Below are 68,047 nucleotides of genomic sequence, written 5' to 3' on the forward strand. Positions count from 1 at the left end.
TCCTGCGTGCCTTCAACATATAAGTTCTACTGGACACATCCTAGCTAGAGAAGTTTGGTCATGCATCTACACAAAACCATGAGCGTGTATGCCATACTATGCAGTACTTGCAATTGTAAGCTGGCTTAAATCAAGCGTCAATCAAAACATCGGAAACTTGTCAAACACATCTTCGAACTCATTCATCCCTGAATTCTGACCTCAGTGGGTCTCCATATTTCGATACAAAGGTGGTACGGCGTGGTGTCTGAACGAACTAATAATACCTTGTCGCGTGTCCCAAACTTTGGGATCACCAATTGTAGCGTGGCGTCGAGTTGAGATTAACTGTGAACACCGCTACCCAGAAACACGTGCCAGACAAATCAGAAGGCGTAAGAAGCTCGTTCCAAATGACTCCATAAAATCCCCGAGAAGCCAAATACCAGAAGGCAATTAATGGACCAAGTCGAGATATTTATTTGCTGGCGATCTCGTGGCATCGAAAGGATACCGAGATCGTGCCAGTATACAACCTTGGTTACAGAAGGTAACCGAATTCGCGCGAAGTTACAATTAAAGTGTAAGTATAAGAATGGAAGCACAAAATAGCTGTCATTAGCACAGTCAAACAAAAGCACGTTAAAACAAACACTGGTACAGTTGGTTATAATAATAATTGTTTTTATTAAACCAGTCGTGTTCTCGTGATAAATGTGAGTCACTACAGGAGCCCCCCGCTAGAAAGGGCTTACACTTTCGATAAATAGCGGTTTAAATCGTGGGACTGATCGGCTGACGAGCGATTGTAGGACGGAAGAATTGGCGAACAGGAAAGCGATCGTTGATCGTCGAGTTGCCAACGAAGGTCGTTTTCGGAGAACGGTACCAGGAGCGATGTGCTGTATTTGTTGCTTGAGTTGGCATGCTACACGAGAGTGGTTTGTATCCAGAATCTGAAGAGGGCGTTCGTAGGGAATGCGGACCAGAAACGCTGCAGACGAAGGACGAAACCACGTTGAGCCAAAAGACCAGAAGCGACCATAACGACCAAGTTCGAGACCAAGCGTATGCCAAGCATTCGAAACCAATATATCGACTGGGTGCGTTGACAAGAGCATGGGTGGCCAATCCAGCTTTCGCCAAAGTTGACTGAAGTCGACGGAACCAAACGGAGATGGTCGAGGGCGTGGGCTCAGGAAACAAAAAGAAAATCAAAAAAAGAGAAGAGTGTAGCATGCAAGTAGCATAGGAATATTCCTACACCGTATCGGTTGTCGACTGTGCGACTAGTCGAGGAAGCGTACGGGTAAACGTACTCGGCGACCGGAACGTGAGACGGCAGTCTCGTTCGCGTCGCGTGAGCCTGCAATCTCATCCGAAGTCAAGGGCGGCGTGGTCTGCTGATCTGGACGTGAGACTATCGTCTCGTCCGTAGACGGTGCAGATGACGCGTGCTGTTGACTGGGACGTGAGAGTGAGGTCTCAGGTGTATCTAGCGTGGGACCTGAAGAAGATTTAAGGATCCCGCTAGGTTTAATAGGTCTAGCATTGAACTCAGCTTACCAGATAGGGCACTGTCATCGACGTGTGCTGGTTTGAGACGATCAACGCTGACGATCTCGACGCGTCCATATCGATCAACCTTGAAGGTCTTTTCGTGACGAGCGATCACGTGAAAAGGGCCTTCGTAAGGTTGTTGCCAAGGTTTGCGTACCGAATCTACTCGTACAAAAACATGTGAACAGGTAGATAACTCTCGAGGGAGAGCGACCTGTCGATGTTGTATTCGAGTTGACACCGGAGACAGCGTTCGCATAAATGCAGACAGTCGATGGACGTAGTCTGATTTACCGAAATTAGGTCTGCTCCGTGGTGTGAAGAATTCTCCGGACAGACGCAATGTCGTGCCGTATACAAGTTCAGCGGCGGAACATTGGATATCTGCCTTCAAGCTCGTTCTGATCCCTAAAAGAACGAGCGGTAAGGTTTCGTACCAGTTGCCGTTTTCGTGTGCTCGTAGAGCACTTTTAAGTTGGCAGTGAAACCGTTTACTTAACCATTTGGTGCTGGGTGGTAGACAGATATGCTTATGCGAATGCATTCCGTACCAAGCAGCCGGGTCAGCGAGGAGAATAGTTAATAGGGGAAAATTTCTCGAATAAAGCGTGGAATTCATCGTCACGCGAATAAAAATTGCCAGGGATTCGGTACACATAAATGGGAGTCTATTATATTAGTACTATTTTTACCGTTATCCGTCATGTCGCGTATATTATATATTAAAAAATATGAAAATATACGACAGACGTGGATAGATAAATCATAGACTCACCGAATCGGCTTCTTTGGAAGATTTGACCAGAAGCAGAGGCGTGTTCCAAAATACGGGTCACCAATTGTAGTCGGATTGGGATTACCTGTGAACACCGCTACCCAGAAACACGTGCCAGACAAATCAGAAGGCGTAAGAAGCTCGTTCCAAATGACTCCATAAAATCCCCGAGAAGCCAAATACCAGAAGGCAATTAATGGACCAAGTCGAGATATTTATTTGCTGGCGATCTCGTGGCATCGAAAGGATACCGAGATCGTGCCACGATACAACCTTGGTTACAGAAGGTAACCGAATTCGCGCGAAGTTACAATTAAAGTGTAAGTATAAGAATGGAAGCACAAAATAGCTGTCATTAGCACAGTCAAACAAAAGCACGTTAAAACAAACACTGGTACAGTTGGTTATAATAATAATTGTTTTTATTAAACCAGTCGTGTTCTCGTGATAAATGTGAGTCACTACAACCTTTGTACTTGTTGAATGCTCGATTTCGAATTCCAAATACAATACATCCGTTTGTGCTTGTGTCTCATTTCTTAATTCAATTGCGTTATTTCTGGGACTCTTAGTTCATACTACAATTCAAATAATTCAAAACATTATATTGGCGTCGCGATGGAGCCTGTAATGGAAAAGTTAGATATTCATTCAGCTTCGGAAGCTTTTGAAGATTACTTTGAAAGGTTCGAAATCTGGGCTATGACCAAGGAAGATGATGAGGATGTTAATATTGTGGCACACTTCCTCACATTCATTGTAAAAGAAGCATACAGCTTATTAAGAATTCTGACTATGCCGGAAAAGCCTATCTCGCTTCCTTATACAACTCTCAAGGAACTGCTGCTAGACTATGTTAATTATAAAAATTTCGAATGCGGTAAAGGAGGAAGATCTCGTAAAATGATTCATGAGGATATAAAAAATTCCACTACATTACTACGTCATCCTGACCCAGTGCATACTCAAGGTTATGCAGATAATTCATTGAGATGCGATGCAGTTCACGAGGATGGGGACAAGTTTGGCCAGTGTTTGTCCTGTTGCAAGTTCCACTCTTCTAATTCATGTAAATTTCGTAATTCTAAGTGCTTTAAATGCCGTGATACTGGACATATTCAGTCAGTCTGTAATACTACTGTTCATCTGATTGCAACTAATATTAAGACTTGTAATTCTGATTCTACTGAGTCGAGTATTCATGATGATCATTTATCTTTATCAACGATTTCAAAAGACAGTGTAGAGTCATATGGCAGTTCAGAGTTAAATGAAATCCAGAATTCTTGTGAGACAACAGTCCCTAATCAACCGATTTATCAGAATTCTCATGCTATTGTACCAGATATGACTTTTCCTAATGATTCACATATATCTAATGAAATTACTTGCAATTCTGAGGAAAATATGTTAAATGAACCTAATCATGATCGAAAACCTGATGTGGTTTGGTTAGATGCTGATTTTTCTAACGATCCTACGCGCCGCAATGACAGTCCTAATGAATTTCATAAGAATATTTCAGAAGAATCAAATCCTGATGTCATATCATATATTACCTATCCTCATAATGCATTTGATCCTTGTGGAAAACCTGCTCAATGCGAAGCACGAGTACTAAGTGACCTCGAGTTTGATTACATTTTGGATGATTTCATATCAACTGCTGTTTACCCTTATCACAAAAACAGTTCTAATGTTTACTCTAAACAATGTGAGAAATATGTTTTAAATGAAGCCACATTATTCATAACTTGGGGATATAAAGATCCAACATTATTTCGTGGGAGAGGATAGTGTTGAAAAATCTATGGTTTGAATTCGAGATATTAATGATTTCAGTACAAAACCGACATGCTGGTTGTATACAATTCCAGGTGAGTCTGTTCCGATTTCGTTTGTTAATTCCAATACTAATGAGCACATTCTAGATACTACAAAGTTTTTATCTTATGCAATGTCGGACAGACTCAGGATGAACCTAACAAGAAGATGTACAACCGATTACAAACACTTATACTTCTATTTAAGCTGTGGTGGATGTGGTGTTTGAACGAACTAATAATACCTTTGTACCTGTTGAATGCTCGATTTCGAATTCCAAATCCAATACATTCGTTTGTGCTTGTGTCTTACTTCTTAATTCAATTGCGTTAATTCTGGGATTCCTAGTTCATACTACAATTCAAATAATTCAAAACATTATATACGGAGAGGAGCGTCGTCAGAACCTGTGAAGATGACACAGGTATTCGGAGTTTGACAACGCTTCCACCAGTAACACCTTCGAATATGATGTGTATCCACCAAGTGAAATCAAAAGACAGAAGCGAGGAGTTTCGAAGATATATTTGATAGGCTAAAAATATATTAAAGCATATGGTCAGCATCCAGTGTCGAAAACTTACAGGGCTATTAATTTTGGGGATTTATTTACCGCAACAGATCATTCCCCCCTAGTTAGGTAGTGATGACCCAAAGACGTGGCCAGCCAGAAGTTCAAACCCAACAAGTTTTGTCGTTGGTAAACACTCTTCTGATGGCTTGCTAGGTTTAGCAGCGTCTGGTCGTCTTTCCTTACCATAAGGGACCATGAAATACAATATATTATGAAAATAATGTACAATGAAAATTTTGGTCCCTCGTAAACCTCATCGTTCTTTTTATCGTCTTTTCCAGCCGTCCTGGAAAAGAAAAAAAGAATATGTAAGTGCATGTCGAAATAAACTCGTACGCGCTTCAAGACGCAAAATAGGCGAAAAAAGGTTGATAACGTGATAGCCATTTTTACAAAATGTTTTTTTGTTTTGTTTTTGAAAATTTTTTTAATACACATATTAGCCAAATAATAAATATATATAAATATAAGCAAACAAAATTGATTTTTTAAAATATATTACACCATGGAAAATCGAGATAAAACAAAATGTTAACTAGTGTCTTATTTGCGATAGTCACTTAAATGTTCTGGAAATCTTACTCTTCTTCCAGAACGCGTTGTTTTAAGTATATTTTCAGATACCGTCGAAGTATCATCGTGCGTGTTGGTTGTCGGATGAGGTATTACAAGTGTCGGAGTCGTGTTGTTCGATTGTACCGAAGGAAAATCGACGTAGATAGGATTTCCTTCTAAATACGCTGCTTTGAGGCGATCGATGCTTATGCTATCGTTGGTTCCGTTCTTATCGATTATATAGTACTTAGGTTCGCGTTCAACAACTTTGAAAGGTCCTTCGTCTGCTGATTCGAATGGTCGTCGATGCGAGTCTTGACGTACGTAGACGTGTGTATTATATCGTAAGTCAGGTTTAACAAAAGCATCAGTTGATCGAGGTCGAGTGGAAACAGGTAAGTGGTTTATGGTCAGTGAAAAGGGTGAATTCACGGCCTTCGATGTAGTGTCGAAAATACTGTACAGCACAATACATGGCTAGGAGTTCCCTACCGAATGTGCTGTACCTCGATTCGGTGTCTAGCAACCGTCTAGAGAAAAATGCTAAGGGTTGCCAGGAGTTGTTAACCCATTATTGTAAGACTCCTCCGATTGCTGAGTCGGATGCATCTTCTGCGATGCTAATGGGTGTTTCAGTGTCCTGATGAGCAAGCATTGTTGCTTTAGCGATAAGTTCCTTAATTGTGGAGAATGCTTTTCGTGCGGCGTCGTCCAGATTGACGGATTTCGCATTTCCACGAAGTTGGTTGATAAGAGGTTTCATAAGTAAAGCGCATTTAGGTATGAAACGTCTATAGAAACTTACAAGGCCGTTAAACGTTCGTAGTTGCTTGATCGTGGTCGGTTCTGAGTAATCTAGAATAGCCGCCACTTTGGTTCTAGGGGGTTGAATGTCTTGAGCATCGATAATGTGTCCTAGGAAGTCTAATGAGTCGGTTCCGATTTGACATTTCTGAATGTTTACAGTAATGCCATGTTTTTGTAGTCGGTCGAAAACAAGATCCGGATGCTGCAGATGCGATCCTCTGTCCGGACTTGCGATTAGGCAGTCGTCAACATACGCATGTACGAAGTTGAGACCTTGAAAAACGTCGTCTATGAATCTTTGGAATGTTTGAGCAGCGTTTCTTAGACCGAAAGGCATTCGCAAAAATTCATAGAGTCCGAAGGGAGTAATGGTGGCGGTTTTCAGTATGTCGTCGTTTAAAACAGATTCGTGAAGCCGGTCGTTAGAAGTTGCTGGAAGAACTCCAACTTCTGCGCCAGTATCGACGAAGTAACGAACTCTCGTTATCACATCTGTAACGTATAACAGACGGCTATATTCGCCGGCCATGGTTGCCGTTAATGCGTGCCGGCTTGGAAGTTTCCCGAGTTGTTTTTCGTGTTGGTGGGTTTTGAGTGTGGAAAATTGCAGGGTTTTCTGCAATTTCTGGAAAACTTTCCATACTGGTTATGATACCAGCACCAGTCGGGGTTATCTGTCTCTCGTGGTCTAGAGACAGATCGCTTACGAGAAATGCTTCTACGTGGGGTGTGTGATCGCTGACGGTCGTTACGAAAATTAAGATAACGCGTAAGTGTATGGCATAACTCTGTTATGTCATTCTGGGCCGTTCGAGGCTTTTCTTTGACTGAAAATCCTCGGTATAAGAATATTTTGTGATTTCTAAAATGCGGTCGGCAGATCCAGCTAGCTCGTCTAAGGCGTTGTTGTGAAACGAGACCAGAACCGTTTGCACCTGTTGAGGAAGTCTGGACAAGAAAAGTTGTTTGAATAGGCCATCATCGAAGGTTCCTTGGCCGATAACCGCTGCCATTCGTTGCAACATGTCTGTCACAGAACCGTGTTTCAGATAGATGTTGTTAAGGAGTTTATCTAATCATGGTCGATCGGTTAGGTCTCTGCGTTTAAGAATAAATCGTTTAAGTGTTTCGTACGGTTCCGAAACATCAACATTAAACATACTAATTGCGACGAACCTGTTAAATTTGAGCGGTAGTGCCCTTACACATATGTCGTTCACGCCGTGCTCGTAGAAGTTGGAGTTTTACAACGCTCTAACTATTAACACCTTCGAATATGAATCGTACCCACCAAGTGAAATCAAAAGTCAGAAGCGAGGAGGTTCGAAGAAATATTTGATATACTATCAATATTTCGAGAATCGACTGATCCAGACTGGCTAGTGATTGCAGGGGATGCTGAGCACAGCGTTCCCACTCGTGATCTGATGCGAATGCGTGACCGAGTGCCGTCAGCTTGGTGATTCCATTAAAACTAATGAGGTCAGGATCCAATGTCGTAAACTTACAGAGCTATTAATTTTGGGGATTTATTTACCGCTGCACTATTCAGCCTGTGATTTTAACTTTTTTTGTCATTCTAAGGGCCATCTTTAGTAGAAGTAGAATGATATACCTTTCGTAGTTAACTACAATATGACGTCCTAATGAACTGAATTTGAAGACTGAATGGATTCATTTCTCTCGTTCTGGTTGGTCCGTCTTCTGATGTATGATGGTTATCAGAGTTCAATCAATAGGTTTACGTATGAATAATAGATAATCTTATGGCCGATTGATATCATACTATTGACTTTATTTATAATTACTGTTGTCATACAAGGCAACAAGTGTGGTATTACAAGAACCAAAATGTTAAAGAAAATCGTGGTCTTTGGTAGAAAAATACTAAAAAGATTGATTTTTATTGTTGATGTACACAAAAGATTGATCACCCGACATAACACTTGAAATTACAATACAACTAACATTATATTATGTTTACACAAAGATGAGTGAAAGTGAATACAAACATGATTTGTGATAGGATCAGAAACAGCTCCCTCGGATTTTTTAAATACATGCTTCATCAACTAGATGATGAAATGTCAGCTAAATATATTTTGCTTAGATTTCCATGAATTTCTCATGCTTAGTTAAGGTACATTTCGGTAATGCACCACGTTAGCAGTTTATAACATAAATAAATGTGACAATTCATGTCACTAGGTCGATTTGCATTGATTCAATGTTTATATGATGTATTCCTACCGTTTTACACTTCAAGCCAAATTCATTTAAACACTTTAAAATAGTTTTTTTCACACTGAATGATCAGTGATTAGTAATCAATCTCTTGTTTATGTTGTCCTTAGTAATGATTGAATTTGTTCGATTAAGTTAAAATGTGATCATCATTAGTTTGAAAGTCTCGACATTGTGAAACTATGTCTTTATCTCCAATCGTTGAGTTGAATCTGATACATGAATTAATTCAGTAGTAATGAATCTTACTGTTAGAATAAGTAACAATGGTTCAAATCATATCGAGAAGCATCAGTTGCCTCAAGATGACGGATATAGTTTACTGATGAGTGTCGACTAGCACGAAACCTAGATGTAAGACTCATGATTCCCTCAAATAACCATGCCTCAGTTCAATTCCAAATTTTGCATAATGAAATTTGAGTTCTTTCGGTATATCCTTAAGCACACCATTGCTACTGAATTTATGATTACTTTCATTCATGTATTTACTTTGCTGTAAGCAAATAAACTTCACCGTAATATTGATCCTTTTAAAATAGTTACGAATGACAGGAAAACACTAAGAATTGATTTATGAGACTTCCATTTATTTAATAGATTTCACTGTACACCTGAAGTACTTTTTTATAGTTGGTACTCGAAGTGATTTCTTAACTAGGAAAACACCAGTCAAGGTCATAATTCTTGTCATGTAAATAAATCCAATGCCCTAGTGACGGAACAATAATCAATGAAAAGGTGTTAATAGTTGTAAATATCTACTCAGTTGAATCTCATCGGTTTAAATTTATCCCAGCCATTAATTTTTATTTTGTTCGTTCTATCTTCATCTAGACTAAATGATAATTGGACTAGAGAATATGAGTGATTCCAGGTCATTAATGAGTAAGATTCCCAAGGAAATATTTATTTTGGTTGTGATAATACTCTACACATTCAATACTATATATCTAAATACGGTAGAGTTCTTAATAGAGAATATCACGACAAGATTCTCTAACACTATAACAGTGAAGAAAATTTTAAAAATAAACATATTTTCCAAAATGTGTTGCTATTCAAATGCGAAACCATACAAAGGGATAAAACAACACTTGACAACACAGTAAAAATTTTGATCTTGTCAAATTACTGAGAATGGAGAACATTAAACAATCACACGTTAAGACAAGGATAATATACTGAAAGAGAACTTTACTAAATTTCCTTACAGAATCAAGTTTATTAGATCTGAATTTCATTATGTGAAATCCAGTAACTCGAACGTCCAATAATCTTTAAACAAACATCATAACTACTTTCAGTTTAATTTTATTCAAGTCAATATACCAAAAGCACAGCGAGCACAAGAATAAATGTATTTACTTTAATTCATTTATCCCCTTGATAAATTGTGTTTTTTTAATTTATTTATGACTCGTAAATACAAGGTCTTGACGCAAAATCATTCAGTTTTGAAAATAAATTCTTGTTACACTTATTAAAACTATCATACATATTAACTACTGAGTATTCAGTAACTTTAGGTTTAATTCTGATCAAAAACCTAGGTACTTTAATTATAATGTTTTGTTGTTTAAAATTAACAGAGAAATTTCTTGTGATGTTCATTACCTTACATTACTTAATGGGAAAAGATTAGAATATATGGATCTCAATGATCGTCGCTCTTTCATTTATTATAAGAATATTCCCATACTTGAATAACTTCCTAGAATATGGTACTTTGATAAAAACTTGAACATTGACCATAAATTGATTGCAATCTACTTAACTACACATTCAACGTTTGTTACCTATATGGTGTGTGCTACTGATGTCGACAGATATAATTAGTATGTTTCGTCAATCGAAAATGAAATGTCTGGATGCAGAAGGTTAAGAAGATTGAAGGAAAGAGAACGAGAACAGACAATGATTGGTGTGGAAACGAAGGAACAATGAAGTTTGAGACGATTGATTCACATTTTGCGGAAGGAACAGTCAAGTTTGAGACAACTGATTGACATTTTGTAAATGAAGTATTTACTAAATAGTTCTCAGATTTTACTAAAATATATTCAAATACATTCGATTGCCCTCATTTGTGTTCTCGTTCACTACACTTATGTCTCGAATGGAAGTATTTATTAGTCATTTTTTCAAAAAAACAAAAAGACGATTCATCATTTCTAATACCGAAACACCTAGTTGCTCAATGAAAATTTCAATTACTTTTCTAGTTAAAGTATTTATAATGTTTTGAATTATTTGAATTGTAGTATGAACTAGGAATCCCAGAATTAACGCAATTGAATTAAGAAGTAAGACACAAGCACAAACGAATGTATTGTATTTGGAATTCGAAATCGAGCATTCAACAGGTACAAAGGTATTATTAGTTCGTTCAAACACCACATCCACCACAGCTTAAATAGAAGTATAAGTGTTTGTAATCGGTTGTACATCTTCTTGTTAGGTTCATCCTGAGTCTGTCCGACATTGCATAAGATAAAAACTTTGTAGTATCTAGAATGTGCTCATTAGTATTGGAATTAACAAACGAAATCGGAACAGACTCACCTGGAATTGTATACAACCAGCATGTCGGTTTTGTACTGAAATCATTAATATCTCGAATTCAAACCATAGATTTTTCAACACTATCCTCTCCCACGAAATAATGTTGGATCTTTATATCCCCAAGTTATGAATAATGTGGCTTCATTTAAAACATATTTCTCACATTGTTTAGAGTAAACATTAGAACTGTTTTTGTGATAAGGGTAAACAGCAGTTGATATGAAATCATCCAAAATGTAATCAAACTCGAGGTCACTTAGTACTCGTGCTTCGCATTGAGCAGGTTTTCCACAAGGATCAAATGCATTATGAGGATAGGTAATATATGATATGACATCAGGATTTGATTCTTCTGAAATATTCTTATGAAATTCATTAGGACTGTCATTGCGGCGCGTAGGATCGTTAGAAAAATCAGCATCTAACCAAACCACATCAGGTTTTCGATCATGATTAGGTTCATTTAACATATTTTCCTCAGAATTGCAAGTAATTTCATTAGATATATGTGAATCATTAGGAAAAGTCATATCTGGTACAATAGCATGAGAATTCTGATAAATCGGTTGATTAGGGACTGTTGTCTCACAAGAATTCTGGATTTCATTTAACTCTGAACTGCCATATGACTCTACACTGTCTTTTGAAATCGTTGATAAAGATAAATGATCATCATGAATACTCGACTCAGTAGAATCAGAATTACAAGTCTTAATATTAGTTGCAATCAGATGAACAGTAGTATTACAGACTGACTGAATATGTCCAGTATCACGGCATTTAAAGCACTTAGAATTACGAAATTTACATGAATTAGAAGAGTGGAACTTGCAACAGGACAAACACTGGCCAAACTTGTCCCCATCCTCGTGAACTGCATCGCATCTCAATGAATTATCTGCATAACCTTGAGTATGCACTGGGTCAGGATGACGTAGTAATGTAGTGGAATTTTTTATATCCTCATGAATCATTTTACGAGATCTTCCTCCTTTACCGCATTCGAAATTTTTATAATTAACATAGTCTAGCAGCAGTTCCTTGAGAGTTGTATAAGGAAGCGAGATAGGCTTTTCCGGCATAGTCAGAATTCTTAATAAGCTGTATGCTTCTTTTACAATGAATGTGAGGAAGTGTGCCACAATATTAACATCCTCATCATCTTCCTTGGTCATAGCCCAGATTTCGAACCTTTCAAAGTAATCTTCAAAAGCTTCCGAAGCTGAATGAATATCTAACTTTTCCATTACAGGCTCCATCGCGACGCCAATATAATGTTTTGAATTATTTGAATTGTAGTATGAACTAAGAGTCCCAGAAATAACGCAATTGAATTAAGAAATGAGACACAAGCACAAACGGATGTATTGTATTTGGAATTCGAAATCGAGCATTCAACAAGTACAAAGGTATTATTAGTTCATTCAAACACCACAGTATTATCAGTCGTTTGAATGTTTTTGTAATTGTAATAATAGACATGCACATACATATATGTATAAAGACATAAATTGCGTTGTATATCGATTTCTTTATTATTCTTTATTCATTTTGACGAGACAAAAAATAACTAGTACTTAATATCGTGATTCTTGTCAAACAACACTCCATCATATGATACGAATAGGTTTGAGTGAATATTTTGTCAAATATTGGAATTCATTCTGTTCGTTAGAATTCTTTCAGAAATTCACTTAACTACTAGTATTTGGTGTAATAGAAGTGAAATTGTAGGATAATCATGATAGTTGTTGAACTAAGCAAACGATTCCATATAAATTAAACCACAAACCTATAGATTAGTAAACAGACTTTGCACCAATTGACAGTCTTACGCAAGTTTTAATAAAGTTTTAACAGTCGACAAAGTGTTTATTATCAGCAGTAAACAGTATGTTCTATCCATATTAGATGTACTGAATGTAAAAGTCCTACTCATCTCAATAGGTAATACAGTAGAAAACCAGTTATCACTTATTACTTTATCACAATTACTCGTTCTTATGCTCTATAGTTTTGTTATATTACCTTTCTTTCACCAGGTACTATCTACGGACGATGAACAAAGTTACGTACTGACAGTAAGCCGAGTTCCTTTTATTTGCTATATAATACTCAAACAACATTCGGAAATGTTTAAGTATACTGTACTCTTCAAGTTTATTGATCCTCTGATACAAATCTATTGTACGGTAATTTATATGAAAAAGCAAAACACCATATAGAAATATAGTATTTCATATCATGTTAACCTGAGTAGCTCAGGTGGGTGGGATAGTAAATCTCAATCTGTATTTGATATAATGTTGTTTTGGATTAAGATATATTAGCTTTACTTACATCAAACGAACTATTAGGTTATGAGATAGCTTTAATAATAATAATAATAATAATGATAATAATAATAATAATAACATAAACGGTTGGATTAATGAGTCGATGTAAGCTAGACCACCATTGGAAACCTGGAAGCACTGGACAGCCGTTTCGTCGTAGTATGGGACTCCTAGGCAGTGTGCATCCACGACCTTATATACTTTCTATATATATATATATAGGATGGCCCTGGAAAACAGACTGTTTATCCTACTATGGGACCACTTAATAGTGCATGCCCGTAGCCCCACCATGAATCAACCCCAGAATATTCCGGTCTGACAGCAAAAGCTAACCAGCAGACTACCGAATTAATATCCAATATTACGCATCTCTAACCTAAGTTCATTTATCATAGAATGACGAACATACAATACCACTAAGGACAACTGTTTGAGCTTTGGCATGGTTGAACCCCACCATCCACAACATTCAAACGGAACTTCAGGAACTCATTTAGAAGTATGTCTTTAGTAAGCATACTATTGAAGTTATGATTTAAAGGTCTTGTTGTAATTTGTTTAATATGTAGGAAGTATGCGTAAGTGATTCACCTCAGTTAAATGTGAACTGATGGGAATCCTATACTCAGAAAAAAATATCTTATTCTCTAGAATTTTGTGAACAATGACGTAACGTCATTGTCCAGAAAGATATCTAATTCTTTCTAGTTCTCAGTAATACTCAAATAGTGATCACTTCGTGACAACTGATGACCAAAAATTGAACTACTCTCAACAAAACTCTTACATCAAAACTAAATCCATGGTAGTCAAAGCAGACAGTATGTCTAAGTCAATTAATCCATTTTGCATTATTTATTCGAATCTTCCCATTAATGTTTAGGATTGCAATTGATCAGTTTTTTATTGGCATATGTGGACCCTATGCGGATTACATCGATATTGTCATAAGTATTGAGGTTGTGTCCCGGAGTAAACATCAACTCTGGGATGCAGGTACATCCAGCCAACGAGTCCCAAATAGGATGGAACGCGCATTCTGAATTCCACCGCTAGCCACTATCCATCTTTTATTTGTCGATAACTGCATTACGTTTTACCAATTTTTCTTTCAGTTGATGAAATGACAGTTATGTGCTGTGAAATATCTTTAGCGGTAATATGTGAATCTGATTTGTTGTCATATTTGGTAAAATAGATTAGTCTAAACTATCTTTACCTTATTTATTTGTATTTTTTCGTAAGCTGGATAAACATGGAATATTAAGATTCTAACTTCGATCAAATATACTGTGATGGACGTGGACCTCTGAGAATCGCTAAACTAGGACAAAACAACTGTTCTGTAGCTCTTAGGTTGTAAGAGATATACAGCTGAACTTGGTCAATGAAATAAACCTTCTATAAATAGCCAGTTGTTTGTTTTCGCCACATTTGATTTCGTTTTATACATAACCACTTTTCAACTTGAAAATTCAAAGGTTACCAATTTGACTAATGAAAACTACTCTTAGAATTAAACATATTTATATATATTATTTAAAAACTTGATAAAATGAAAATGGCATGCATTGCAGACCATAAAGTTTTCAATGGGAGATACCAAAACCTGAAGCACATAACGATATTATTAAAACATTCTTGGATTTATTTCCTGAATACTCTGATTTGGTATCATAAATTTATCCTAATTAATTAGTCAGACTCGACAAATATCCTGTACCAGGACATCCGTGAAATCTGTGAGTGCAGTAGTTATATGCACACTCAAAATATCTGACTAGTTTGCAACCAGCTAAACGCCAGATAGACAGTTAACCAATACTTCTAGTCCTAATTCATATTTAATATTATGATCCAAGTGAAATACAGTCTGAATAACAAGTTACAAAAGTCTGTTATTCTTAGAATTTGAAATACCTTTAGCTAAATTTAATTTACACATGTAATATTGCTTGTTTAACCGTGATATTGTAAACTCATATTCAATTTAGAATATAACTTCCTATCACTTTATAAATCAATCCGCCTCTATCACATCCCACAGTACCGAGTGGTGAAATCCAGGATATGAATTCCATCCTATTTAGCACACTTTAGCTGAATATTAATACAGCCCAACCTTGGAGTTTCTATTGGTTCTGTAACACATTATCCACTGATTTAAAAGTGAAAGTGGGTATATAAGCTTTAATTCTAAAACTACTTACATCTATTCAACACTCTTATGGGCACACTCTCTTATGAGCAGATGATTATTATCTGATAATTCTTTTTTGTCAAACTTATACTGAATAGAAAATTTGACAAAAAATACAACAACAAAACAATTTATATACTTATCTCCAAAACAGATTTTTTGAAAAAAACAAACAAACAAACATCAATGTATCCCTTGACCTAATCAATTTTACAATCCTGTAAATAATAAATTGAAACTATTTACTGACTAAACTTTTTTTTAAAAACTACGCATATCATATTAGAGAAACAAGCACATGAAAAATAGCAACTATTGAATAAACTAACAAACTTCATTGAATTAGCCAAAATCATTAACGTTTTGTTTTTCTCTCTCTTTCAGGTCAGTTCTTTTTTTATGACGGTATATTCTAAACATAAAAATTTAGAAAAAAAATTTTTTTTTGGAAAATGTTTAACAAAAGATGATCAGAAATACTTTTACATTCTGTAACATAATTATGACATATTTTAAAGTAACCAGTAACTTATTAAATACTATGCAAATATTTTGATTGAAACTATATAAGAAACAACAACAACAAAACAAAAAGGAACTAATGAGAAGTGAAAGTTAATATTTGAAAATAATGATTACAAAAATCAATCATACCATATAAAACTTATACAATTCGATAATGTTGATTATGTAACTGTGATCGACTATTATTTATTTTTTTAATAACAGAAGGGGGGGGTTTGTGGATATTATAGTAATTTTAATAGTTGAGATTATGAGTTAATTGAAGCTAAACCAGTATAGAAAACCTGGAAGCATTGGACGGCTGTTTCATTCTATTATGGGACTTCTCAACAGTGCATATACACGACCTCACCTCGAGAGATTCATATCCAGGACCTATCGGTCTCGCGCGCCAACACTTAACCTCTAGACCACGGAGCTGGCATCTAACCAATGCTTCCGGGTTTTTCATGGTGGCCTAGCTTCAAGTGACTTATGATCTCAACTATGAAAATTATTTTTTTCTTTAAAATTTCTCTGAATAATATTAATAAATCAACCACTAAATTATTCGAAATGTTAATAAACAATATTTTCAACTTACTATATAAGAACTTTTTTCTAAAGTAAACCAACAATTGATTGTATGAATAAATTGTTTGACAAAAATCGTTGTATGAACTATCTATCTATTTTCACAACGAGAAACTCAGAAGACAGTTTTTTTAATCAACAAACTAACTGAAGTCTAAGTAGAAATGATTTTTTCAAATATATTCTGAACTGAATATCAACTGTTCAGTGAATTCCTAATCAGTATGATTATCACCTTCAATGTCGTTTCCTATTGCTAGTGCTAAGTTATTTAGCTTTTAGCTATAGATGGTATTAAGGGTGAAAACTTTCCTTAGGATCTACGATACACCAGTAAGGTTCAATCCTGTGTTCAGAAACTGATTAGTAAGAATTACAGTAACATTATTCATAACTCTTGTTTAGATACACTGTGTATCAGTTAAGCATAACAATAGACTAGTAATGACTTGCAAAATTCTATAAAATTCTCTTTTCTCAGGTCCAATAAATTGAGTTCATTTTGATGTCACTAGTTTTTAAATATAATAAAGTACTTTAAATCTAAATACATAGACAAAAGTGTGTTTTGTAAGCACTTTAATACGACATAGCAGGTGACAATTATCAACTGTAGTGAAACCATCATGAGCTTATAAGAAACGGAAAGTAATTTCAATTCATTATTCAATTTATTATCCAAAATAAAGATAAAGAACAATTTCGTTCATTTTCTTCAAAGTAAGTGAAAAAACTCACCTTAAGGAAGTTCGGCCATTTCAAATGACCTTCATTATACGGAGTCCCATACTAGGACGAAACGGCCGTCCAGTGCTTCCAGGTTTTGCAGAGTTGTCTAGCATAAATCGAATTATGAATTCAACCATTAAATTGTTTCCACTTCTTGATTATACAGTACATATTCAATAAAAATAATTTCAGTTCAGTGATTTTCTGTGTATCATCTACTTTCTGTCTACCGAAAAAAAGAAGCCTCCAGAATTCATTGCAACCTGTATAAAATTTAGTTAGGAATTCCTTACTGATATTGTCAAACTACTCATAGATAGTTTTTATCAATTTCGGAAAAAAGCAAATTGAATCTTTTGTCTATCAGACAGAAATTGTTGTTCAAAATTTGGGAAACTAAAAAATTCATAGTCATTTTTAATCCAACCACTAACTTATTGAATATATTCTCTAGTACATAGATCCATATTAATCGTAATAAATTTTCTAGGCTTATTAAGTTTTTTTACTCCCTCATTACCCATTATGACACTTGTTCTTGTCATTCAACGGACAAATGACTATTAATTGCCAGAAATGATAGAGGTGTTGTGGTGTTTGAATGAACTGATGATTTCTTTGTACTTGTTGAATGTTTGATTTCGAACTCTAAAAACAATACATTCGTTCGTGCTTGTCTAGTACTTCTTGATTCAGTTGCGTTATTTCTGGGACTCTTAGTTCGTACTATAATTCAAATAATTCGAAACATTATAGGTGTTCAGTTACTTTAGATGTAATGAAATCTGACCCTATGTTGATTTATAAAGGGAACAAGGAAGAATAATCAGGTATTTTAACTACTGTTGTGTATATAAATTAAATAAATTGGGTAATATCAATAGTTATTACTGGTATAATCTTACTTTAAAGTCATATTCATTTACGCTAAAAAGAACTAATTTTACGTTAAATGAATTGATGCAGAGATATTTTGGTGTCTGTATGAAGTTACGATTCCTTTGTACTTGTCGAATGCTTGATTTCGAATTCCAAATACAGTAGATTCGTTCGTGCTTATCTAGTACTTCTTGATCCCACTGCGTTATTTCTGGGATTCCTAGTTTGTACTATAATTCAACTACTTATAAATTATCATGGATATATAACGAAAACAATACGAACTAACCTACAGTTTTATTACCTTAATTGGAAAAACTGATGTGTTATTCTCAAATTGGTTTATGCTTGAGATATATCATGATTACGTTCTTAAAAAGTTGGGACCGTTTTAATATATATATATATATATATATATATATATATATATATTCTTAGTAATTTTCATTAATGTAATGCCTGTATCTTGTAATATTTGCCTCATACATTATAACCGTACTACCGCGATTTCAATGAAGTACATTCGTGTGGGCTAGATGTTTTCGCTGTCTTTAGATCTGATCCATTCGTGACTATCAGAGTAAGTACTAGTTATCCCTGGGATCCACCAATTCTCATATAACATTATATTCTATTAATACTTTGGGAGCATTTCAATCAACTGTTGATGACTACATTAACTCATTATGTCGCAAAATGTACTCTTAATATAAAAACATGACGAAATGAGAAATTTAACATAAATTGGGAATAAAACATGTGACATAGAATCTTTTATTTCGTTAAGAATCGTTAGAAAATATTCCGATGAAATCTGTATTGGAAAATCGACCAGTTTTTTCTCAAATAGAAGTGGCATCAATCATAGTCATACATCTCTTTGTTAATATACAACGTTAATTATCAACCGACTTACTGATAACTTGCAATATATATTTTGTTTACCAGTTACATTAAAACTTTCAGCTAAACAGATAAGTGCCAAATGTTTTGTTTTCATCTCATTTCATTATTCTGGTAGTGGCTACTTTATGTCAAGCCCATACAGGTTATTCTAGCTTCTGGACAGACCAATTCGTTCTTCCTTCTCAAGTCACGTTTTGACCTTGTCAATTATTTGCTCATTTACCCTGTTTTCATATGATCGTATGTGCTAATTGCGTATCCTATCTATCACGTGTCTGTAACTTATTTTTGTTTGACTATCAATATTGAGTCACGCTTGATTAAATCGAGTTGGCTCACTCGCCTTCTCCTCTGTTCGTCAATTCATCTCACTTCGTTCCGCTCTCTCCTCTTCAATTCCTTCGCTTCATTTCACTGACTGTCCGTCTGGATTAACGAAAGTACGAAATATAAGTATCCAAAACTTAATTCTCGTATTTGGCTTATTTCATTCCTTTGTTCTATAACGCGAATTAAGTCGATGAAAACATACAAGGTTGGCGACATGTGCATTTCGCTAAGATCGTCGTCTGATTTAATTGTAATCAGATAAAGCGTCACTAATATCTATTCTGGTAAAAACAAAGCGAGGCTAATAGTTTATAAACGAAACTAACATTTACAACAAGTCAATTCGTAACGTTCGCTTATATTGCATAAAACACTGTTAACATTTGACCGAAGTATTTACAAAACAGATAAAATGGGGGAATCAATACGTTATATTGATTCTTTATCATGGAATTGATCAATATGTAGAGGTTCACTATTCATAATTCACCGTATAATGCAATAAGGTCTGTTTATCTCCATATGATAAAATGATTTGAATTTATCCGATGATTTGATGTTTACATTATTATTAATATCGACCTTAACTCCTTCACGCTTTTATTTTTTAACGATAGCTTCTCTCTTTTCCTTTATCTATGTTCCTCTATGGATTGACAAAATTTATAGAAACTTGATTCAGTACGCTTGTGTATCAAGTTGCCTTTCGCACATCACTATTTATTGGCATTTATTCATCTGAAATCCACCTAAATGCACTCTGGGGTTAACGCCGGTACCAAACTCAAATAAAGGAGTGTTGGGTATGGGGTCGGCAACACCATCTCGTAAAAAAAACACTAACCAGAATAAACAATTTATGCCATTCAAACTCTGTCCTCTAAGTTGAGGGGTCTTTATTCAGGATTATGATGCCTCATAATGAAACCCAAGATTCTCCGGAAGTACCGAGGCTGATGCCTTTCATAACAACCAGAGCAACAATTAATGTAGGCACATGGAGAGTCCAGAAAATGTGGGAGACCGAAAAGACCAGTCGAATAGCTACGGAAATGATGAGATAGAACTCGACGATGCTCGGAATCATGAAACCCATTGGGCACAAGCTGGACAGAAAAGATTAGATTCAGAAGAGGTGATGTTGTGCTCTGGTCATGGAGAAGGAAATGCTCCACATACTCAGGGAGTTGAACTGATGCTGTTCAAAGAAGCACATAATGCACTTATAGGATGGGAATTTCATGGATCCAGAATCATAAGAGCATCCTTCAAATCAAACAAGCAGGGAGTTAAAATAACTGCTGTTCAGTGCTATTCACCCATCAAAGATAGCGATGAGGACGACAAAGATCAGTTCTATGACATGCTTCAGTTGATCGTAGTGAAGTATCCAGCAAGGGACCTGACCTGTCAACAACTATATGACACAATGATGGAACTGGCAGGGAAATTTAGTAAACCAGAGAGACCGGTCAAGGACAAATAAGGCAGGACAATCACCGACATTCAGGGACAGAGGAACAAGTGGGTACTTTGAACATTTTGAGCGAATCATGAATAGATCAGCTCCACTCAAACCACCATACATCGAGGCAGTAAACACAGATCTTCCTTATTAAGCCATCAAGTGAATGGAACTGGTCACTATACACCAACTCCCTTGACTATGATAGGGCGTTTGACTGTGTGGATAGGAGAACATTATGTACATGTAGTAAGCCCATTCCATTACTGTATTATTTATACGCTCACTGTAATTTAGACACTTAATCCACCATGTAAATTTCTGTGTGAGTATGATTGAGCACATGTCTGCACATCAATTTTCATTTCTATTCTCCCATTGGTTGTAATACACAGATAATCAATAATTTATCCATACTTGATTAATACTCATAAATATATATATGGATTTCTAACACTCACACACACATACACTTTTTTTCACTGTGTGCTTGCTTCGTGTACGCTTGCGGATTTTACCAATCTTTAACAGTAAACTATCTCTATAACTGGTGTTCAGACTTTTGAATAATCTCGAGTAAATCGATAATTCTACTAGGAGATTCAGCCTGCATTAAATACTCAGTTAACGGGATACTATTTATTGGAGTCAGATATAGAGGACACTAGCCTCTACAAAGTTGATGAGCTACATTTAGAACACGCACTATTTCTCTACAGTAGTCGACTGGATTATGAAGACCTCCACATCTGACGGGAAGCACGGAATACAATAGACAGCTTCCATGCAACTAGACAATTCGAACTTCGTAGATGGCCTAGCAATCCTATCCCACCTAGTCAGCAGCATCATCATCGATGTACAAGGAGGATCTGATGCACAAGTAGAGACAAGGATTCGAAAAGTAAGCGCAGCATCCCTACAGTTGAACAACATACGCAACTCCAAACAACCATCTCTCAACCAACATCAGTCACAATCTTCAATGCGAACGTCAAGACAGATAGTCAGTCAGTCCTACTGTACGGAGCTGAAACTTTGACAACTAGCACAACCATAATCAAAAAGGTACAAGTATTTATAAACAAATGTCTACTCAAGATACTCAATACATGTTGGTCGGATGCCATCGACAATAAACTACTGTGGGAGAGAACAAACCAGTTTCCAGTTGAAGAGGAAATTGGCAAAAGACGTTGTGGGTGGATAGGATATGCACTGTGCAAATAACCAAACTGCACATTGAAGCAAGCGCAAATTTGGAATCCTGAAGTTGAAATGAAAAGAGGAAGACTGAGGAGCACATTTCATTGGGAATTGGAAGCATACATCAAAAGAATGAATAGCACTTAGAAACATCGTGAAAGCAGAGAGGAGGACAGAGTTCGATCGAGAATCCTGGTTGGCAGCCTATTCTTCTCTGCTAGGGGTAACAGGCACAAGTATATATATATATACGCATAGAAATGCCAATAAAATGATACTCCTAAATGTTCATATCATATGGGGGGGATTATATAAGATGTATGATCCAACCAATACTCACACTTTTAAAGGTTCGTTATTCTCTGATACAATAAGAATTTAGTTAGATTTCTAGTGGACAGAATGGGTAGGACGTTACTTCGATACGACAATAAAAGAATAGTTTCAAGATCACAGAAATACATTCACTGACAGCATACCCAGGTGACTCAGTTAAAAATTAATTTGACAGAAAGTCACAATAAACTTAGGACGTAACGCAAATATGGATCGTTCCACTTTTTCAAACCCCAACTGAACACAGAAAAAGAGAAAATTAACAAGATGGGCAGCAGAGAATGGCAAAATCAGACGCAACGGAAAACTAAGCATGAGAAATATGAATCAGCCATCAAATAATGCTGAGCAAAAATTATGGATTGAAAAGCTGGTCAGTAAATTCTACTGTGACCGATTCTGGACTTTATCGAAAGTTTCCAGTCGTAGATTACGGCTATTTAGTGTTTTCAATGAGATATCTACGTCTTCCCAAGGTCCGTAGGCGGAGTCGTATTGCTGACTGTAGAGAGGTGACGGCAGTAAGATGTTTTCTTCAGATAACCAGAATAACATTTATGCTGCCTTCCCACAAGCATGGGAGGGGTTATAAAAGGTCGACCCTAAAAATACACACCTCGCCTTATCCCACGAATATCCGTTTCAGGCGGTAAGGTCTCAACAAGCACGCAGCTAACACCGAAATTACGCACAGAAGGGTCGTGTGTGACCGACCTCAAGCAGTTGTCCCTTGGGCACTGCGGTCACGCTCTCTCAATCAAAACTAGTACATAAACCTTGTGAAGGCTCTTTACTCGAACATGACCAGTCGGGTCAGAGATTACGGTGAACTGCCATCTGAATTTAGAACCCCAAGTGATGTCTGGCAAGGCTGTCCATCATCTCCATTATTGCTTAGTTTCATCATAAATCTATTACTGGGAATAACGTTATCTTCGTCTGAATTTTCGGGACTTGATCTAACAGGAGATCCACTTATTGACTTATAATATACACATGACATAGTCCAGTTTGGTGGAAACACTGATAAATTGCAGTCTTTTGGTAGCACTAAGCAACAATGCCAGAATGTTTGAGATGCGTTTCTCCACCTCTAAATGCAAGCTGTTGCTTCAGGACTGGTCTGCGTGAACACTTGAATTAAGGATAGGGAGTGAAGTAGTCGAACGCGTTGACAACTTCACTTATGTTGGAAGTCTGATCAGCCCTAATGGATTGGTGTCTGACGAAATCTCTGCACGGGTTCAGAAAGCTCGTTTGGGGAGGTTGCGAACTATCTTATACATTTCCTAGTGAGTCTAAAAACTTTTTCGTGAAATCTATAGCCCCTGACTCCTCTATCTCTCATCTTTCTTGTTCATCAGTGAACACACTCATTAGATAGATTCTTGTTAGTCTAGATTTGTCGTTTTTCCTGACCTTTCTCTAGGTCTCGCTAAATGTTTCAAGGCTGTTAACTCAGTACTTTTTAGAATCATAATGGATTCAGGCTTACAACCGTAAACGGAATTCCATATTTCGGAGGGCGTCCCAACTGAACAACTGAGGGAAAAATGATTCGGATAATGTACCTGTCCCTGCTTACGAACACGAACTACCACATTCCTGATTGAAAGGTACGCAGGTAACGCGAAAAAGGCTTTCGAAACGAAAAACTACGTCTTAACAATAACATAACTTAGTACAGATTTCAATTCAACTTTATAGAACTTGATCAACAAGAATAAATGATCGTAAACTATATCTGCTATACGAAGGTTAATAATGTTACTCACCTGCATAAGTAGATAGAAGCACAATACGCAATAAAACAATTGGAAGTCAACAACTCAAATCATTTAGATACGACTTCACAAACGAAAAAACATACAAACGATCTTATTACCGAAGAGATAAGCAACTCCAAATTAACGATGAATAGACGTAACGTGTGGAGAGGTGACATAAGAAAATCACCTCAAATCCACAGTTTTAAGTGTATTACATTGGTTAGTGAAATATCCAATGGTAAGCTAAATAAATTTGTTGGAAATACAATTATGATTGTGCGAAATAAGTCAGTGTCATTTATTTCACATTCTATTCTTTATTAAATAAGAGGTTAGTGACACGAAAAGAAGCAATGATACAAATGAGGAAATGAAAAGATCTTTCAACAACATATACGTACAAATGAAAAGACAAAGCACAAAAAACGTACATTTTGTTAAGCCGTCACATTTTGTCTAATGGTAAAGAAAAGATTAACTCGAAAATTAGGATGCATTTTTTGTAATGTTCAGTTTACATAAAATTACAACATACAGTTACCTTTTTGATGTAAAGCCATTATCTTTACGAATGTTTTTAAATTGGATACTGCGGATTCAAATAAACTTAGGAAGATAAGAAGGGCCAAAGCAGAAATTACATTTAACTTGGAATGAAAACGAGAGAAAAAGATAAAATAAAAAGTCAATGGCAAACATAAACGGGTCCACAATTTAGAACATGCAGCAACGAATAATGGACATTGGGGAGTTTCTTAAAACTATTTGGCATATTTTAGTGAATAGTCTACGGTTCGCAATCCAAATAAAAACTAGTTGGTAGTATTAGTCTTTTTTTCCCATTAAATCCTGTGAAATAGCTTCAGTAGCCTTCTTTTTAGCTGAAATTCAAAAGCACAAACACTTCATCTCATCACAACAGGAAGGATATATCCAAACAAATGAACTTCAGAAATACACAAGATCCTTTAAATATAACATCTTAACAATAATAAAATATTAATATTATCTGGTCACAAAGAAGATAAAGACGAAATATGAATGCAATAACAAGAAGTTAAAGTGCAAAAAAACATGGGAAAAGATACATAATTAGTGTTATAACAATTGATTTTGACTTATTTCACCCAATGTTTTCGATCACAAAATTCGAAAGTCTTCCCCTACGTGACTCGGATTGGTAATTACCAATGAAGTAAGATCGTTTCATATTTAAAGCGTTTAACAGCCTTCCCGGTATTTCCTTTCAGAATAACCCATAACAATAACTTAATTCAGCTGAACAGTTTGGCCATATTTTCTAAGAGCTGGTTGAGCCTAGACTTTTTTGGACCACATACATTTTCTTTGAAATGAGTGTAAACCTTTTTGACAAATACATAACTTTATATGCGTCACATGGATGCAAGTGCAAGTACCAACTGAACTGTGATATCATTTCATTTTCACCTCTACTAATTAAACTACCAGTGAATTAAAAGTATTGTCAGTAAAAAATTGTCTTCCTGAACTAGTCCTATCGGTATGCATCTGTTAATTTGAGTGTGCAGACGATATTGTCTTACTATGAGATGATACTCAAACCATGCAACTGTTACTTCACTAGTTAAAAATCAGTGTCTTTAGGAATGTCATGCGCTTGACAACTTTCAAGTACATAGTACAAAACTGGCAGAACCAGTGCCTGCACTCATTCTTGGTTGTGAGTAGTTGGTGGTCGGAAAGTCTGTGTATATGGGTAATTGTTGGTGATGGCGTGAGCGATGGGATCAACTCAAGTATATCGAAAGCCAGAGACGTTTATGCTAATCTTAACCAACATTGATGCCTTCGTGATGTTAATCTGGCTGTAAAAGTTCGGACCTACAACGCGCCGATGAGAAGTTTTGCTCAGTGCTTGTGAAAACTAGCCTCACCGTATTTAGGATGTTAAGTGACTATGTTTGGTCACTGTTGTCTATGAAGGACTATCAACATACAGTAGAAACACCACGCTAGTAATGTAGAGGTTCAGCAACGTGTGCTCGGGCACATTGACAATAACTCAATTAGTGTCACTGTCTTGAAAGACCGACTTTGGTGACTTGGACATGTACCACGAACGTTGTCCCAGAGAATTTCACATTGTGCATTATTTCCCAACGCTGGGGTTGCTTAGAAAAAGCAGTGATAGGTTTATGAAATGGTGTCGTGGCTTGAAAGAAAGCTATATGGGACAAGCATATGTTGGTTATTCACGATTCTCTAGCTACAGTGGTTTGAGATGTCAGATATAGCTCCAAATACGCCCCTGAGGTAGTCGGTTTTACAGCGATAAAACAGAACAGAGCAAAACGATGCACAGAAAACTCGTCCATTGGATGGCAGACGAATATCTCGCAAGTTGTCCCGAGATTTTGTCAAACAACCAACCAAGGTTAATGAGACAGGATAAGTGAAACGAACGACACACTCAGCTACTTCACCCCCTATCATCAATTCAGAAATTGATGCAGACCCGTCCAGAAGCAATATTTTGAATTTCTGAGAAGAACGCATCTCAAACATCCTGCCACTGATACTTAAGATGGTTAGAAAACTGTACTTCTCAGTTTTTGTCATTATTAGATGATGAAACTGTTATCTCTTAACGAATTTATATTTATTTTATTTTAACACATAGATATTGGTACAAGGAGACACCAAATACATATGCGCCACACAAATCTCATTTGATATGTGTGAGGGCTGTGATACCGCCCGGGTGCCCAAACCGAAGCAGGTGGTTTTCTTAAGAGGCCACACCCAGAGCCTTCGACCTGAAGGTCTGATCCACAAGGCAGTGGGGGATCGTAAGGAGATGCAGTCCCATGGAAGCCGGTGACCAACAATCGGTTCATGCGCCATTTGTTCCTTCAGGTTACTGGAGCCCATGTGCACCATTGGTTTGGAATCCGGTTAAAGCGCCGGACATTCGCTTTTCGTTCTCTCATTTTCGTAAACAACAACCACGCCACACACACTTGGATTATTGAAGCTGATATTCCAGGTACTATGATAGTCGGACTGATTTCTCTGTTGTCACCGCAAAATGTATTTCCTCCTTTCTCGCAGACTAGGACGACCGGTCAGATGGAACTACGTCCAGTTCTCAGGCTCTAGCTGAGATCTTAATCTAACTGCCTTACGTAACCTTGCCAGTCAACTTATAGATGACGTTTCCGGAGGGAAGTACTGAGTAAGGTTGTTGTGGTTTGATGTTATTTAGACCAAACTAGTAACCCAAAGATTCGAAAGTAAACGGTAATTCGTATCACACATTCCGCAGATGTCACTTACCGGCATTTCCAAAATCACCAGCCAAATCTGATGCCTCATTGATAAACTTGTCAATATTTTTTTCGTGAGCCAAAAAGTTAGGTCTAATAACTTTTTCGTAGATTATGATAGCTCCGTTAGGTGATGTTGGGATCATCATAAACAAGAAAAATAGAGACTGAGTGGGTCAATTCACAAGTAAAAACAAACCTTTAGCAGTGAATACAATGGTATCCAAAAAAACAATATATCAGTTAATGACTCGATAACACTGAATGTTGCGAAAACAACCCAGTAAGTGAGCCACTTTGTATCATCCCCCTTATCAGACGTCTCTAATGCTTTGATCCTGAAAACTTAAAACAATTTTGCGCAAGTTACGATCTGTATGCTGGATAGATGAATCCAATAAGGTTTGCAATGAAGCTAGTCCCATAACCGAAAATGAGGTACAGAAATATCAATACAGCACTTCCTGTTTATAAATTATGATCTCTAACACTATTATTACCAGTAACGATGTATAGTCTGTCGACACCTGACTTTTTTTCCACCTTCTCCAATAAACCTGTGAACCAGTTCTTTTGTTTCAACGAATCTTCCAAGATTTTACGGGTACCCGCTAACCTTTCCATGTTTAGATCCTTTAAAAATACGGGTCGCTTTAAGGATGAAATTAGTGTAAATAAAGCACATTAACATATAACCTGAATTATGAAGATCCACAACGACACATAGATATGATTTCGGATTTTAGTAATAGAGATAGACTACCAAATCAGTTACATTGTAGCGGTAAATAAATCCCCAAAATAAATAGCTCTATAGGTTTTCGACATTGGATGCTGACCAGATTAGTTTTAATTGACTCATCTAGCTGAAGGCGCTCGATCATGCATCCGCGCCAGATCACGTGTGGGAACGCCGTGCTCAACATCTACTGCAATTGCTAGCCAGACTAGATCAGACAATTCTGATATATTGACAATCGTCAAATACAACTTCTGATCTACTCGATTTTGTCTTTTGATTTCTCTTGGTGAGTAGGAGTTATGTCTGAAGGTGTTACTGGTTAAAGCGTTGTCAAACACTGAATACCTGTGCCATCTTCAACACTATTACTACTTGTGATATTGATAGTATATTGTCTCGTTAATCCAGACAGGATAAAACTGAAGTTCTGGAAGTTCATGTTGGAAATTGTAAGAGTTTATTACAAGATACTATGAGGTCAAGATCCCAGGACAAGTCAGTTCAATTCAGAAAATGTGAGCAGTTCTACTGATACCATTAGAAGTTTTGTGCTAAATCAACCGGATCCAGTCAAATATGAGTCTGGCCAACACAGACTCCTAAGAATATGGACATGACGGTAAATAAATCCCCAAAATCAATAGCTCTGCAAGTCTTCGACACTTGGTGCTGACCATATTAGTTTTACTGGACGCACCTAGTCAAAGGCGCCCGGTCATTAATCCGCACCAGGTCATCAACAGGTAGTCCGTGCTTCACATCTGCAACCGCCAACCAGCTTAGACTGATCACTTCTCGATATATCGATATTTCATCAAATATATCTTTTAACCTCTTTGCTTCTGGCTTTCGAATTGACTGGGTTGGCATATTTCGATTATAAAGGGTGTTAATGGTTAAGATGTTGTCAAACTATGAATGCTCATGGCATTTTTATTGGCGAGCCTAACGCGGTCCAGTACACCGATTTCTAGACTGTGAGTCTGTTCTTTTTAAAGCTTTATCATTTTTTACTTCGATTTTTGAATATTGTGATGATTTATTAGCATTTTTGGATATATTTAGTCTCGTTCGATGCTATACTTTAGATTCGTTATGACCGAACAGACTCCTAAATTATTTAAGACCAAGACTCTTCCGCCATCCTCGTTTCAGCTAATAACATTTTGGCACGACAACATCGATGCCTAGTTCTGTTACATATAAACTGACTTCCACGAACACGGCGTGACAGACCTATGTCCACAATTCCTCGCAGCATTGAAGTCACTACCGAGCGTTTACAGCAGGTACGTCATACCTAGTATGTTTACTAGTGATGTTTTGGAACCTTAAAAAACTCCGAAGAAAACTGTTCTAATGCAGGAAGATCTCACCAATCGACAACAGTTGGACCAACTCCTCAACAACATCGATCTACGACATGACTCAGACGTATTGTTATGAGTGAGGGGGTCATTGTTCAACGGACCTTTGACGGTGGTCTGCTTAGAGAGCTTTTCTTGTCTAAACTTCCACAACAGGTGCAGGTGAAGCTTGTTTCATTTTAAAACTACACTGTAAACGAAATGGATGCATCTGCCTACCGGATTCTGGAGATCACCAGAACTTCGAACACCGTGATCTACTCAGTCCAACAAAAGTCTCAGATGATGCGAAAAGGCGTCACACAACTCTGCCATACTCTGACACGTTACCCTCCTATTCGTATTGACCGCATACGCTCCCGAACTTCTCGAAGGAGTCCTCCACGAAAAGGACATGTCTCTAGACGATGACAGACAGACCATAATAAGTAAGGCAAGTCTTCTAGAAATTGTAGAAAACCCTACAGTTTCCGAAGCTCCCAACCAACCGACACGAAAAACATTTCGAGTAACTTCCCACTCGGCATTCGTTAACGGTAACCGTAACCGACGTACAAAGCCGTCTGCTACACACCACTGACGTGATGACGAAAGTTCTCTAACTTGTCAACAGTGAGACACAAGTTAGCGTTCTTCATGAAGCAATTTACAACTTAAAGGTGAAAAATGGGAAACCGATCGTCACATACAGTAAGCGATTTGTGTGAATTTACGCAAACCCACTCACTGGATCTTCGTTGTCTCATATATTTCTATGCCAATCATTGGTACAGACCTACTGCAACATAACTAATTCACCCACATGAGCAAACGGAAGTTAGTAAACGGAAATACGAAGTTATGTTTATATGACTTCCTTTTCCAGGTGTAGATTATCCCCAGTCACAGTAAGACACAAGATCGACCCATGCTACCAGCAAATGCTCGATAAGTACACTGAGAAAAACCAAACACCACCAAAATTTCCGTGTGTAACCAGCAATGTTGCACATCGCGACTACAAGACCACCTTTATTCTCGAAAGCGCGCCAACTAGCTCCCGACAAGCTGAGGTTGGCTATAAGTGAATCCGATCGTATGATAGGCCTAGTAACTGTACGACCACCAAACAACCCATGGGCATCTCCCTTGCTCATAGTCCCTAGAAAGGTATAACCTTTGCATCGAAAATCGATTTGGTTAAAGCGTATAACCAAATTCCCATGACTGCTGACGACAGTTCCAGAACAGTATCATCACTCGTTTGGAAATCTACGAATTTTCGCGAGTTCCTTCTGGCTTAAGAGATGATGCTCAAAACTTCCACAGATTAATTGACGACGTCTTCTGATGTCTCAGTATCGTATATACATATGGAGATGACTGCTTGACAGTAAATCCGAACAGAGAATTCTATCTCCAGCGTCTGGATTTTGTATTCGAACGACTACAAAAACACAGCGTTACTGTAAATACTCAGGTATGTCAAGTCAGAGCTGACTCCGTGAACCCTCTCGGACACAGTACTGATGCTCAAGGCACCTGTCCTCTGTAAAGCAAAGGAGCGGCCATTCTCCATCACACAGAACCTATCACAGTCAAGAAATCACGCACGCCTAACGAATTAATAACAATAATTTATTCTGAAATAACAGTTTGTTACCTGAGGAATACCAGTTTACAGACAAGATCGAATTGTTACGAAAGATACAATTTTCACTGTAGTAAATTACTCAGCTGGGTTGATATTTTATAAAATATGAATGTAGATGGTTTTATTAAGACTCGTATTGTCAATATTACAGTTGGCGTGCCTTATGAAGGTTGCGTCGCGACGTGCAACTGATGGTCGAAAATAAATCTATGTGAAATTGGGGGCTGCTATAAACCGCAATCTTATATCACTCTGGAGTAACTGAGGCTTTAACGATGGTGCACGACAAAGTCACCGGTTCCATATCTGTTTTCTGTGGTATATCCGAAGGGGCTGAAAAAGGGTGTAAGAAAAAGAAAAGATGAGAAGCAGAGCAGACAATGTTCATGGGGGAATAGTCAAGGTATGAATACTCAGTCAAATTCTCTTTTATTAAGATACTTATTATGCAAGAGCATTCTAATGTGTTACTGAAAATAATTGTAAGCGGATAAAGAACTGTATAAATGAAGGTGGATTAGAAAGAAGCTGAAAGTATGGGATCATGTGTAGTTATAAAATAAAGTACTGAAAACAATATTCTGATACACAAATGGCTGTCTCCCTTTTTATCGAAGCTATTTGAACCCATTATTTCTTTAAATAGTTTTTTAGGGTCTTGAGAAGGCTTTGTTCTTAGCGAATTGTCTAGTTTGCTTGCAATATGAGTACACTGCCATGAAGATAACTAATGATATAAGCTATAAGAAACTGACCAGATTATACATGGTTAAGAGATGGTAAGGACTAATGGCAAACCAAAGGATATGTACGGGTATAAGATTGTAAAACTTTCAGGGTAAGAAAAATAAAGCATTGAGCAACTCACAAGACTTTAGGACATTTTAGGATTCGTATGATCGGCCTTAGTTGATCAGCATCCATAAGATTAGTGAGTTATCTGTCTACCTGCAATAAAAAAAGGATATGACACTTAGGAAGAATAATGTACCTTTAACCATTGGAGAGATTCAGAAACTGAAAGTGAGGGTTAGGAGCATAAGGGCATGACTAATAATCGATGACTAATGGGAGAGGATAACTCATTTGTTCCGTGATTTAGTTATATTCATATTAATAACAATGGGGTTCGTTGTATTGTTGTTCCGTCTAGATATTAGCCGGTCCATAATAAAGTGCCTCATTGGTGAGCGCGAATAGTTGATGAAGTTCTTCCGAGTCTAGTAAAGAGGTTATTAGTCTGCTGAATTTCGTAAAAGCCCCACGATTACGGGTAAATATTGGCAACTTGTCCCACAATAAACTATACCTCACTGTAAAAATCGCAAAACTCATTTGTTTTTGGTGTTTAACGGTAAGTAGCGTATATGCGTTTTTTCTTAGTCTGTAGGCTGGGTCATGAAGCGTATACGGGCAGGAGGCTAGAAATGAGAGTCTGTACACTTCTTTGTAGAGAAATATTAGATTGTTCCTTAGCCTACGGTGCCATAAAGGTTCTAGAGAGGTTCTTACATCTATCTGTGTAATCGAGAGTTGAGTCAGTTCCTAGTATTTGGCGTGTGAAGCGTCTTCGAACATCATTTGCTCTTATCTTGTATGTGGTATTCATATTTGAGAAGATAAAAGGGTAATGTTCAAGGGAGGGTCGTCCGCACATTTTGTAAACGGGAAGCTTACTCTGTTGTGAAGAAATTTTTTGTTATGAAACCAATTAGCCAATTAACCAATTAGGAAAAATAGGGGAGGCATGTTCTTCAAAGTTGAAGCTTCCTGTGTGATTAATTCCTTGATTGTGTACTGATTTGATTGTCTGAACTGTACTTTTATTTAAATAAAGTTGTAGTTCATAGGGATTCTTTCCAAAATACATCATCCTGCACTTGATGAGGTTAAATGGCAATTGTCATTTTTCTCTCCAGACATTTAGGTTTTTGGGGTCACGTTGAATTTGGTTCATACGGAATTGCACATATCTCATGAGACTCTTAAGTGACCAACTTTGTGGAAATGCGAAAACCATCAATTTGGACGACAATACAAGGCAAGCGTTATTATTATTGTGTAACTTCCCTGAACAGATTTCAGAGGACTAACTCACTTAAATCCACCAGCTTCAAAGAGAAGAAACCTATTTTCAACGAGAGATGTTCTCGACAACCATGAAACTCTGTATAAAACAGATGGAAACAGGTAAGGTGACTTCACTATGTGAAAAATCTACGTATAAGGATCGACCAATCGTGCCGAAACAGTTTCAATGCAACGTCCTCCACTCCTTGCACAAATGCACTCGTTCAGGTTTTCGAGAAACTATAAAGCTCATCGCAAAACCAGTTCGTTGACCTGGTACGAATAAAGACGTGAGGGAGTGGGCACACTCTTGTGTAAGCTGTCAGAAATCTAAGGTGATCGGACACAACAAATGTTCTATAAGCTCTTCCAAAACTCCCAACGTTGATTTTGACCATGTTCATCATGATCGGATATGACCCTTATCAGATTCAAATGGACACTCTTCCCTCTTGACGTGTGTAGACCATTTTACTTGATGGACAGAGGACATAACTGCTAAAATAGTGACCTGCTCCTTCGTCAAACGTTGAATAGCGAAATTCGGCTGCTATTCATCTACCACTACAGATCGTGGACGATAATTTGAATCTGGAATTTTCCGTTGTCTGTCTACACTACTAGAAGTCACTCGATTCTGAACGACCGAGTACCACCCGCAAGCACATTGGTGGGTAGAACTTTTTCATCGACAGCTTAATCCTTTACTCTCAGCTTAAAACGTTTCACAGTGGACAGACCCTCATCCACTAATTTCACTCATTATTCGCAGTGTACTGAAAGCTGACATTGGATACACTGAAGCCTAACTCATTTCTGGAAAGACACTCCGACCTTCAGAAAAATTAGTGGATGCTTCATCATCTTCAGGGAATATGGATATAATCTCTTACACCAGCAGGCTTGCAAGCGGTATACGTTCAGTTAAACCTATTTTCACTCGACCGCAATCAACCGATGCTTTCACTCAACCAGTCACATCATGTAGTGCACACATCTTTTCACCTCGCGACTCACTCCGACGACCACTCGAAACGGATTACGAAGGACCCTTAAAAGTTCTTCAGCATAAACCTAAGCATTATATCATCGATATCAACTGAACCAACGATAGACTTCCGTTCCACAATTACGATACCTCACCCGATAATCAACAATCACGACGACACTTCGGTTGTATCTGACAGCTGACTTAAAACAACACGTTCTGGGAGATGAATAAATTTTCTAGAACACTTGTGCGACTACTGAGCGTAGGACACCACATGACATTTTCTTTCCTCTCGATTTCATTGTGTCAAAAAACTTTTTGATTTGACCATATATATATATTTATATTTTTATTCCAGAAAAAACAAAAAAATTTGATGCGCATATGCCTACAAGTCTTTATCCTTTCAGAAAGAATTTATTCTGCGAAAATTGTTTTGACGCCACTGCATGTTTACGAGATGCATGTACAAAAGTTTATCTTCCTTTATGCGCACATAGTGCGTCCTTACACACGTACTAGTGTAACTCGGTATGCACTTACAATCCCTTTTTTTTCCAGGACGTCTGGAAAAGATGAAAAACCGACGAATATTCCATAGATTATAAATTTCCATTGTACCTATCAGTCATCACCATATTGTACCACATAGCCCATTATAGTAAATAAAGACGACCAGACGCTGGTGAACATAGCACGCCATCAAAGGAGTGTTTACCAATGACAAACTCGTTGGGTTTGAACGTCTGACTGGCCACGTCTTAGGATCATCAATACCTTACCAGGGAGGGAGTGATTTTCATCGGTAAACAAATCCCCTAATCAGTAGCTCTGTATGTTTTCGATACTTGATGCTGACCACATCATTTTTACTAGACTTGTAGTGGCGTTGGGCCATTACCACACAATCCTCAAAGCCTAGCACGAGACAACTGTGAAAATAGATATTCAACATTTAACGCGGAGAGTAAACCAACGATGGAGAAGGCGGGAAGAATTAATTCAATTAGTTTGAGTCAGTCAAATGGCGTGTCTCGGCCCTGCAGACGTGGTCCTATTTGTGTAACAGTTTTATCTATATTAAGTATATTGTTCTATCTCTAGCCTTAATATGTTCTTCACCATATATTGATGGTTGTTACAATACGAATGAGTCAGGGTAGATCATGATGTGACATCTACTTAAGATCTTATAGATTAGGCAGTTACAATATGACAAATCTACAATTTAAGGATTAGGTCTGATGTTAGAGCAGTACTAATAACGAAGTAGACCATAATTCTACATTGACAAGCCCGACTGAAGAAACGTAACCCATTACTGTTAATCCTTATTTTCACTTTAACTATCCCAATCGAGTTTCACGCATGTTAACACAGACTCCATTAATCCTCTAATTAATGCTCACGTGTATTATCGTATTGTAATATTGATTAGTACTCACAACTTACTAGCTCAATCGATAATAATAACTGGTTATCTATTTTAATTATCAGCTAAGATGCACATAATACACTTATAGGATGAGAATCTCATGAATCCAAAATCATAAAAGCATCCTTCAAATCAAATAAGAAGGGAGTTAAAATATGTGTTGTCCAGTGCTATTCACTCATCAAAGATAGCGATGAGGACGACAAAGATCAGTTCTGTGACAGGCTTCAATCGATCGTAGTGAAGTATCCAGGAAAGGACCTGACCTGTCAACATCTATATGACACGATTAAGTAACTGGCAGACGCTCGTTTCAAAAAGGGCAGTGATTTTTGTGCTTGTTGTGTTTATCTTTGCTTGTGTACTTGTTACACCAACAAGCATTTTTGGTCTACTTTAACTAAAAGTACTTTGGACAAGGTTTGAAATGTTTGCTAAACTTTGTCCTGTGGTACCATTTTACTGATTGACTGACACTCGTTATCACATTATGATCGTATTGTGTTTTAAACTTTTTTGATCAAATTAAAATGGTTAGTAAGACTTATGAATGTGGATAACCAAACTGCTTGTTCCCCGTTGAGGAAGGAATGCGTTGCGATGAATGTAAAAAGTGGCACCATAAAATATGTACACATCTAAGTCTTACGGCATACAAAAGATGCTCGGCGCCTAACTCGCATTGGCTTTGTATGTTTTGCCGTACAACTAGGAAGTTACTAATCGAGGAGGCTATGAGCCTATTGGCTTTGGCCTGTAACAATACGATGGCGGTTGCGCTGACAGTGAAGAATGTGTCAGTGTAGTATGTGCTGCTACCAGACCCGTTAAACACCCGAATTCGATTGACGGAAAAGTGAAATCTCTGTTAACATTATTGCGGAGTGAAGTGCCGCTTGATATTGATATTGGTAACCATACACCTCTATTGGAAATTGAAGACCCGGATAAAATTGTCACCGTCCCTGTGTGGCTGTCCAGAGTGATGATAAATGGACTTCAGTACGGAGAAAAAGAGACGAGAAGAAAAAGGCTGTAGGTAAAACGCGGTTGGTTAGCAAGTCATCGGAAGAGACGGTATCAGAAACAAAAACTCCACTGTGTGTCAGGACAGATCTCTCTGAGAGGTCAGTCATTTTTCATAAGTCAAGAGAATCTTCCGATAAGGAACCAAAGGCTACATTTGGACACGATCTCAGTCACATTAAGTCCTTAGTAAGTAAACTACTCCCAGATACAGCTTCAGGTGTTAGCATTTGTAAGCTTTATAGAATAGGACAACAAAGGATTTTGAAAGTCCTCAGAAAAACCGCCTCTTGAAGGTTACATTTGCCACGGATTAGGAAAGGAACCTGGTTCTAAGTAACTCACATAAACTGATTGGATCCGGAATATATGTCCGTGAGGATCTCAGCCTAGCTGATCGTATTAAGAGACGAGCTGCAGAAGTGGAAATAAATGAGCGTCGCTGAAACGGTGAAAGAAACCTCGTTCTTAAGGGTTTTCAAATTTTAAAGGTTCGGAGCAAAACAATCCCCGAACCACTCTGTGTGGTAAAGGAAAGTTCTCCACAGACTTAAAGGTACGCTACACAAATGCTCGCAGCCTACGAAATAAAATGGCGGAGCTCGAGTCGGCGGTGGATAAAGAAAAACTGGATGTTATTGCTGTTTCAGAAACCTGGTCAATGTCAGAAATATTAGATAACGAAATTCAGTTGACTGGTTTTTTAACCAGCAGGGCTGATAGATTAAATCGTAGGGGAGGCGGGGTTATCCTATACACGAAAAGTACCCTAACCATAAAAGTAGCTGAGACAGTGACACATGTTTCAGGGACATGTGAACTGGTGCGATGTAAGCTGAAATGTAGACGGCAATATATTGAATTAGTTGTAGTATATCGCAGTCCAGAATGTGTAGTAAATGATTTTCTCCCAAATAAACTTAAGTCCTGGTGTGACAAAGGTAAAAGCATTGTAGTAGGCGACTTTAATGCACCATATATAAACTGGGTTAACTTAGAAGTAGGGTCACCGATAACATAGTTTGGTTGCAAACTGTTAGAAACCTCGATCGGATTGGCTTTATTCCAACACATTAGAAACCACGCAAGATATGACTTAAGAAACTCTTCTCCTCTTTGAGATTTAGTCTTCACACACGGTGATGACGTTGGTTAAATGACTTTTCTCCCACCACTAGGGAGAAGTGACCATGCAGTCATCTTATTCAAATTCATGGCTGAGATTGCCGGCCCGTCCTAAAATATGGAAGGTAGATATAGAGGCAATCAACCCCACAACATTGGTTGAAAACGGAGAAGTTGGTTCAAGGGCATCATCATAAGAGGCATGGACTCTTTTTAGGCAGTTATACAATCGGGTAACTCAACCATACATACCCTGGACAGCTCCAAAGAAGAAGAAGCACGGCCATCCTCGGATAGGCCGGAATATACGACGTTTACTAAGACAAAAGAAGAAATTTTGGGATGTTGCCATCCGCCTTCGCACAGCAGGCACGATGGAAGGCTACAGATAGGTAGGAAACAAGTGTATAACAAAAATTCGGGAAGCTCAAAGAAAATATGAAATGCAGTTGGCACAATCTGTACTCAAGAAGCCTAAGAGACTATTCTCGTACATAAACTACAGAACAAGGATTCATCATTGGATTCCCAACATAATTAAAGAAGGGAGTGAATCTGAAATGATAGAGAAAGATAAAAAATGATGAGGCTATGACTAAACATTGTGTGGCAGATTTCACTCAGGAACCTCTTCTAGGCGAAGAACTAGATGCATATACAAAGTCAACAAACCGCTTGCTCACCATGGACTTCGATCAGGACGATGTGCTCAAGGCTCTTAGCGCCTTAAACATGGAAAAGTTAACAGGACCAGATGAACCACATCCCAAAATCTTGAGACATATTGCACAATATATCGCGGTCCTACTGACTAATAATCAATATGTCACTTGACCGAGGTGTGTTACCTATGGAATGAAAGAACGCAATCGTCACTCCCATACATAAAACAGGACCAAGACAAGTTCCATCGAACTACAGACCTGTAAGCCCCACCAGTGTTGTAGTTAAAATATTGGAAAGAATAGTCAAACGGACCATAATAACATTTATGGAAACCAATAACTTGCCAAAAATAGAACAAAATGGTTTGAGAAAGGGCTTATCTTGTACAATGAACCTCCTTTTAGCAAGGGAATCTTGGATAAAGACGCTAGACAACGGAAACTCAGTGGATGTTATCTACATAGACTTCAGTAATGCTTTTGACAAGGTACCAAATAATAGACTGCTATTGAAGTTGGAAAACTTTTGTATTGCCGGACCTCTTTTAAAATGGATTAGGGATTTCCGAGTAGGTCGTAGACAGAAAGTAAGAATAAATTCCAAGTGCTCCATCTGGAGACCAGTACTTAGTGGAGTACTGAGATTAGATGGTGGTTGGAGGTAGTCAACAGGAAACCCTGGACCCGGGTTTCGTGCTACTTGGCACTCGTCAGCAAGGTGTACCTGTAATCTTGAGGGAACTGGTGCTCCCTGGCCGATTCGATCTCGTGTCACCCAGCTTCACAGTCAGAGACGTTACCACCGAGCTATCCGAGCCGTGACTGACCTCCTGTAGGACTGAGATGTAATCACAATTGATTGATCACTGGGTGGTGATCAATCTCATGCTTGTCTAGTCCTTATTAGTGCAGATCGAATGCTATCGATCATGTTGCAATGTGGCCACCAGCCTAGGTGACTCGACACTGCGGGCACTATGTATTGAGATTAGATGGTGGTTGGAAGTAGTCACATTGCAACATGATCGATAGCATTCGATCTGCACTAATAAGGACTAGACAAGCATGAGATTGATCACCACCCAGTGATCAATCAATTGTGATTACATCTCAGTCCTACAGGAGGTCAGTCACGGCTCGGATAGCTCGGTGGTAACGTCTCTGACTGTGAAGCTGGGTGACACGAGATCGAATCGGCCAGGGAGCACCAGTTCCCTCAAGATTACAGGTACACCTTGCTGACGAGTGCCAAGTAGCACGAAACCCGGGTCCAGGGTTTCCTGTTGACTACCTCCAACCACCATCTAATCTCAATACATAGTGCCCGCAGTGTCGAGTCACCTAGACTGGTGGCCACATTGCAACATGATCGATAGCATTCGATCTGCACTAATAGGGACTAGACAAGCATGAGATTGATCACCACCCAGTGATCAATCAATTGTGACTTAGTGGAGTACCTCAAGGTTCTGTCCTAGGTCCTTTACTTTTTATAATGTATGTTAATGACCTTCCAAGTATATTACAGACTCTAATGTTATTATACGCTAACGATGTAAGGATCTGGCGAGTAATTACTGGAGACACAGACGCATGTGCTCTTCAGGCAGACTTAAGTAGTATGATTAACTAGTCTAAAGAGTGGTTGATGCTTATCAACGTGGCAAAGTGTGTTCTCATGCACTTTGGGGACTCAAAGGGTAATAGGTACAACATAGGGGAAGTGCCATTATCCGTGGTCAGGTCTCATAAGGATATTGAGGTGACCGTGAGTCATGGCCCTAAGACGACAGCCTATTGCCAGGAGGTTGCAGCCAAGGGGCTTAGAATCCTCTGGACACTATGTTGGAAACTACCATGTTCACCACACTATACACATTCTTAGTGAGAACCAAGCTTGAGAACTGCGTCCAGGCTGCAAGCAACTGTTTAAAAGGTGACTTGGATATCCTAGAAAAAGTACAGAGGGCAGCTACCCGTGCAATTCCAGAACTCCGGAGTTTACCATACAAAGAGCGACTTGAAAAGCTGGACCTCTTCCCACTAGATCGGGACATCTCAGAAGACATAGCAGGTGAGTAGAAAAGCCAAGAACGAACAAAATACCCTTGGCATACAGGTTTTCACACCGGGTCATCGATTCTTGGAACCTGCTGCTTGAAGCAGTGGTGTCCGCACCTTCAACTGACTCTTTCAAGGGAAGACTGGACACTCATAGGAGCATACTAGAGAAGGAATAACATAGGCCTTCTGTTCTTACTACACAAATCTGAATCTGAAATCAAACTTGCGTTCGTTTAATAGTGATTTTTATTCTCGTGTAAATATAAAGGGTGTTTCAACAGGGAGTTACAAAACAAATAACAAAGGTGGGATCAAGTTTGGTAAGTGTTTATCCTGCGGAAAATTTCATTCTCGTAATTTATGTGTATTTCGTAATGCTAAATGTTTTAAATGTGCTAAGATAGGACATATTAAGTCGGTATGCAGAACTACCGTTCATTTTGCTTCAAGTAGTACTTAATCTTGTAATTTAGATCCCAATAATTTGGCTGTTTTTAGTGATTATTTATCTTTGTCTACCATTTCGAAAGGTAATGCTCATATTCAAAAGCGATTATGTACATCCCTTGGTTCATTTCATGATCTTTTGTGTGCATACAGGCAGTAAAGAGTCCAGTATTTCATTCAAGAACTTGAAATCTTTAGATTCTAAAATTGCGGTACGACCCACTGAATTCAATTTTAGGGATTACTGGACATAGACTGCCCATACGAGGATGTTGTGAATTGCTAATGAGAGATGATGATTCTTTATACATACCTTGTGAAGTTTTAGTTAGTGAGAAAGAAATGTAAATGCTGGGTTTAAATAATTTGAAAAGGCCTAAATCAGAGTTGTCTTCACTAGTTTCTCAAGAAAATTCTGATGCTTCACTTAAAGATTTGGTAGCCGCATTTGCTAAGCGCATTAGAGGTATAAAAATTCAGTTTATAAAATTTCAAGTACAGGGTGATCCAGTCTTTCTTAAAAGACGAAGAATTTCTTATGTTCTTTGAAAAGCAGTAAGTAAGACATTAAACGACTTGTGTGCGAAAGGCATAATTGAACCAATTCAGCCTTCAGCATGGGGTACTCCTATCGTTACGCCACTGAAGTCGGACGGAAAGACCCCTAGAATTTGTGGTAACTATAGATTCACTTTGAATTCCCGTTTGTTGAAGCAAACGTGCACGACGGTAGAAGCTGAAGATATTCTAAATCGACTTCATGGTTCTAGTGTTCTCAAAAGTTGACCTAAAAGATGCTTATCTCCAAATTCCTTTAGATGAATCTTCATCTATTTTGACGACAATTAACACTCATATGATTTTGAGATGGTGGAGAAGATTTGTAGCTCAGGTGGATGACTTTGGTGGAGTTTTGTTCTCTGAGCTGGATGGTTTGGTCGTGGAGCTTTCATCGTTCTTCTGAACGACATCATCAGCACAAGCTTCAGATAGAAGTGAAGTGTTCGAATTTCTCCATATGTGTTTCACAGCTTGTTCTGTGCACCTCGATGTTGATTGGTTCTTGTTGACCTTAAATTTATCATTGTTTACTTCTTTGTTTTGGTTATGTCTCCCATTGGTTTGATTTTTGTTCCTATATTTATGCATAATTTTCCTGATTGGTTGATAAATTGGACTGATTTCAATATGTTTGTTGATTGCTGATTGACCTGAGTGCCAAGCTTCTAAACACTTCACTTCTATCTGAAGCTTGTGCTGATGATGTCGTTCAGAAGAACGATGAAAGCTCCACGACTAAACCATCCAGCTCAGAGAACAAAACTCCACCACAATTAACGCTCCTTTTGGTCTGTTCAAATACAATTTCCTTCCATTTGGTCCAAGTTGTTCTCCAGCCATATTTCAGGAAGTTATGAATAAAGTAGTTAGTGATCTTGAAGGTGTTGAAGTTTATCAAGATGATCTCATTGTTCATGGTTCTAATAAGTTAGTTCATGACCAGAGACTTATTGCTTTATTGCGTCGTTTAGTTTAGAAGAATATTACAGTGAACCCAAATAAGTGTTCATTTTGTGTATCTAGTCTTGAATTTCTTGGATATCTAGTTGATGGTAATGGTTTTAGACCAGATATGAAACGACTAGCTCCACTGACTAATGCAGCGTCTCCGAAAAATCTTACAGAATTACGTTCACTAGTGGGTGCTCTTCAATACTATTCCCGTTTTATTGCTAATTTTTCTTGTCGTGCAAATTGTTTATTTAATATTTTGACATCCAATTCATTCAAATGGAGTGAGGACGAAGAGTTATGTTTACGAAGTCTACTGAAGTTTCTTCAAAGTGATGCTGTTCTTCGAACGTACTCCCCTAGTGTACATTCTGTGCTTATTACTGATGCATCACCTGTGGGTATTGATGCAGATTTGGAACAGGAAGGTAGACCAGTTATTTGTGTTTCACAAAAACTTACTGTTATTGAACAAGGTTATTCACAGACTCAGCGAGAAGCATTAGCTGTATTTTGAGTTGTTAAAAGACTCCATAAATTTCTATCCGTAAAAATTCACTATTGTTACTGCTCATGAAGCTTTAAAGTTTATTTATCATCCTGGAAAATCTTTAGCGCGTTCCTCAGCTGCTATGGTTTAACGATGAGGTATTGCTTTCAGTGCCTATGACTATACGGTTCAGCACAGGAGTGCCAAACAAATTCAACACGTTGACTGCATTTCTCGGCAATCATTACAAGATAGACCTGTTAATACTTCCAACTGTTTGTTAGTGCAACCTTTACCAGTGAGACGTCCAGATTTCGTTAGAGAAGCTCGTAGATACTTTAGATGTATACTCAGTGCTATACGGAAAGGTTGGAATGCTAATTTGAAACGTAGATTTCCTGTCTATTTTTCAGGGCGAGATGAGCTATCCACTACTCCTGATGGTATTGTAGCGGTAAATAAATCCCCAAAATAAATAGCTCTGTAAGTTTTCGACATTGGGTGCTGACCATATTAGTTTTAATCGACTCACCTAGCTGAAGGCGCTCGGTCATGCATCCGCACCAGATCACGTGTGGGAACGCCGTGCTCAACATCTACTGCATTCGCTAGCCAGATTAGATCAGACGATTCTCGATATATTTATAGCCTATCAAATATATCTTCGAACCTCCTCGCTTCTGTCTTTTGATTTCACTTGGTGGGTACGATTCATATTAGAAGGTGTTACTGGTTAAAGCGTTGTCAAACTCCAAATACGTGTGTCATCTTCAGTATTTTGTGTTTAAATGATCGTGTTGTTACCTGTCTTTGAAGATCTCCTTGGTGGACATTCAGGTGTTGAGAAAATGAATTCCTTGGCAAGGCTCACATGTTGGTGGCCAGAGACAAATGCAGATATATGTCGTACAGCAAACAATTGTGAAAAATTTCATAGGTTGAAAAGTCAGCCTTCAAAGTGAACTCCATGGCCAGTATCGCCTGAGGCCCGCTAATGTGGTCCATTTCTTGGAAAACACTGTTTACTTGTAGTCATTGATTCTTTTTCAAAGTGGCCTGAAGTTTTTCCATAACTTCACCAAATTCGGACTTCCCAGTCCAAGCATTAAGAAAGGTGTTTAGTCAAGAAGGGGTTCCCATGGTGTTAGTGACCGATAGCGGCTCTCATTCTGCTGCGGATGCGGTCTCTGCCTGGTCGAATAGTAGGGGGTGCAGACATCTGTTCACTGCTTTCAAGCACCCTCGTTATAATGGTTAGGCAGAACATTTTGTCAGGACATTAAAGACTATTATTGACCCTATTGCAGCTTCAACATTTAATGAACTGGAGAAGGAAGTAGGTACCTTTCTGTTGCAATATAGAAATGCTAAACATTCCGTAACGAAAGAGACTCCATCAAAGCTATTAAAAGGAAGAATTTTTCGTTCGAACGTGAGATGTTTAGAGTCTGAAGAAGTTACGTATTGCTGTGGAAATCATCTTTGACCAGCCACGGAGATTGTGGTAAAGAATTCTAGATATCAGTGATTTAAGTACACAACCGTCATGTTGATCGAATACAATTCCAGGAGTCCGGTGAGTTTGTTTCAATTTCGACTGTTAATTCTAATACTAATGAGTGCATTCTAGATAATACAGAGTCTTTATCCAATACAATGTCAAACAGACACAAGATGAACTCAAGAAGAAGACGTGCAATCGATTACAGACGCTTAAACTCCTATTTAAGTTGTGGCAGATGTGGTGTTTGAATGAACTAATGATACCTTTGTACTTGTTGAATGCTTGATTTCGAATTCTAAATACAGTACATTTGTTCATGCTTATCTAGTACTTCTTGATCCGACTGCGTTATTTCTCGGATTCCTAGTTCACACTATAATTCAAATACTTATAAATATCACAGGTCTATAAGAATGTAAAGTTTTACAGGTGTCAGTCAGTCAGCTAGAACGTAGGACCAGGCGTAGACTGAGCATGTCTTCCACACCGGCCTAAAGTTCTTCATTCTGATGTGAATCGCCCGACGTTTGTGTTGTTTGTTTTATAGTTCTCGTTGATTTGTTTAGAGAATATATCACTTATTCGACATGTCTAGCAGTATCAACGAACTTAAACACCAAATAATTGAAGATTTGAGGTGGGAGGGATAAAATACTGTGTGAGTTAACTATCATTTTGATTATACTGTTAGTGTTTTTCTTACCAAAATGACTTGACATCATTTAAAGGGATTTTATTTCCAGTTTTTGAAAACCTTTTATGTACATAAAATATTGTAAACAGACTAAAATTTAGGTTTAGGTGTAGTGAATTTTAGGATCAAAATAAACATATATGTTACGTACTTCTGCCTGTTATCCCTCGCGGAGGAGCTTAGGCCGTCGACCAGCACTATCCATGCAATCTTGTCCCAAAAAAGCTTCCCAATTGTTATTCACCCACTAATTGTCTGTTTTCAACTCCCGTCGCAGTGTGTTCTTTGGCCTTCATCTTCTCCAAGTCTCCTCAGGATTCCAAGTTAGCGCTTGCCTAGTGATTCAGATTGTTGATTTCCACAGCCCATGTCCTTACCACCTCCAACATCCTTTCCTGATTTCCTCCTCAGCTGGAAGTTGATTTGTCCCCTCCCACAGTAGTTTACTTTCGATGGCATCCGACCAGTATATATTGAGTATCTTGAGTAGACATTTGTTACTAAATACTTGTACCTTTTTGAATATGGTTGTGGTGAAGTGAAGGAGAACACAGGTGAGGACAACCGAATTAAATTTACCACAAAATTATAGAGTTACTTGGTAAAATAGAAAAACCATACTATAATACTTAATTTGCAAAGTGTCCAATAATTTTCTCGAACTTCATTGTTCTTGCGTTTCCATACTAATTGCTTTCTATTCCCGCTCTTACTTTCTTGATCTTCCCCATCTTCTGCCGCCACATTTTATATCAATATAAGTAGCATGCACCACAGTGGTAGTTCTCGAAGTTTCAGTTCTGTACAGTAGGATTAACTGTGTTGACGTTCGCATTGAAGATTGTGTGATAATTAGGAGTATTTGAATTGTAGTATGAACTAGGAATCCGAGAAATAACGCAGTCGGATCAAGAAGTACTAGATAAGAATGAACAAATGTACTGTATTTAGAATTCGAAATCAAGCATTCAACAAGTACAAAGGTATCATTAGTTCATTCAAACACCACATCTGCCACAACTTAAATAGGAGTTTAAGCGTCTGTAATCGATTGCACGTCTTCTTCTTGAGTTCATCTTGTGTCTGTTTGACATTGTATTGGATAAAGACTCTGTATTATCTAGAATGCACTCATTAGTATTAGAATTAACAACTGAAATCGGAACAGACTCACCTGCTTCCTCGAATTGTGTACAATCATCATGTCGATTGATTACTAAAACTACTGCTACCTGGAATTCGAACCATAAACTTTCAGAAGATCTTTAACCAATATGGACCGAAAAAAATTCCTGCTAACACTTAACATTTAATATGATCAAGAGACTTTTGGAACGGTGATGAATATGAAACTAAGAAGGACAAATTCCATAGATTCTCTAGATAGTCTACCATACGTGTGATACTTAATTCCATTCGAAACTACTAAGCTACTTTTATTGAAGCTGTTATGTATTTATAAATGTTGCGCACTGAGCTAATTAAAGTATCCTCTTATGAAAAGATCACATCATCCGTATCATGTTTTAAACCGTTGTTCCAAAAACAGTGTTCCATATCTTAAATTGCGATGTTCAGGTCATACTTTTATATACACATCCCATATTAACGTGCATTTCGACTCACCTTTTACATAAGCAAAGGTGATACTGTTTCTCTGTCGTTGAATCAACCTTATCAGTTTTCACTAAAACCAACAATAGTCCTTCTGAATTCGAACACCAAATTAGTTACCTCAGCGCCTTCAAGACAACTAAAACCGTACGCGATAGCAAGACCACTGTATTGGGAAAATATACTAAAGTTATCATGTAGTGGCTCGTGGTTCTCGACTCCATTTTATGAGCGTATAAATGTTTGCCATCACCTATTCTCGTATATCAGGGTCGACTTAAATCGCGTTTGTCAATAACCGAATTAAATAAGTCGAATAACGAGAATTGATTTGTGAATGCATATATTTTGTACATGAAGCGAATGAAGCACAGCAAAGCAAAAATCACACGTATGGAAGATGGCTGGGAAGCCAACTCCATTTTAATTAAGCGTTACTCAGTATTTATAGGCAGACAACATAAACTACAGACATGTGGTGAATCGTGGGACATGAAGTGTACACACATATACGCTCATGTGAAAACAGTCAAGGCTAATAAGCGAATAATTGACAAGGTCAAAATATGGCTCAAGTAAAATGAATAAAATAGGATGTCCGTAAGTTAGAATAAGGTATATGGGCTTGCAATAATAACTGAAACTACATTGTGGAGATAGACCTGACAACCTTATTTTGTAAATAGTTTTCAATGTTATTTCTATTTGTTTTGTCAATTTTTCACTGTATGTACATTTATCATTAAATGACTGTACGTGTTGTTTTAGTCAACGACCTTGAACGCTTTTTCCGTTGTAATTCTAACATAGCGTGACACACATTTTCGATTGTTCACAAATACACTATTACGCACATACCCATTGTTCTATTCTCGCTCGTTACCAAGTCAATTGCGTTCTAAACTGGATATTATCCTCATTTCAGACTGCAGTGTCATTCCCATTATATCCTACATCAAAGAAACTTATTGGCGTCATATTTACCTCTGTGGAATTATTATGCATTTATAATTGTGGATTTTTGAGACCAAAACTCAACAGAACACGCAACGACTAGCCGATTTAAGTAACGTCCCTAATTTGTTATTGCATTTGTAACATTTAACTTGTAAATATTAATATTACTATTGATTGCTATTAACTTTGTTGATACTTTTGCGTTTATATATTGTTTGGTCCACCACAATTATTTGGTGAGCCTCGATTATTTTTTTATAGACATTTACTATATATATCTACATAATTTTTTTATTATTATTAATCGGCACGACACCATATTTTTGTTTTTGTCATTATGAACTCTCCGGGTAAACTTATTGATATTGATAGTTCACCGACCAACCTTCTAAACTCTCCACAACCAGAGGATAATGTTTTAAACTCAATCAACGCTATCTCGGAACTAAGATTACCAACGTACGGTGTTAATAATCCCAGGATCTGGTTTGCACAGGTTGAGGCATTATTTTTGTCGAGAGGTATACGCTCGCAAGCGACAAAATATGCATACATCGTTGGAGCATTACCCATAGAAGTGGCAGCAGAAGTCGGAGACCTGATAGATAACGTACCAGAAGCGGACCCATATGACAAAATAAAAGCCGCAGTAATCCACCGTACTTCGCAGTCTGATGAAAAACGCTTACAGCAACTACTCACCGCATACGAGTTAGGGGACAAAAGACCTTCACAGTTGCTTAGACATATGAGACAACTAGCAGGTTCATACAAGTTAGACGAAGCATTACTTAAGCAGATGTGGTCACAAAGGTTACCTTATAGCGTCAGACAAATTCTCAGCGTATCAGGAGCCACTGTCAGTCGTGATGATTTAGCAGACATGGCCGATAAGATAATAGAAATATATCCCGATAGTCGGGGAATTAACGCTGTACAATCCGCTAGTAGAGATGCTATGAACCCTATTCTTGACATGCAGCAACAAATGGCACACTTAACACGGCAGCTAGCATCACTGCAGGCGACTATCTCCACCATCCATTCTCGACGCCCCAGATCTAGGTCCAGAAGGAGATCAGTATCCAGACATCGTCTTAGGTCACCTAAGCGGGCAGCCGGAATTTGTTGGTATCATTCGAATTATGGTGAGAAAGCACGTCGTTGCACAAAACCGTGCAACTTCACGGCAAGCAAGCCAGACCATCAGGGAAACGAAGTGGCCAGACAGTAATAGCGGCAGCTGTTACTGGCCAACATGTCAGCCGCCTCTTCCACATCAGGGATCGTATTTCTGGCTCAGACTTCTTAGTCGATACTGGAGCAGAAATCAGCATCATCCCACTCCATCTCTCACGCAGACAACATACGACAAGCACTAAATTGTCCTTGGTAGCGGCTAACGAATCAGTTATCAAAACTTATGGAGAACAATCTCTTATATTAGATCTCGGGCTCCGTAGAAGATTCACATGGGTATTCATAGTTGCTCAAGTCAAACGACCCATCCTCGGGGCCGATTTTCTTAGTGCGTACAACCTGTTAGTTGATATGACCAACAAGAGATTAATCGACGTAAACACACGTTTACAGGTAAATGGTACACTCTCCAACGACAACGAGATCCATGGTGTTCGAATAATGAAACCTGTGAACAACATCTTCAACGACATTCTAACAGAATACCAGTGCATTACGAAATCAGATTACCAAAAGGAAGGTAACCCACAGCTGGTACAACACCATATCACTACCACCGGACCACCTATTAGCGCCAGGGCGAGGAGACTACCACCAAGCAAGTTGCAAGTAGCTAAAAGAGAATTCGAACATATGATGCAACTTGGTATTATCAGACCATCCAACAGCCCCTGGGCCTCGCCGTTACACATGGTACCAAAGAAGGACCAAGATTGGCGTCCGTGTGGTGACTATCGACGATTAAATAATCAAACCATCCCGGATAGGTATCCTATTCCACATATACATGACTTCGCGTTAAATTTACATGGTAAATGCATCTTCTCGAAGCTCGACTTAGTGCATGCATACTATCAAATTCCGATGGCACCAGAAGACATCGAGAAAACAGCCATCATCACACCCTTTGGCCTGTTTGAGTTTCTAAGGATGCCATTCGGATTAAAAACGCTGCGCAGACATTCCAACGCTTCATGGATAACGTAACAAGAGGCCTTGATTTCGTGTTTGCATACATCGACGATGTTCTCATTGCAAGCTCATCTTTAGAAGAGCATATCCAACATGTCCAGACCCTTTTTGATCGTTTTAAAAAACATGGCGTCGTCATCAATCCTTCGAAATGCATATTCGCAGTCCCAGCCTTAGAGTTTTTAGGGCATTACATTGACTCTCAAGGCATCAAACCACTCCCAGAAAAGGTTGAAGCTATTACCAATTATCCCGAACCAACCTCGGTGAAGTCATTACGACGCTTCCTCGGTATGTGTAATTTTTACCGCCGTTTCTTACGACATTGTGCTGAAGTATTACAGCCATTAACCGATCTGTTGAAAGCCGACAAAAAAGGTACGAAGAGAGAGAAGAATCAAACATTCAACCTATCTCTTGATGCCAAAACAGCGTTTGAAAAATCAAAGTCGATGATAGCTAATGCCACCATGCTACAATATCTAAATACTGACCCCACAACCCACTTAATTCTGTGTACCGATGCATCTCAAAAAGCCGTCGGGCAGTATTACAACAACAGGTAAACAATATGACTACCCCCATAGCGTTTTTCTCCAAAAGATTGTCACCAGCCCAGGAACGCTATAGTACCTTTGGACGGGAGTTACTTGCTATCTACTTAGCCGTTAAACACTTTAACTTTTTACTACAAGGACGAACTTTTACCATCATGACCGATCACAAACCTTTATGTTACTCATTCCACACATCGTACGACCGACATTCACCTCGCGAAGCACGACAACTGGATTACATCTCCCAGTTTACGACAGATATCCAATTTGTCAAAGGACACACCAACGTCGTAGCTGACGCATTGTCACGTAAGGACGTAAATACCCTGTTACGTAAACAAGACATCGATCTAGAAACCATCGCAAAACTACAAGTAGACGATGCAGATTTGAAGGCCTGCCAGGAGAAGTCTAACTTGAACCTTAAACCAGTACCCATCCCTTTCTCAAATACATCTATCATTTGCGATGTTTCAACGGGTAACAATCGCCCTTTTGTACCTCTAGCATGTCGTCGACAGGTATTTCATCAACTGCATGACCTTTCTCACCCAGGAATCAGAGCCACAATCAAATTGGTTACTGAGCGTTTTGTGTGGCCAAAAATCAATTCAGATATAAAACGATGGACGCGAAGCTGCCTACAATGTCAACGCAGCAAGATTCAGAAGCACACGATCAGTCCAGTTGGCAAGTATCCCCTGCCGGAAAAACGTTTTCAGCATATCCACTTAGACATAGTTGGTCCATTGCCACCATCTAATTCATTCACTCATATTCTCACTGCGGTGGACAGGTTCACAAGATGGGCCATAGCATGCCCTATTGCTGATACTTCTGCAGAAACAGTAGCCGGCGTATTCCTTGACCGTTGGATAGCAAATTACGGAGTACCTTCTATCGTCACTACCGACCGTGGTCCCCAGTTTCAGTCTATCTTATTTCAGGAATTCACAAGACTTCTGGGTGTGAACCACATCAAAACAACAGCCTACCACCCAGCAGCTAACGGCTTGGTCGAAAGATTTCGCCGCCAATTGAAAAGCTCGCTGATGGCACAAGATGATACGACAAAATGGAGTGACGCATTACCACTTGTACTCCTGGGTATCCGTTCAACTATAAAGGAAGATATAGGTTGTACAGCCGCTGAGCTAGTTTACGGTACAACCCTTACATTACCAGGTCAACTAGTGGACCCAAACACTTTAACACCAACGGACCCAAGTCGTTTTGCTAGCCAACTGCTGCAAACCATGCAACGAATCAAAGCCATACCGCCTCGTGAACATAACAATCGAATACAACTCAACAGAAATCTAGAAACATGCAAGTTTGTCTTTGTTCGAGTTGATGCTGTTAAAAAGCCATTGAAACAACCTTATGAAGGACCATATCAAGTAATTAAAAGAACGACCAAACACTTCATAATCAACAAGTGTGGAAAGAAAGAGACTATCGCTATCGATAGAATAAAGCCTGCTTTCTACGAAGCACAACTTGACAAAGAACATACTATTTCACTGAACCAGCCCCGTCCAGCAACCACCACTACAGCAGACAGGGAAGAAAAACTGAGTACCAAACCTACTTGTTTAACGCGCTCAGGCAGAGCCGTAAAAAAACCCAAACGCTATGTACATTTCGCCGAATAAAAAAAATCTAAACAAACAATTACTGATGTACTATACGATTATACTCACCCGATTTTTCCCAACAAAATCCATGATTTTTTTTTCACAGTGTACATAATTAACCATATTTTTTTTCCCACAATTATTCGTTTTGTCACATTTTTTTTCATAGAAAAAAATTTGTTACAATAATAAACGAGTAAACTCTATTTAATTATTCATTTGTTGTACACACACACACACACAAATAAGCAGTTCATTTTTTTGGGGGGGTCAGTAACAGTCTGCACATTATTATCATTGTTAGCAAACCAAGCTTTTAAATGACGGTATTCTCATTACTTTTGTTTGTCATGCTATGCCATATCACCACTATTTTCACTCAATAACACACTGTATATTGTTAACGTACATGTCATACGCATCTCCACATTGTTAATTGGTTATTATTGTAAATATTTTTTTTTTGGTATAAAATTTTTATTATTGTTATTGTAACCAGTGTTACCTCCGGACACTCTGGGGGGAGCTATGTGGAGATAGACCTGACAACCTTATTTTGTAAATAGTTTTCAATGTTATTTCTATTTGTTTTGTCAATTTTTCACTGTATGTACATTTATCATTAAATGACTGTACGTGTTGTTTTAGTCAACGACCTTGAACGCTTTTTCCGTTGTAATTCTAACATAGCGTGACACACATTTTCGATTGTTCACAAATACACTATTACGCACATACCCATTGTTCTATTCTCGCTCGTTACCAAGTCAATTGCGTTCTAAACTGGATATTATCCTCATTTCAGACTGCAGTGTCATTCCCATTATATCCTACATCAAAGAAACTTATTGGCGTCATATTTACCTCTGTGGAATTATTATGCATTTATAATTGTGGATTTTTGAGACCAAAACTCAACAGAACACGCAACGACTAGCCGATTTAAGTAACGTCCCTAATTTGTTATTGCATTTGTAACATTTAACTTGTAAATATTAATATTACTATTGATTGCTATTAACTTTGTTGATACTTTTGCGTTTATATATTGTTTGGTCCACCACAACATAGCCCCCTTGTAGAAAATAGCACATTTAAAAAATGTCGTTTTTCGAAAATAACACTGAAGTGGTATGAAGTTAACGTTAACAATAAGTAGCCAAAAAAATTGTACAACACTCGATAAAGTACAGTGTCACATGAGGGGTGAGCGTATTATATGAAAATGTCATACTTATGCAAAAGAATACATGAATATAGAAAAGGCGCGGACAAAAATGGAAACGTTAACATGCGAATATGAGCAAATTAATGGGCGTACAAAAATTAACATGTACTAATGCTATGACTGTCTGAACGATAAAATAACGTTTGTATGAGCGATTCAAAATATCGTAAAAATAATAATAAATTGTTTGTGGGTACGACAGGGAAATAAATCTTCGAAATAAGTGCAGTAGAATATGAAAGAAATTGGTCTGTGATGCTGACGAAATAGTGAAATATGTTAAATATATGTTCTGTTGAGCCGCAGCAGAATAAATAGCATCGACTAGTGATGAGTGAATTCGAATTTAAATGCGTAGTTCCCGTTCGTAGGATAATAGTCAAGTCGTGAAATGATAACTGCATCGATGGGTGATATTCGTTGCTGTACTGCAATTGATAATAATCATAAAATTTGAAGTCAGTGGATGTTGTCTGCGTTATGACAAATGCACCGAGTTATCGTTGAATATGTATTAGTAGAAGAATGACCAGAGGAACAGAATAGTGACTGAGTAGACGAGGTACGTAGAGTCGTATTCCTTTTTGGTCATGAAGCCTAGAGTGGTTTGTGTGGTTTGAGGGAGATGCGCTCGATCTCGTTTGTTACAAAACCGTACCAAGGCATGACAAAAATACCAATACATATGATTAGTGATGGCGACGTATGAGACTGACTTGGATGTGACGAACAAGAGTGTATCTTTGAGAGACTAGCTCTAAACTCTATGTTCTGATATACAGTGCGATGGGTATAGTCTAGTAGTTGCAGTACCCGAATAGCGTTTTCGAGTGATAAGTGATGCAGCATGTAGTTATGCACGTGGAAGAATAGATAAAATGAACGTAATGGTTACTAATCAGCTAGTTAGAAGCATCCATAGACATAATAGGAGGTGATTTCGAAATGAAAAATGTATGTTGTGATAACATAAATTGCTGACCTCGACTAAGTGAATGAATGTAATATTAGATCAAAATGACATGAAAAAAATTGGAACGAACTCACTTAAAGCAGGAAAATTTCACGTTTTTGAATAGTAAAAATATTCCAATGAGTTCTGGATGTCATTACGCGGAGTGGAATTTTCATAAAATGATAATTTGTTCGGTGAGTGATATGATTGCGAAAATGTCAATTTAGTGACAGCACGAACAAGATTAATAATTCCACATTCGGTCATGATATTGATAATAATGTAATAATAAGCATATAATGATAATTTGAATCGTAATGGAACAATCCGAAAAATGTATCAGTGAGGATAATTGACATGAGGACAAAGTATCGATAAGATAATACGACTTGAGCATGTCCATGTCATGTTGCACAGGCTGTGCTGATTGCGTCGGATTGGAGATTGCGCTGGCTTCGCTGAATATGTTCGTCGAACGTATAGAGTGCAGAAGTTCCTTCATCGACGTAGCTTGCTGCGTTGCGTTCGTCGTCGGCGGGCTTACCAATGTGATGGCCCGTTGATCTGACTCCAAGATCGTACGAATGTTTGTTATCGCTGATTCTCGTGTATCATCGTTGACTTAAATCGCGTTAGTCAATAACCGAATTAAATAAGTCGAATAACGAGAATTGATTTGTGAATGCATATATTTTGTACATGAAGCGAATGAAGCACAGCAAAGCAAAAATCACACGTATGGAAGATGGCTGGGAAGCCAACTCCATTTTAATTAAGCGTTACTCAGTATTTATAGGCAGACAACATAAACTACAGACATGTGGTGAATCGTGGGACATGAAGTGTACACACATATACGCTCATGTGAAAACAGTCAAGGCTAATAAGCGAATAATTGACAAGGTCAAAATATGGCTCAAGTAAAATGAATAAAATAGGATGTCCGTAAGTTAGAATAAGGTATATGGGCTTGCCATAATAACTGACACTACAATCACATTAGCGCAGCGTGATAACATAGTTGTGGGTCATGCGAAAGCTCGAAATAGAAGCTGAGTGGCCCAACATTGAACACAATGTTGTTTGAATCAATATGCTAGAGTAATGATTTGTAATACAATCATGTAAACTGGATATGCGTAACTGTTATAAATATCATTCTCAATTTCTGATGTCTGCTAACCATTGTGGTGGACCAAACAATATATAAACGCAAAAGTATCAACAAAGTTAATAGCAATCAATAGTAATATTAATATTTACAAGTTAAATGTTACAAATGCAATAACAAATTAGGGACGTTACTTAAATCGGCTAGTCGTTGCGTGTTCTGTTGAGTTTTGGTCTCAAAAATCCACAATTATAAATGCATAATAATTCCACAGAGGTAAATATGACGCCAATAAGTTTCTTTGATGTAGGATATAATGGGAATGACACTGCAGTCTGAAATGAGGATAATATCCAGTTTAGAACGCAATTGACTTGGTAACGAGCGAGAATAGAACAATGGGTATGTGCGTAATAGTGTATTTGTGAACAATCGAAAATGTGTGTCACGCTATGTTAGAATTACAACGGAAAAAGCGTTCAAGGTCGTTGACTAAAACAACACGTACAGTCATTTAATGATAAATGTACATACAGTGAAAAATTGACAAAACAAATAGAAATAACATTGAAAACTATTTACAAAATAAGGTTGTCAGGTCTATCTCCACATAGCTCCCCCCAGAGTGTCCGGAGGTAACACTGGTTACAATAACAATAATAAAAATTTTATACCAAAAAAAAAATATTTACAATAATAACCAATTAACAATGTGGAGATGCGTATGACATGTACGTTAACAATATACAGTGTGTTATTGAGTGAAAATAGTGGTGATATGGCATAGCATGACAAACAAAAGTAATGAGAATACCGTCATTTAAAAGCTTGGTTTGCTAACAATGATAATAATGTGCAGACTGTTACTGACCCCCCCAAAAAAATGAACTGCTTATTTTTGTGTGTGTGTGTGTGTGTGTACAACAAATGAATAATTAAATAGAGTTTACTCGTTTATTATTGTAACAAATTTTTTTCTATGAAAAAAAAATGTGACAAAACGAATAATTGTGGGAAAAAAATATGGTTAATTATGTACACTGTGAAAAAAAAATCATGGATTTTGTTGGGAAAAATCGGGTGAGTATAATCGTATAGTACATCAGTAATTGTTTGTTTAGATTTTTTTTATTCGGCGAAATGTACATAGCGTTTGGGTTTTTTTACGGCTCTGCCTGAGCGCGTTAAACAAGTAGGTTTGGTACTCAGTTTTTCTTCCCTGTCTGCTGTAGTGGTGGTTGCTGGACGGGGCTGGTTCAGTGAAATAGTATGTTCTTTGTCAAGTTGTGCTTCGTAGAAAGCAGGCTTTATTCTATCGATAGCGATAGTCTCTTTCTTTCCACACTTGTTGATTATGAAGTGTTTGGTCGTTCTTTTAATTACTTGATATGGTCCTTCATAAGGTTGTTTCAATGGCTTTTTAACAGCATCAACTCGAACAAAGACAAACTTGCATGTTTCTAGATTTCTGTTGAGTTGTATTCGATTGTTATGTTCACGAGGCGGTATGGCTTTGATTCGTTGCATGGTTTGCAGCAGTTGGCTAGCAAAACGACTTGGGTCCGTTGGTGTTAAAGTGTTTGGGTCCACTAGTTGACCTGGTAATGTAAGGGTTGTACCGTAAACTAGCTCAGCGGCTGTACAACCTATATCTTCCTTTATAGTTGAACGGATACCCAGGAGTACAAGTGGTAATGCGTCACTCCATTTTGTCGTATCATCTTGTGCCATCAGCGAGCTTTTCAATTGGCGGCGAAATCTTTCGACCAAGCCGTTAGCTGCTGGGTGGTAGGCTGTTGTTTTGATGTGGTTCACACCCAGAAGTCTTGTGAATTCCTGAAATAAGATAGACTGAAACTGGGGACCACGGTCGGTAGTGACGATAGAAGGTACTCCGTAATTTGCTATCCAACGGTCAAGGAATACGCCGGCTACTGTTTCTGCAGAAGTATCAGCAATAGGGCATGCTATGGCCCATCTTGTGAACCTGTCCACCGCAGTGAGAATATGAGTGAATGAATTAGATGGTGGCAATGGACCAACTATGTCTAAGTGGATATGCTGAAAACGTTTTTCCGGCAGGGGATACTTGCCAACTGGACTGATCGTGTGCTTCTGAATCTTGCTGCGTTGACATTGTAGGCAGCTTCGCGTCCATCGTTTTATATCTGAATTGATTTTTGGCCACACAAAACGCTCAGTAACCAATTTGATTGTGGCTCTGATTCCTGGGTGAGAAAGGTCATGCAGTTGATGAAATACCTGTCGACGACATGCTAGAGGTACAAAAGGGCGATTGTTACCCGTTGAAACATCGCAAATGATAGATGTATTTGAGAAAGGGATGGGTACTGGTTTAAGGTTCAAGTTAGACTTCTCCTGGCAGGCCTTCAAATCTGCATCGTCTACTTGTAGTTTTGCGATGGTTTCTAGATCGATGTCTTGTTTACGTAACAGGGTATTTACGTCCTTACGTGACAATGCGTCAGCTACGACGTTGGTGTGTCCTTTGACAAATTGGATATCTGTCGTAAACTGGGAGATGTAATCCAGTTGTCGTGCTTCGCGAGGTGAATGTCGGTCGTACGATGTGTGGAATGAGTAACATAAAGGTTTGTGATCGGTCATGATGGTAAAAGTTCGTCCTTGTAGTAAAAAGTTAAAGTGTTTAACGGCTAAGTAGATAGCAAGTAACTCCCGTCCAAAGGTACTATAGCGTTCCTGGGCTGGTGACAATCTTTTGGAGAAAAACGCTATGGGGGTAGTCATATTGTTTACCTGTTGTTGTAATACTGCCCGACGGCTTTTTGAGATGCATCGGTACACAGAATTAAGTGGGTTGTGGGGTCAGTATTTAGATATTGTAGCATGGTGGCATTAGCTATCATCGACTTTGATTTTTCAAACGCTGTTTTGGCATCAAGAGATAGGTTGAATGTTTGATTCTTCTCTCTCTTCGTACCTTTTTTGTCGGCTTTCAACAGATCGGTTAATGGCTGTAATACTTCAGCACAATGTGGTAAGAAACGGCGGTAAAAATTACACATACCGAGGAAGCGTCGTAATGACTTCACCGAGGTTGGTTCGGGATAATTGGTAATAGCTTCAACCTTTTCTGGGAGTGGTTTGATGCCTTGAGAGTCAATGTAATGCCCTAAAAACTCTAAGGCTGGGACTGCGAATATGCATTTCGAAGGATTGATGACGACGCCATGTTTTTAAAACGATCAAAAAGGGTCTGGACATGTTGGATATGCTCTTCTAAAGATGAGCTTGCAATGAGAACATCGTCGATGTATGCAAACACGAAATCAAGGCCTCTTGTTACGTTATCCATGAAGCGTTGGAATGTCTGCGCAGCGTTTTTTAATCCGAATGGCATCCTTAGAAACTCAAACAGGCCAAAGGGTGTGATGATGGCTGTTTTCTCGATGTCTTCTGGTGCCATCGGAATTTGATAGTATGCATGCACTAAGTCGAGCTTCGAGAAGATGCATTTACCATGTAAATTTAACGCGAAGTCATGTATATGTGGAATAGGATACCTATCCGGGATGGTTTGATTATTTAATCGTCGATAGTCACCACACGGACGCCAATCTTGGTCCTTCTTTGGTACCATGTGTAACGGCGAGGCCCAGGGGCTGTTGGATGGTCTGATAATACCAAGTTGCATCATATGTTCGAATTCTCTTTTAGCTACTTGCAACTTGCTTGGTGGTAGTCTCCTCGCCCTGGCGCTAATAGGTGGTCCGGTGGTAGTGATATGGTGTTGTACCAGCTGTGGGTTACCTTCCTTTTGGTAATCTGATTTCGTAATGCACTGGTATTCTGTTAGAATGTCGTTGAAGATGTTGTTCACAGGTTTCATTATTCGAACACCATGGATCTCGTTGTCGTTGGAGAGTGTACCATTTACCTGTAAACGTGTGTTTACGTCGATTAATCTCTTGTTGGTCATATCAACTAACAGGTTGTACGCACTAAGAAAATCGGCCCCGAGGATGGGTCGTTTGACTTGAGCAACTATGAATACCCATGTGAATCTTCTACGGAGCCCGAGATCTAATATAAGAGATTGTTCTCCATAAGTTTTGATAACTGATTCGTTAGCCGCTACCAAGGACAATTTAGTGCTTGTCGTATGTTGTCTGCGTGAGAGATGGAGTGGGATGATGCTGATTTCTGCTCCAGTATCGACTAAGAAGTCTGAGCCAGAAATACGATCCCTGATGTGGAAGAGGCGGCTGACATGTTGGCCAGTAACAGCTGCCGCTATTACTGTCTGGCCACTTCGTTTCCCTGATGGTCTGGCTTGCTTGCCGTGAAGTTGCACGGTTTTGTGCAACGACGTGCTTTCTCACCATAATTCGAATGATACCAACAAATTCCGGCTGCCCGCTTAGGTGACCTAAGACGATGTCTGGATACTGATCTCCTTCTGGACCTAGATCTGGGGCGTCGAGAATGGATGGTGGAGATAGTCGCCTGCAGTGATGCTAGCTGCCGTGTTAAGTGTGCCATTTGTTGCTGCATGTCAAGAATAGGGTTCATAGCATCTCTACTAGCGGATTGTACAGCGTTAATTCCCCGACTATCGGGATATATTTCTATTATCTTATCGGCCATGTCTGCTAAATCATCACGACTGACAGTGGCTCCTGATACGCTGAGAATTTGTCTGACGCTATAAGGTAACCTTTGTGACCACATCTGCTTAAGTAATGCTTCGTCTAACTTGTATGAACCTGCTAGTTGTCTCATATGTCTAAGCAACTGTGAAGGTCTTTTGTCCCCTAACTCGTATGCGGTGAGTAGTTGCTGTAAGCGTTTTTCATCAGACTGCGAAGTACGGTGGATTACTGCGGCTTTTATTTTGTCATATGGGTCCGCTTCTGGTACGTTATCTATCAGGTCTCCGACTTCTGCTGCCACTTCTATGGGTAATGCTCCAACGATGTATGCATATTTTGTCGCTTGCGAGCGTATACCTCTCGACAAAAATAATGCCTCAACCTGTGCAAACCAGATCCTGGGATTATTAACACCGTACGTTGGTAATCTTAGTTCCGAGATAGCGTTGATTGAGTTTAAAACATTATCCTCTGGTTGTGGAGAGTTTAGAAGGTTGGTCGGTGAACTATCAATATCAATAAGTTTACCCGGAGAGTTCATAATGACAAAAACAAAAATATGGTGTCGTGCCGATTAATAATAATAAAAAAATTATGTAGATATATATAGTAAATGTCTATAAAAAAATAATCGAGGCTCACCAAATAATTGTGGTGGACCAAACAATATATAAACGCAAAAGTATCAACAAAGTTAATAGCAATCAATAGTAATATTAATATTTACAAGTTAAATGTTACAAATGCAATAACAAATTAGGGACGTTACTTAAATCGGCTAGTCGTTGCGTGTTCTGTTGAGTTTTGGTCTCAAAAATCCACAATTATAAATGCATAATAATTCCACAGAGGTAAATATGACGCCAATAAGTTTCTTTGATGTAGGATATAATGGGAATGACACTGCAGTCTGAAATGAGGATAATATCCAGTTTAGAACGCAATTGACTTGGTAACGAGCGAGAATAGAACAATGGGTATGTGCGTAATAGTGTATTTGTGAACAATCGAAAATGTGTGTCACGCTATGTTAGAATTACAACGGAAAAAGCGTTCAAGGTCGTTGACTAAAACAACACGTACAGTCATTTAATGATAAATGTACATACAGTGAAAAATTGACAAAACAAATAGAAATAACATTGAAAACTATTTACAAAATAAGGTTGTCAGGTCTATCTCCACACCATGAAACATAGTCGAAACCTTCAACCACTAAAAGTACTAGACACAGTCGCAACTACCCCAACACTGGAAACGGTTAGCATTGCTACTACAGACATAAGTTTGGAGGTATACTTCTGGCAGTAGAAACTTGTGTTTTCAATATGCAAATGATGTCCATTCATCACATTTTTATGCAGCAATGGTCAGCAACAATCTAACCGAACGTGCATCACAAATTTCCAGCCATTTTTTATTTATTCGATGATCTTTGTTTTAACGTCCACAGATGCATCAAATATTCGAAGCAGCATAACTACCCTATTGGTAACGGTTATTTTCATCTTATTTATTTCTTTACACAATGGTCATGAGAAGAGTTAGGAAGAAAAACAAGAGCAGTCACATACGAAGTAAAAGTTGGAGAACTTATATGGACGTGATGTATCAGTCACGTAAAAGGATGCAATGCCTAGAACAATGCTGCCATTCAACAGTTGGAAACTTTGCAGGCAAATTTACCAATGGAAAACAGTTGTATTCGTTATCTTCATACTCGATGACTGAAGAAAAATGAACTACAATACAAATGTTTTTTTTAATATTTCAAGAAAAACAAAATAATACGTTAAAGTTACCGTTTATGACTGACTGGTTATGCATTTACCGCATTACTTCTTGTTATAAACAGCTCTGGACTTTACTTACATTTATTCTCGATCATCATTTGCTTGTTGCAAGGCAAACCCCTCAACGTGTGCCAACTGTTATATCAAACATGTATGAAAATGTATCCTCTTTTTCTATGACAAATATGCCTTATAACATGCCGACCTAATTGAGTAAATTATTGGAATAAAGCCTGTGTCGTTTGTAACATTTTGATTTTGCTGGTAAACTGACATGCCTCATGTAACATACTGTTATTTGAGAATATGATTATATATTTACATACTAAATTAGCTACCATATACAGTCATAATAAAGTATAACAGGGCTAAGTGGACGCAGCTGGGTTGAAATAAAAGTCGTATTGGATCAATAATAGGTTTAGACCTCATTGTAACTGAATTGGATTTAGATTGGCACTTTCACTTACAATCACCAGTAAATGTATTACAATACAAATAACACTAGGAATAGAATATCCAACAATTGTTTTTTAGTGAAATAAATCCAAGACTGAAGTAAACTAGCCTAATCTGCATTTTATCGAAATAAATTCAAACTATCCAGAGGCTCAGTTAGTCAGCGTGACTCAAGTATTTATACACCAATATGGTGACGGATTATGAATAATAGGTATACAATCAGACAGGCAATCAAACTAAGGAATATTGGAATGATCTACATATAAGACATTCAAAATAATCTCACAACTGATTACAACTTAACCAAAAGAACTGAATTCATATATTTGACAGTCGCATTCTCAGTCAGATATCGTATTCCAAAATGAGTACACAGTAATTGGCATTTTAATATGTTTGTATTAAATACCATAAAAACCTGACTCGAACTAGGTTGACAACTGCATAACCAAGTGAGAACAGCAAGTCTTAGAATAAGCCCACCTACTGAAAATTTACTCCTATGTATTCAACTAAAAAAAAATGAGGTCGCGACAAATCAGGATAAAAAGGCACAATTACGTTCTAAACTTACTATGCTCTTTGTTCAACGAACCTTTGTTTTTCGACTTTAAGATGATAATTATATAATGCAATATTTGTCTTATTTTTAGTGTGATATTTTGTTTTTTGTATAACACTGACTTTATAAGCAAAGATAGATGTTGGGTGGCAATCGAATCCAGTAGGCGCATTTCGTTCTATTTAGGATTCATCAGGTGGATTTGTAGTGTCTGTCGCTATGTCAAGCCCACATAGCTTATTCTGGCTTCCGGACCAGCCAACTTATTCATTCTTCTCGAGTCACATTTTGACCTTGATAATTATTCGTTCATCGACCTTTACTGTTTCTATACCAACATATGAGTGTGCTTTACTCATCTTACCACATGTCTGTAACTTATTTTTGTCTGGCCACAAATATCAATTTACGCTTGATCGAATCAAGCTGCCTCACTCACCTTTGCTGCGCGTCGTTTAGCCTCGCTTCCTTCGCTCTGTATCTCTGATTGTCTGTTCAGATTAACGATCGTATAAAATACACGCATTCAAACTTCATTCTCCGTTATTCACTAACGCGACTTAAGTTGATAATTATATAAGAGGATCGGTGACATATATATTTTGATGGCAATCAGAAATGATCCAAATGGAGTCAGATATTCTGGGGCCGCTGAAGATGTACCTGCATCCCATAATAGAAGATTTACATAATAAATCAACCAACTTAGGGAAGACAGTAGCTCTGAAAATTACCACCTGAGGTAATATTTTGTCTACCACTTCAAAATGAGTATATGCAAACCATTATTTACAAAAACAATCCAATTTCAACTTAATTTCACCATTTCATTTTTACTCATAAAGTGGTTTTTCCCATTCCAACTACATGCTAGATACCTTCATTAAATACTGTTTAACTACTTACAATTTTGTGAGTAACTAAAAGGATCATAGGTATTTAAATAAAGTTCCATAAGATGTGTAGAAACTAGACTAAGTATTTTCTAATTTGTCCAGTAGAAAATGGAAATTTCCCCGTAGTTTAGTGGTTGGTCTACATATAACTAACATCCAAAAATACTCACTAACGGTATATTAATATACAAGCCAAACAATAAAACACAATACTATCATCATGATATTTTCAGCATCTAAACCAGATAGGATTTGACTGAATAGAAAATATTTAACCAAACCATTCTAACCGTTATTACTATGTAAAATTAGAGTATATCTATACGAACCAGTGAGTGACAACAATAATAATATCAAATATCATCTATATTCTCACACAGTTATTTTAATGTATCAAAGAATGATACTCTAAATGTTCTAACAAATAGATAGCAAAGCAGAGGAATTATTAGTCATCAATTTTATGAATGATAAACTTGAGACCAGTGATAATGATAACTAGAACAAGGATCAAACAATAGGAAATAATTACTAGCTGTAACTTTAATTCATAATGAAATACCATTATTTTCTATTTATCAAAGTTTCTACCATGGCTACTCGTAATAGTAATTGCGCAAATTGATCGGACTACTGTAGAATCAAACATCTACTTAAAATGATAGCCATAAATTCATTTGTTCTGTAATACAATAGTTCAAAGAAATTTTAAAGATCCTTTATTTATGTATTCAATATAGCATTACGTAATGCTCATGTCAATGATAAAACCAGTAAAAAATGTTTGCATCATGGTGGATTATTTTATCGAATATAAGTACATATAAATAGCTTCCCTGACATATAATCACGGTTTAAACCAAGGTACATATCAATAAAACTCGATTTAAAGAGAAAAGCTTATTATATTCATCATTTCTAACTGGCCAAATTGAATTCAAATAACTGCTTGGACGCTCAATATCTGACAGTTCTATCTGTCCCTATCTTCCACATATAAACTTCAATCTGATTATTTATTATTAGTACTGATAAAAATAACAACGCATCTTTGTACAAAATTCAGACATACACTACCCAGACAGAAATCAAAATAATCAATAACCTGATAGCCAACTGCAGTCTTATGAACATATTGATTATCGTGTTTCAAAAAACGTTATTAACATCTAAATATAAACCGATTTCCATTCTAACGTTTCAAGTGTGAAAAACAAAGCTCTTTTTGAAGGAACAAAGCATCTGTAAATCCTGAACAAAATTTTACATTTTAATTTTGTGAGACATTGTCAGATGAAACTAGAATAAAGTGTTTCAATTCAATAGAACCCATAATTGAAAGCTTCTTCGTTTATGTGACATGAAGTGGATGATGATTTCAAAACTGTAACGGCATGAGTGATGTTTGAATGATCAAACTATTTTACAGAATCACGTAAAAATATGATGTAAAACTGTTTCTCTCCCATTTTTTTTTACTTGAACTTTCATTTAATTGATCGTTATTAATTTTCATATAAAATGCTCTGACATGTATATGTCTGACCAGTTTATTCGAAACGTATAGAGCAAATACATCACATTTTTAAGATCAACTCCGACTTTTCATTGTTCTATCGAAATTTATAAAATGGACTAATTGCTTTAAAATGATAATTGTCTAGAAATTTAAAAGAAGGCGAGGAATATGTTATATATATATATCGATAACTCACATAATTTTAATTCGTTGTAGAAGTAGTATTGTGATGAAGAAATATAATACACCGTTGTTACTAAAATGCCATTCACAGAATTCTTATTAATTTCTATTAGTTTTCTTACAGACTGTCTAGTTCATAAACAAAAATGAAGTCAACCTATCCATTGTGTCAGTTTGATTATAATGGAAATATGATTTTCGCAGTTTTGAACTACTGCATCAATAATATCTCTTAATAAATACAAACAGTACTCAGAGATCATAACCCATATATAGTAACTATACAAAAATTTACATATACATGTTCATAATTCAATAAATGTTATGATAAAAAAGCATATATGAATACGTACTTATTAAACCTGCAAGGTTAACTTCTTTATACTGTATAATCACAAGGTGTTATGATGTAAAACAATTAAATTAATTATCAGTAACTCCACCTGTAGTTCGTCTACGACTACTGCCGGTCCCAAACCCGGGTAAAGGAGGGGCATTGAGAGTGGGGTCGGCGACCCCATCCCGTAGAAAAAACCTTGACAAAAAAACACCAACCAGAATAAACAAATTAAACCATTCAAGCTCTGTCCTCTAGGTTGAGGGGTCTTCATTCAAAATTATGATGCCTCATAGTGAAACCCAAGGTTCTTCGGAATTCCCGAGGCTGATGCCTCTCATAACAACCAGAGCAACAATTAATGTAGGCACATGGAGTGTCCGGACAACGTGGGAGACCGAAAAGACCAGTCGAATAGCTACGGAAATGATGAGATACAACTCGACGGTACTAGGAATCAGTGAAACCCATTAGACACAAGTTGGAAAGTAAATGATAGATTCAGTAGAGATGCAGCTGTACTCTGGTCACGAAGAAGAAAATACTCCACACACTCAGGGTGTTGAACTGATTTTGTTCAAAGAAGCACATAATACACTTATAGAATGGGAATTTCATGGATCCAGAATCATAAAAGCATCCTTCAAATCAAAGAAGAAGGGAGTTAAAATAAGTGCTGTTCAGTGCTATTCACCCATCAAAGATAGCGATGAGGACGACAAAGATCAGTTCTGTGATAAGCTTCAAGTGATCGCAGAGAAGAATCCAGGAAGAGATCTGACAATCCTGATGGGAGACCAAAACTCAAAAGTCAGAATGGACAACACCGGGTACGAAGATATCATGGGACGACATGGACTGACTGGAAGAAAGGAACGAGGATGGTGAGAGATTTTCAAATCTATGTGGATCTAACAAATTGGTTATAGGCAGTACAATATTTCCACACAAACCCATACACAAAACTTAACTGGTCTCACCGGACCACACCACCCAAAATCAGATCGATTTTATTTGCATCACTAAAACGTTCAGAAAGACAATGGAAGACGTGAGGACCATGGGCGAAGCTGACATAGCTTCAGATCATAACCTGGTTATGGCCAAGATGAAGCTGAAGCTAGAGAATCACTGAAAACTGTGGTGACAGTATTACTAAGGTTCAATAGAGCCTTCACTCGACATACTGACAAACTCGACCAATTCAAGATAGCTCTCAGAAGCACGTTCCAAGCCTTACAAGATCTACTCGAAGAATAGGAAACTACTATGGAGAACTACTGGAAAGGGATAAAAGAAGCACTACATTCAACGTGCCACGATATTCTTGGCCGCAACAAGCAATATCATAGGGAATGAACCTGTTTCGAAACCTTGGACAGGATTCACTAAAGGAAGACAGCAAATAACAACAACCGAACAAGAATAGAGAAAGTCGAAACACAAGTCGAATACATAGAAGCAAACAAGCAATTGAAGAAGAGCATTAGAACCGACAAGCAGCAATATGTGGAACATCAAGCAACGACCGATGAAAAAGCCGCATGCGTAGGAAGTATGAAACAACTATATGACACAATGAAGGAACTGGCAGGGAAATTTAGTAAACCAGAGAGACCGGTCAAGAACAAATAAGGCATTTGACTGTATGGATAGGAGAGCATTATGGACATTACTTCGGTACTATGGAGTGAGTACTTAGGAAGATCATCAACAACATACGGATTTCATGCGACGGACTACACTACAAAGTCGTTCTTGGAGCACAGCTAACAAACGCATTCCAAATGAGAACCGGTACCAGTCAAGGCTACTCACTCTCACCTCCTATTCTCTCGTCTAGTGGTTGGCCGAATTATGTAGGCTTCCACATCTCAGATAAAGCACGGAATAAAATTAACGGCTTCCACACAACTAGACAAGCACATTCCAAGTGAAGACCGGAGTCAGACAATGCTGCTTACTCTCCCTCTTTCTCTTTCTACCGGTATTCGACTGGATTATGAAGACCTTCACATCTGACGGGAAGCACGGAATACACTGGATAGCTTCCATGCAACTAGACAATTTGGACTTCGCAGATGGCCTAACAATTCTATCCCATACATGCAAACGAATGCAGGTCAAGGCAAGCAGTGTAGTAGCAGTCCCTACATCAGTAGGCCTCAACATACACAATGGAAGAAACAACACCCTCAAATTCAACATAGAAAACAC

General features: G+C 37.9%; 3 protein-coding genes across 3 annotated transcripts; 1 reads left to right on the forward strand and 2 right to left on the reverse strand.

Annotated features, from left to right (window-relative positions):
• Positions 1-10,636: 10,636 nt before the first annotated feature.
• On the reverse strand, positions 10,637-12,352 carry MS3_00002113 (uncharacterized protein). The gene has a single exon (XM_051209676.1). It carries the CDS (start codon positions 12,140-12,142, stop codon positions 10,964-10,966), a length of 1,179 nt encoding a protein of 392 aa, XP_051075136.1. The 5' UTR covers positions 12,143-12,352; the 3' UTR covers positions 10,637-10,963.
• An 8,919-nt stretch (positions 12,353-21,271) lies between these two features.
• Positions 21,272-28,350, reverse strand: REEP5 (Receptor expression-enhancing protein 5). The gene is made up of 6 exons (XM_051208494.1): positions 27,949-28,350; positions 27,819-27,912; positions 27,648-27,786; positions 27,459-27,615; positions 24,147-25,021; positions 21,272-22,096 (listed from the first exon to the last, which is right to left on the reverse strand). Exons 1-5 carry the CDS (start codon positions 28,070-28,072, stop codon positions 24,966-24,968), a joined length of 570 nt encoding a protein of 189 aa, XP_051075137.1. The 5' UTR covers positions 28,073-28,350; the 3' UTR covers positions 21,272-22,096; positions 24,147-24,965.
• An 18,329-nt stretch (positions 28,351-46,679) lies between these two features.
• Positions 46,680-56,738, forward strand: MS3_00000923 (uncharacterized protein). The gene has a single exon (XM_051208493.1). The coding sequence runs from the start codon at positions 50,528-50,530 to the stop codon at positions 52,166-52,168; it is 1,641 nt and encodes a 546-aa protein (XP_051075138.1). The 5' UTR covers positions 46,680-50,527; the 3' UTR covers positions 52,169-56,738.
• The last annotated feature ends 11,309 nt before the right edge of the window (positions 56,739-68,047 follow it).

The sequence above is a fragment of the Schistosoma haematobium genome, chromosome 1, assembly GCF_000699445.3.
Source record: "Schistosoma haematobium chromosome 1, whole genome shotgun sequence".
Taxonomy (NCBI): Eukaryota; Metazoa; Platyhelminthes; class Trematoda; order Strigeidida; family Schistosomatidae; genus Schistosoma; species Schistosoma haematobium.

Coding starts and splice junctions, on each gene's coding strand:
- REEP5 (XM_051208494.1), bottom strand. CDS start 28,072: ATGGAAAGGTTAGCGGGTACCCGTAAAATCTTGGAAGATTCGTTGAAA. Junction 27,913..27,948: donor CAGACTATACATCGTTACTG/GTAATAATAGTG, acceptor ATTTATAAACAG/GAAGTGCTGTATTGATATTT. Junction 27,616..27,647: donor CATTGTATTCACTGCTAAAG/GTTTGTTTTTAC, acceptor TGACCCACTCAG/TCTCTATTTTTCTTGTTTAT.
- MS3_00002113 (XM_051209676.1), bottom strand. CDS start 12,142: ATGGAGCCTGTAATGGAAAAGTTAGATATTCATTCAGCTTCGGAAGCT.
- MS3_00000923 (XM_051208493.1), top strand. CDS start 50,528: ATGACTACCCCCATAGCGTTTTTCTCCAAAAGATTGTCACCAGCCCAG.